This window comes from Natrix helvetica (assembly GCF_964273705.1).
Source record: "Natrix helvetica genome assembly, chromosome: 1".
NCBI lineage: Eukaryota > Metazoa > Chordata > Lepidosauria > Squamata > Natricidae > Natrix > Natrix helvetica.
Window position 1 is genome coordinate 358,682,301 of NC_138548.1, and position 62,691 is coordinate 358,744,991.

Here is a 62,691-nt window from a genome sequence, read left to right on the forward strand (position 1 = left end):
TAATCCTATAAATTCAGGGCATTTTGAAAAGAGGTTAAAAAAAAAATCACCTTCCTTTGTGATTCATTCATTATTCCTAAAGGATTCCCAACAGCAAAATTGGGATCCCTGCAGAATCACCTTATTGCACTGCACCTTATTGTCCTCGCCTTACAACGGGTTTAGTGACCATTCAAAGTTGCAACGGCACCCAAAAAAGTAACTTAGGACCATTTCTGCAGCATCCTGACAGTGGCGCGACCAAAATTCAGTTGCTTGGCCACTGGTTCATATTTATGGCGGTTGCGGGGGATGGGGGGAGATCACGTAATCCGCTTTGCAACCTTCCAACAAACAGTCCATGGGGAAAGCCAGAATCACTTCTCTTACTGTGTTACTAACTTAACGAATGCAGTGATTTACTTAACTGTGGCAAGAAGTCGTAAAAACAGGACAAACTTACTTAACAACATAAACGTCTCACTTAGGAACATAAATGTATGCTTAGTGACAAGAGAAATGTATGTTTCACTGAGCAACATAAATTTTGGGCTCGATTGTGATGGTAGCTCGAGGACTGGCTGTATTGAAATAGAGTGCAAGGGATGATACTCCCCTGGGCTCTGTTTGCAGAGGAGGCCTCACCCCATTCCTAAGAGGTCTGTAAGGGATCGTGCAAAAGCACACCAGCATACCTACTGTCCCTGTCCTACTGTTCCTATTTATTTGTACTCATTTCTTATGCATATTCTTATATCTTATATGTGTTGTATTTGTGCTGATAAATAAATAAAGGGAGACTAGTATAGATCTATTTCGAGCTATTTAGCTCTCATCAGCTAGCAATACCCTTACTGGGATTTGAACCTGGGCTGTATTACATATTAGGCAGGAGTCTTAGCCACTAAGCCACATTATATCTTATATGTTTATATGTTATATTCATACTTGCATTTGTTTTCTCATACATGCTTGACAAACCAAATAAAATAAAAGCCCAGGCTAGCTCAATATCGCTGAGAAAGAAGAAACCATGGCTGCACAAAGATCTCTCTGACAAAATTAAAGACAAAAAGGACAAGTACAAAACATGGAAAGGGACACACATAACTAAAGCAGGAGGCTCCGCCCTTCAAAGGGTTAAAGGAAGAGAAGCCACTGCCTAGAAAGAACGGAAGTTGGTGGAGGAAAAGGCGGTGCCTTTCTCAGTGACGCGGCTTCCTACTGGAAGATTCAATTGCAAGTCTGTTGTCACTCAAAGGGGCTTTGCCCTCCCTGAAGCTGCCTTGGTGGTTGTGGGGTGGGGGAGTCACTTTTGGGGACTAGGGTGACCCCTTTGCAATGGAGGGAGCTGTAGGGGAGCATAGAGAGGCAGGGCTGATGTTTAGGGAGAGATGCCAAAAGGGAGGAGGAGAAGCAATAGGTGGAAACTGATCAAGGAGAGAAGCAACCTGGAATTACGGAGAAACTTCCTGACAATGGAAACAATTAACCAGTGGAACGCCTTGCCACCAGAAGTTGTGAGTGCACCAACACTGGAGGTTTTTCAAGAAGAGATTAGACAACCAATTTCATTCTGGGAGATTTCAAAGAAAAAAAACCTGGAACAACCACCTATCTGAAATGGTATAGGGTTCTCCTGTTTGATCAGAGGGTTGGACTAGAAGACCTCCAAGGTTCCTTCCAACTCTATTATGATTGATTGATTGAAGCATTTGCCTGAAATGGTACACTGTTACTAATAAAGGAGAACATTTGGAGCTCTGGGTTGACCTGAGGGGTCCTTGGTGCTCTCTGAGCTTGCTTGATTTCTTGCAGACATTTTATGGTAACTAGGTAACATCATCAGTGCTAAGAAAGAGTGCAGTTTGCTCTCAGTTTATATTCTGGTGGCGTGCCCTCTCAGTGTTGTTGCAAGTGGCTTTAAGAGATTCTTTCATTGGGTTACTTACTGTTGGCTCCTTGGCAATTTCTTGATTGTGGTCTTGTTTACTTAATTGTTGGTCTGGTGTTAACCTTGGAATTAATCTATGCTGATCTGGGTGCCCCATTGCTGGTGGAGAGGGGCTGGGGTCTTTTTGTTCTTTTTTGGGATATAGTGGGGGTATTTTTGTGTGATGGTATAGTGTCTCCTGCTTGAGCAGGGGGTTGGACTAGAAGGCCTCCAGGGTCCCTTCCAACTATAATGCTGATGATTAAACAGTGAAGACGATCAAAGAAATTCTCCGTTTTCTGGAGCGGCCACTGACTGACCTCTTGCTCTCTCTCTCTCTCTCTCTCTCTCTCTCTCTCTCTCTCTCTCTCTCCCTCCCTCCCTCCCTCCCTCCCTCTCTCTCTCTCACACACACACAGACTCCCAAGATCCTTTCAAACTCGGGTGATGGTGAAAGCAGCAAGCCCTTTTGTAGTTTTAATGGGATTTCAGGTCTTTCGGTATAATTATTATACCTGACTGTCCTTTCGGGTTTCACCCTTTGGGTTTGGTGGTAGTGGGATTATTGAGAGTCTGTGAGAGTTGGGGTGAGCTTCCAGCATTGCGAATAAATAAAAATGGGTCCTCTTCCTAGTTGTTGCTCCATTCCCACCCCGCTAATGTAAGTCTGCGAGAATATTTATTTATTTATTTATTGAGGCGGCTGCTTCGTTTCTTCCTCAATGGACAGATGAACAGAAAGCCAGCTGGGCAGAGGGTGAAAAAGCTCTATGGTTAGGCAGATGGCAGGCAGACAGAACTATTCGGGCACGTCCTGAACAGACAACGAAGGATTAGCAATTGCACTTAGACTTATATACTGCTTCGCAGCGCCTTTACAGCCCTCTCTAAGCGGTTTACACAGTCAGCCTATGGCCCCCAACAATCTGGGCCCTCATTTTACCGACCTTGGGAGGAGGGAAGGCTGAGTCAACCTTGAGCCTGGTGAGGATCGAATTGCCAAATTGCAGGCAGCCGGCAGTCAGCAGAAGTAGCCTGCGGTACTGCACTCTCTCCACTGTGCAACCACGGTTCATTAGTTGTGTTGTTGAACACAAATGCACTTTACTTCCTAGAAAGAGTTTATGCTTTAGGGTCTCCTGTTCCCATCTTTGGCTGGGCACTCAAGCCTTTCAATTCAAAGATCAAAGTCTGCTTGCTGCTTGTCAGCCTGCCGATTTTGTTCTGCCTTAACACTATACGCCTGTGGCGAGGCACTCCGTTAAGGCCAAATTGGGAAGAAATAAGAGTTCCTTCGGACTTGTTAGAGGTTCTTCTGGGGCATTAAAAAAAAAAAGAGATGGAGGAACAAGGCGCAGCTGCTTCTGAAGGAGAAGAAGGCCACAACGACCCAACCCTGTCCGAGAGCAGCGAAGCACGTTGGGGAAAAATAGTGCGGGAGATTTTGGAGAAGGACACCGAGGTTCATCGCCGGCTTTTCAGGGACTTCTGCTACCGGGAGGCGGAAGGTCCCAGAGAGGTTTGCAGTCGTCTCCACCAGCTTTCCCGTCGGTGGCTGCAACCGGAACGACACACCAAGAGCCAGATGCTGGATCTGGTGATCTTGGAGCAACTGCTGGCCATCCTGCCTGTGGAGATGTCCAGCTGGGTGAGGGACTGCGGAGCCGAGAATAGCTCCCAAGCGGTGGCCCTGGCCGAAGGTTTCCTCCTGGGTCAGATGGAGCAGAAGAAGCTGGAGGAGCAGCAGCAGGTGAGAGGCCACCCCCATGACGGCTTCAAAGGGCCACAGGTCACCCAGTAGGGGGACGCCACTGGTGGGCTGCTGGGGGTTCGCATGGGTTCAGGTGATCCTCTCGTTAGGATTCTGCCCAGTTCGGCGAACCCCCAAAGGCCACCACTGGCTGGCCATGCCCACCTCACCCTGCCTGCCCCTCTCCTCCCAGGATCTCCATTCATCGTGTCAGGTAAGGGCAGGGCCCGCTCGGAGGCTCGGAAGTCCAGAAACGGAAGCAGTTTTTGTCCTCCCGAGAGGCTCGAGAAAAGCCTCCAGAGCCTGGGGAAGGTGAAACACCCACCCACCCCCTGCCGCGGTGCAGGAGGCCAACTAGGCCACGCCCACCATGCCACGCCCACCCAGCAACAGGGCCGCGAACCGGTTGCTGCAATTTTTGAAGCCCACCCCTGGGTCGAAGCTCAAAACTGCAGTGAGTCAGTCCTTGTCTTACAACAGTTCATTTAGCGACGGTTCAAAGTCAAATGACACTAAAAAAAAGTGACTTACGACCATTTTTCACACTTACGACCCTTGCAGACGCTGGGCAGCCAACTCATATTTACGATTGTGGCCGTGTTCCCTGGGTCACGTCATGTGATTTTCCCCTATTGCAACCTTCTGACAAGCAATGTCGAAAGCCAGGTTCACTTAACAACCGTGTCGCTCATTTAACAGCTGCAGGGATTCCCGTAAGGACTGTGGCAAGAAACATAAAATGGAGGAAAAACTCAACAACTGTCAACAACCGAGCAACAAAACGTTTGGGTTGAATTGTGATTGTTAAATCGAGGGTTCCCTGTATTTGCCTGTCCCGTTCTTTTTTTTCCAATCCTGCTCCCATTTCTAAGTCACGGATCTTTGTTGCCATTTCAGGTAAATCAGTTCTTTATAAAGATGGAAGGCAATTTCCCTGCAACAGAGGAGGTCCTCCTGGACACCATAGGGAATCCTTTGCAAACAGGGATCCTGCAAGAAGATGCCAGAGGAATCCCGTTGCAAGGTGAGGATTTGTGACAGTGTTGTGTATTTCAACTAGGTCTTACACAGTGACGTGCGGTCATTGGAGGCAGGAGAGGCAGAGCCTCACCTCTCATCATGAAATAATAATATAATAATAATAATATCCACAAGGGAGTTTCATATATATAAGAGGAAGAGGAGGGAGGAGGAGGAGCGCGCGCGGGGCGGTGCCAGCTGGGCAACCGGCGGAGGCAGGAGGGTTCTCGGAAGCGCCAATAAACTTCCTGCCTCTGCTGTACTTTGTGCGCACCTCGTGACTGCAATAGACGTCCAGAAGTGGCAGGGGCTTGATGACGTCGCCGCAGCTGCCATGCGCGGACGGACGGAGGTAGCGAGTGGCGCCGATCCTCCATCGCTCGCTCGCTCACTTTCTTCCGCATGGACACCTCGGCGCCACTCTGGTTACCTCCGTCCGGCCGCGCCCAGCAGCGACGTCGGTGACATCATCAAGACAAAGTGGCTTGGAGGCAAAGTGCTTTTCAGTGCTTTTCTGTGCGTCTGGCATTTAGGTAGATAGCCGGATGTCCTAAACGCCAGACGCACAGAAAAGCAGCTGCTGTTGGGGATCGCGGAGTGCTTCGCCGGTGAAGCGCGCTCAGGAAGGCGGGGAATGGGATCGTGATCCCATTCGCCACCTTTCTGAGCGCGCTCCGCCGGCGAAGCGCTCCGCAATCCTTTTCTGTGCGTCTGGCGTTTCAGGAAGGCGGGGAATGGGATCACGATCCCATTCGCCGCCTTTCTGAGCGCTCTCCGCCGGCGAAGCGCTCCGCAATCCTTTTCTGTGCGTCTGGCGTTTCAGGAAGGCGAGGAATGGGATCACGATCCCATTCGCCGCCTTTCTGAGCGCACTCCGCCGGCGAAGGGCTCCGCAATCCTTTTCTGTGCGTCTGGCGTTTAGGTCGGCGTCGCTGTGGCTACGGCCGGCCGGCCGGACGAAAGAGCGAGCGAGGCAGGCGGGAAAGCAACGAAAGAGGCTGCGCTTTCACCCCGCTCAAGCCTTGCCCGAGGGAGCTGGGGATCGGGCTTTGGGTTGGTGGGAGACCTTGAAGGAGTGGGGGGGGGGTAGGGACTGGCGCTGGTGGAGGAAGCAATGCTACGCGGATCACTGCACTCCACGGTCCCCTTAATTTTCACTCAGGAAGGCGGAGAATGAATCTGCCTCAGCCTCCTGCACACGTGGTCCCATTCCCCGCCTTCCTGATGACGTCACCAGCCTCCCCAGCCATAACCCTCACCACACGTCACTGGTCTTACAATAATAATACAATACAATAGTAGAGTTGGAAGGGACCTTGGAGGTCTTCGACCCTGCTTTCTTAGTTGTTCTTGTCTTCTGACAGCTCTGCGTATAGGCACCCTGGGAACAGGCTCCAACTGTTCCTCTGCCTCACTGCTGTCTAGTTCCCTCTCTGCCTCCGGCACAGAGCCCTCATCTGAGCTTTCCTCAGACCCCCCCAAGACTGGCCCATGTTGCTCCCCAACCTGCTGTCCAATTCTGCTGGCCACCGGTGGGCCACAACATTATGTTAAAAGATGATGAATATTGTTATTACATTAATTGATGTGAAGGGAAAGGGGTTGGGGGAGGGGGGAAACAGGATTCCAACATCTTTTCCGTGCCGTTTTAATTTGTCACTCTTTCAAGACTGGTATCTTTAAAGTGTCTATATGAGATTCTCAAGTCATCCAGGTAGTGTCCCAAAGGTGCTTTTTTTCAAGAGGCAACTGGACTTCCTGGTTTTTCTTTGAAGACATTTCGCTTCTCTTCCAAGAAGCTTCTTCAGCTCTGACTGGATGGTGGGGAATGGAAGGATTTATGACCAGCTGTCTGCAAGGAATATAAATCCTTCCATTCACCACCATCCAGTCCTGAGCTGAAGAAGCTTCTTGGATGAGAAACGAAATTTGTTAAAAAAAAACCAGAAAGTCCAGTTGTCTTTTGCAAAAAAGCGCCTTTGGGTTATCTTTAGAGATTTTTGTAATGTTTAAATGAATGATGTTTTCTACTGGTATCTACAGGGATTTAGCTTGTCTCCCATTTCACCGGAAGTATATTTATTGTTTACTTAGAAATAAACCCTAGTATACCCAAGAGACTGACTTCTCTTTAAGGACGCTTAGCGCCGTAACTCTCTGAGATGAGCAAATGCTTCAGCCGTTCCACTGTCTTGTCTCTTTGTAGGGGACGAATTGATGCTGGCAAAAAGTATAGAGCCCTCTGCTTTTCTCTGCGGTGGAATAGAAACCGTGGTTGACCCAGATCAGGTAGAGGGAAGGGTTTTATTTATTTGTTTGCTTGTTTGTTTCTTTCTATTATTTATTTAGACGATTCAAACTCAAAAGGTGCCCAGTTTGCCACCTTTTTTGTCACGGTCATTAAACAAGTCACTGCAGTTGTTAAATGAAGCGTGCAGTCGTGAAGTGACTCTAGCTTCCCCCATTGACGTTGCTTCTCGGAAGCCAGTTGGGGAGAATGATTGTAAGTCGAGAACTTCCTACTTCCTCTAAATCAGGGGTCTCCAACCTTGGCAACTTTATGAGTTGTGGACTTCAACTCCCAGAATTCCTCAGCGCTGGCTGAGGAATTCTGGGAGTCGAAGTCCACAACTCATAAAGTTGTCAGGGTTGGAGACCTCTGCTCTAAATCACATCCTGGACAACTTCTACCCTGCATGTCAGAACAACTAGACACAAGGGCAGTCCCCCCCGTCCCCCCATGCCAACACTCTACTAAACAACTAATTCCCACAACACTGTCAAACTATTTAGCAATGCTGTACTACTATTGTTATTCTCATCTTTCCTATTACCTGTCTCCTTATCGTCTTATGAATATAACTTTGTTGCTTGTATCTTACGACTTAGATTGTTTTATTTAGCACTGGCTGATAACCCAGCGTTGTCTGGGTATTTATATATTTATAGGGGGGAAATGTCCGGACCAAACATAATTTCTAATGTTGGATTTTCCCCCTTATCCCAGAGGGAGCCCCCTTGTGGAGTACTGTGAAGCCGTTACCATGGCAACTCCACTGTGCTGTACAATAGAAGCCATTTTACGGCAGTACTGTAGAAACCATTTGAAGGCACAATAGGCTGTATCGTAACAGAACACACACACACACACACACATATATGTATATATGTATATATATGTTTTTGTAGATTTTCACGGGTGTAGGTACGTATGCAGCTCTTGTTGTATTCGGGACTTTTCCCGTGTAAGATTGAGATTGTCTTGGCAACATTTTGGCGAGATCCCACTCGCCATCCTCAGGCTGATGCCCTCGGCTTCGTGCTTCACTCGCTCGGCTTTGCTCGCGCAAGCACGAAGCACCCACCACCCAGGCTCTTACAACACAAAACAACAACGGACACACAGCCAGCACCAATCAGCACCAAGCTACCAATCATGATACAACCACACAGCCTATCAATCCACTTAACTGAAACAAAGCCAGCACTCCACACACACCCCACCAAGATTTATAGAAAGACGGCCGCTCCGACCACGCTTTAAGCCGAAAACACCAGCCTGAAGATGGCGAGTGAGACCTCGCCGAAACGTTGCCAAGACAATCTCAATCTTACACAGGAAAAGACCCGAATACAACAAGAGCAGCATACCTACACCCGTTAAAATCCATGAAAATATATACATATACTGTATATATACATATACTGTATATATATATATATATATATATACATACAGTATATGTATGTATGTATGTATGTATATAAGAAATTCATATTGCCGCCTATTCGCACATGGCGACTCAAGGCAGCTTACAAAACTGTGAAAACCTCATATTAAAAAACAATAAAACTAAGAAAAGGGAAAATATAATAAATAAATAAAATAAAATAACTCCACCCACCCACCCACCTCAGCTACAGCACACCACATGAGCCATTTAATGTGCTCCATCCCACTCTGGGGTCCCCAAGCCCACTGGCAGAACCAGGTCTTCAGTGCCTTCCGGAAGAGTGTTAGAGTAGGGGCCATTCTAATTTCTGGGGGAAAGATGATCCCAGAGAGAGGGAGCCACCACGGAGAAGGCCCTTCTTCTGGGTCCCACCTGGTGTATCTCCCTGGGGGATGGGACTCGCAATATTCCTGGCCTCCCTAGTATGATTTATGTTGATTGCTTATTTAGTATTCTATGACTATCACTGAGTGATAGTATCCTATGACTTATGATGAATGTAATTTTATGATGGCTATGATCATGACTGATCACTTATTGCTTGTGTGTACAGCGAGAGCTTAACGCACAGGAGACAAATTCCTCTGGTGTCCAATAAAGAATGCTATATATTCTGTATATTTATTATAGCTAACTGCCATTGGCTATTGATTATTTGCGCAGTAAGAAAGCAGGTGGCCATTATGCAAGATGAAATAGTGCATTAATGTGATTGCATGCACTGCGTATATGATGATGGTGATATATATTTTTTCTTTTACAATCAGGATCTGGCCACTATCAAAGAGCTGGACGTGTATTTCACTGAGGAAGAGTGGGTTCTGTTGGATCCTGACCAGAAAGCCTTCTATAAGCAAATCATGGAAGAGAATTTTGAAATCGTGACTTGTCTCAGTAAGGTTACCTCTTTCCTTCATTGGTGGCTAAGCATAAAGTTAGCATTTAAGGACCGGTCCAATAAGGCAACAGATGTACCGTATTTTTCGGATTATAAGATGCACTCCCCCCCCCCAACGCCCCAGAAGTGGGTGGAAATGTCTGAGTGCCTTATAGAGCAAATGTTGCCAAAGCCCCGTCCATCTGCCAGCCCCCACCCTTCAGCCTCTATCTCCCAGCAATTTGCCTCCTTGCAGCAAAAAGCAAATAGCCTGGTCAGCTTCAGCACAGCCTGATTTAGCACAAGCAGCTGATTGGCAGTTGGATCTGCCTCCTGGAATACCTCCGATCAGCTGTTGCAGGCTGTGGGGATCACAGCCACCCATTGGCGCCATAGCACCCATCACCACGGCCACCTATCGCCTCCTTCATGTGTCCCATTTTTGGCTCATTCCAGATGGCAGAGATAGGCAGCAGTGACGGTGAACTCCACCGCCTGGAATGGGCCAAAAACAGGACGCACGGAGGCTGAAAATGAGGTGCATGGCGATGGCAGCTATGACGCCGATGGATGGCGGTGATCCCCACAGCCTGCAACAGCTGATCGGAGGTATTCCAGGAGGCAGATCCAACTGCCAATCAGTTGTGCGTGCTAAATCAGGCTGTGCTGAAGCTGACCAGGCTATTTTCTGTTTTGCTGCAAGGAGGCAAATTGCTAAGAGGCAGAGGCAGAATTTTTTTTTCTTGTTTTCCTCCCCAAAAGCTATGTGCGTCTTATAGTCTGGAGCATCTTATCATCCGAAAAATACGGTATATAGATAGAGTGCATTACATAAGATCAAATAGCATTGGTCTAGCAAAGGAGTCTCCAAACTTGGCAACTTTTAAGACTTGTGGATTTCAATTCCCAGAATTCCTCAGCCAGCCATGTGTAATATGTGTATATTCTCACAGGCCTGCTCAGTTCTCAGTTGCTTCATCCTGTGTCAGGGAAAGTTTCCGGGCCAAAAGTCATTGACAACCCTACATAAAGCCATATGTAATTAAAGCTGGTTTGATGTACTGTGTTTCCCCCGAAAATAAGACAGGGTCTTATTTTCTTTTTACACACACAATATGGCTTGGGCCTTATTATGAGGGGAGGCTTTATTGTTTTGGGGTTGCCGGGCGGCTGCTCTCTTGCAAGCGGGCTCCCAAAGAGCCGGGCACAGCCTCATGGCTGTGTTGTGCTGTTGCAGCAGTGCAATACAGCAGCCATGAAGTGACCACGTTCACGAGCAGCCACCCAGTAAACCCCTTTCCAGCTGGGCACAGCGCCATTCACTGACCTAGGGCTATCGCCAAGCCATGTGAGCGCCTGTTCGCTGCCGTCCAGCTCCCACAGCTTGGCGCCTTCGAAATGCCAGTGAATGGCGGTATGCACGGCTGGAGAGAGGGGTTACACGAGCAGCTGTTCCACTCTCGTTCACGCGCCTCCCAGCCTCATGATGCCCTGGCCCAGCTCTCCCCACAGAGCCAGGGCACCTCTGCTGTTGCCGCTGCCGCATAGCTTTTTTTGCGGCTTCCAAACCAAGTCTTCCGGCAGTGGCCGCTCTGGGCGTATACTCTATGGTTGTACGCTCTGCCGGCAGCTGGCCCACAACCATGAACCGTGGTCGCTTCATGGCTGCTGTGTTGCGCTGCTGCGACAGCGCAAGACAGCCATTCGCCCATGAGCCTGTGCCCGGCTCTTTGGGAGTCCGCTCGCAAGAGAGCAGCCGCCTAGCAAACCCCCCTCTTCAGCTGGGCACAGAGCCGCTCACCAACCTAGCGGTATCCTGAAGGCACCAAGCAACGTGATCACCTTTGCCTCCCGCCCGGTTCCCGCGGCTTGGCGTCTCCGGGATACCGCTAGGTCATTGAGCGGTGCTCTGCCTGGTCGGAGGGAGGGGTTGTCCAGGAGGGTTATTTTTTGGGGGGGGCTTATATTTTTGCCCACCCGAAAAATGTGGCAAGGCTTTATGTTCAGGACATGTTGTATTTTCGGGGAAACATGGTAGTAATGGAAGGTGCTGATCTAGAAACCTGGAGACTGTGAGTTCTAGTCCCACTTTAGCTATGAAAGCCAGCTGGGTGACTTTCAGCTCAACCCACCTCACAGGGTTGTTGTTATGGGGAAAATAGGAGAAGGAAGGCGTATTAGGTATGTTTGCTGCCTTGAGTTATTTATAAGGTAACTAGCCGATAGCCTGGTGTTGCCCGGGTATTTATTTATGGGGGGGAATGTGTGGACCAAATGTAATTTCTAATGTTGGATTTTCCCCCTTACCAGAGGGAGCCCCCTTGTGGAGTACTGTGAAGCCGTTACCATGGCAACTCCACTGCGCTGTACAGTAGAAGCCATTTAAAGGCATAACAGGCTGCATCTTAACAGAACACCCACCCCAAGGGGCGTTAGGGGTGTCTTACAGTATTTGTTTCCAGAGGGTAAGTCATCTCTAAACTTCTTCCCTTTGTTCCAGGACGTGACCGATATAAAATGAAAGAACACCCAACGGCGACAAAACCATACATGTGTTTGGAGTGCGGAAAAGGTTTTGGTTATAAGATCAACCTTACCTCTCATCAAAGAGTTCACACGGGGGAAAAACCCTACAAATGCCTGGAGTGCAAAAAATGCTTCAGCCAGAGTTCGAGCCTCATTAAGCACAAACGAATCCACACGGGCGAGAAACCGTACGCGTGCCCCGAATGCGGAAGGCGCTTCAGCCAGAGTTCGAGCCTCGCCAAGCACAGACAAATTCACACGGGCGAGAAACCGTACGCGTGCTCAGAGTGCGGCAGGAGCTTCGGGAAGAAGATAAACCTCACGTCCCATCAGAGAATTCACACTGGGGAGAAACCCTACCAGTGCTCGGAATGTGGGAAGGCTTTTAGTCACAAAATCAATCTCCTTTCCCATCGGAGAACTCACACCGGAGAGAAACCCTATCAATGTCGGGAGTGCGGGAAGTGCTTTAGCCAGAATACGGGCCTGACGAAACATCAGAGGACCCACACGGGCGAGAAGCCTTATAAGTGCTTAGAATGCGGCAAGACATTTGGTCAGAAGACGAATCTCACCGCTCACCAAAGAATTCACACGGGGGAGAAGCCGTACGCGTGTTTGATATGCGGAAAGAGCTTCAGTTACCGGACTGCTCTGACTTACCACCAAGAAACCCACACCGAGGAGAAGCCATTTAAATGCTTAGAATGCAGAAAGAGCTTCACTCAGAAAATCCTACTCCTGAAGCATTATAGGACTCATTCAGAAGAGAAAATATTCCCCTACTTGGAATGTGACAATCCAACCATGTATCTTGCTGCGCACCAACGCATCTTCACAAAGCCGAAACAGCACCAGTGCCCGGAGTGCAGGAAAACCTTTAATCGGAGCACGGGGCTCCGGAATCACCGACTTGTCCATGAAGGCGGGAAGGAGTGCGCTTGCTTGGTCTGCGGAAAAAGCTTTGGTCACAAACTCATCCTCAATTGTCACGAAAGGATCCACACCGGGGAGAAGCCGTACAAGTGTCTGGAATGTGGCAAAAGCTTTAATCATAAGAAAAACCTCTCGAGGCACCACCGGATCCACACCGGGGAGAAACCGTACAGGTGCTTGGAATGCGGGAAGTGTTTTGGTCAGAAAATAGACCTCACCAAACATCAAAGAATTCACACCGGGGAGAAACCATATAAATGCTCGGAGTGCGGGAAGAGTTTCAGCCAGCGTACCAACCTTTTCCAGCATCAGAGCATTCACACGGGGGAAAAATACGCCTGCTTGGAATGTGGGAAAAGTTTCAGTCATAAGAAAAACCTGACCAGACATCAAAAGAATGCACACAAGGTAGAGAGATTATAAATGACAGGCGAGCGTCAATAAACGTTGGTAGGAAAGAAAATTGCTCATCAATCAACTTACCTGGGGGAGAAAACCATATAAATTATTTGTTTGGAATTCGTTCAAATTAAAGTTTGCTTCTCAGGCAAAAAATTAGGAGGAAGCATGCGATCATGGGAAGAATCACACAGTTATTGGTAATCTCCCATACCAATGTTGATTTGTATTGTATTTTGGTATTGTTAATTTTTATTGTCTTGTTGTTCATTTGTCCACGTTTTTGCAAACTGCCATTTGTGTAAGGATAATTAACATCTTTGGATAGCAGACTTTATACTTTCAAGGTAGACTAAGAATACCCTGTTATTATCTTGAGATTCCGGAAAAAGATCTCGCTTTTCATTTTCTCCACGTCCCTGTAATCTCAGTTCCTGTCTACTTCCTAAACTTTTTTAACCTTGGCAACTTCGAAGACGTGTGGACTTCAACTCTCACAATTCCCCCGCTGGCGAGGGAATTCTGGGAGTTGAAGTCCACCCATCCTAAAAGTGAAAACTAAAGTATTCTGACTTTTTCTCTTCAGGAAAAGTGAGTTTTAAGGGAGGAAGGCCTTTGAAAAAAAGGTGCTATAAAAATCTACAAAGCAATCAGGTTTTTTTTAAAAAAAATTAAAGTATGAATACATAAAGTGAAGAATTAAGACAATACGAATAGTAGGTCTTTTAGGAACGTGTGTGTGTGAGTGATGCATAGATTCCTCAGTACCTCAGTGTGTATCTTTAGAAGAATGTGGAAAAGAACAGACTATCTTGGTCAAATTGTCCTTCATTGGAAATCTGATTTAAACTGTTGAAAAATGTTGACAATCGTTTTTTTTAGAAAAATTGACATTTCAATTAGGGAAAGACAGTGTACATATGAAGCACATACCCACAGGTATACACAGGTACAACTTTGACAATCGTTGACCTGTACTACTGCCGTAGTTTATAGTATTTTCATTAGAACTACATTTTTCTTCTGATCGCATCCATAATCTTTCATTACTTTCCATCTTGCTTCTGTTCTTTAGAACTATTTTGGTCGTCACATTGTAATATATATATTTATATATATATATATATATTATATTTGTATGGTGCTTTTTGCTATTGTATTTTGTATGTGATGAAGTTGTTTGTAGACCGTCCCTGATGTTCCCCAAAAGAATGAAGGGGAAGCATATGTCTTTTTAAATAATAAATACGTTTCAGACTTTTTTCCCTCTTTTACTTGATTCTGAAAAAATAAATACCCAAGGTGGGATTTGGTAAAAAAAAAAAAAAAAAAGCTGAATGCTGACTTATGGAGACATTTGAAGGTTAAAAAAAATCCAGACATGGGATATTTTCCCCAAGCCTTGTAAATGAAAGTTGTCAGACCTGCCTCAGCTTCAACCTCTAAGTAAGAACGATCCTTAATTCCATTTGTTGAGAAAGGTAGAGTTTACTAGAAGTCACGTGAATTACAGTAATGTACATGACTTCTAGTACAGTGTTTTTCAACCTTGGCAACTTGAAGATGTCCAGACTTCAACTCCCAGAATTCCCCAGCCAGCAAATGCTGGCTGGGGAATTCTGGGAGTTGAAGTCCGGACATCTTCAAGTTGCCAAGGTTGAAAAACACTGTTCTAGTAAACTATACCTTTCTCAACAAATAAAGTTAAGGATTGTTCTTAGAGGTTCAAGCCAGCTGTGGTTTCACATTTTGTTAACACCGGTTTGCCGCACATATACCCCTTCCACGCTTTGCTCACACACATGTGCCTTCCACGCATGTGCCCAGCAGGGGTGGGTTCCTGCCACTGTTTCTACTGGTTCAGCACCCAAACATTTTATGTAATGTGTGTGTGTGTAAATAAATATATAGTTTTCTTATGTATGATGTGCACTGAAGATGGCGTTTAATTTCATTGTACAAGGTGCAATGACAATAAAGTAAACTTAAACTTACATTTACCACACAACTGAGCCCCAAATTTCTGTGGCTAAGAGGGTTTTGCCCCATTTTACGACCTTGCCCCACTCATTAAGTGAATCGCTGCAGTTGATCCGTCAGTCAGCCGGTCGTTCAGTCAATCCGGCTTCTCCACCGACTTCGCTTGTGAGAAGGTCGCAAAAGGGGATCACATGACCCTGGGACACAGCAACGGTCATAAGTATGAAACAGTTGCCAAGCGTCTGAATTTTGATCACGTGGCCATGGGGATGCTGCATCGGTCATAAGGTGTAAAAACAGTCACATTTTTAAGGTTCTGCTGTCATAACTTCAAACGGTCACAAGATGAGCAGTTGCAAGTCGAGGACTATAGGGTTTCCTGCCTAGGTAGGGGGTTGGACTAGAAGACCTCCAAGGTCCCTTCCAACTCTACTATTGTATTGAGACTAGATGGATTTCATTCATTTTCATTTAGGCATATGGCACGAGGATTTAAACTATCAACCAACTATCGTATTATCTCATAGACGCCCCGAACGGGTTAAATTCATCGAGTTGAACTCTGCTAGAGGGGACAAAGGAGAGCCCTTCCTGGCTTGGGAGAAAACTACCGGAAGTGCCGTGCAGAAGAAGGGGTGAAGCCACTTCCGGTGCCCTTTTCCCCCACCACTTCCTGGTGGGAAATCTCACTTTTGAATACAAGTGCTGAATCTTCTTAGCTTGGGCGACTCTCCGCGCCCGTGGAAGTGTCTCCTCCGGCTTAGAGAGCGGAGGCATTGCATTGCATTGCAGGGAGAAGTGAGTTGCTGGCAACGGGGGGGTGTTTTGGCTCGAGGAGGGCAAGAAATATTCCAGGAGGAGAGGCTATAAAAGCAGAGGCGACTGGAGAGAAAATGCTGATGGTGGACCAGGAAGGTCCAGGGAGGAGTGGGATCAGGGCGATCTAGGAAAGTTATGCATTCTTTCCATCGGAAACTTTATGGTAGTCTTAACAACTGGATCTGGAGGTTTTGTTAGGTCGGAGCTCGTGTTAGCACAGCTGCTTTCATTTTACAGAGGTATTGATTTGCCCTTGGTAGCCAGCCTCTGATTTGGGTACCTTTAAGAATAATTGAAGTTTTTGATTGATGTGTGCCATTAAGTCTCCTAGCAACTCATAGGTAGATTTTCACCATCATGATCTACGGTGACTGTGTTTTCTTGGGTGGGGGTGGGTGGGAATAAAGGACAACTCTGAACAGGAGGCAAATCTAAAAAGAGATCCATAAAGATTTTTTTAAAAAAATGTTTATGTTTACAAGTTTGCTTGGCAGAGGAAAATTCAAGAGCAAACCCAAGAAAATAAAATAAAATAAATCTAAGGGATAGCTTTCTGAAATAATGGATTAGCCTTTATAATGAAGGACATATGATCACCGTATCAATCCCTAGATAGATTGAATGATAGATAGATTTTTCAGGTCTTCCAACGGTGCCCCCATCACCATTGCAACCAAGTCCACCCCCCCCTTGCTGTTACCTCTCCTCTTATTCTTTTTCCTTCCACCTTTCCTAGCGTTTGAGTCTTCTCAAGTGACCGGGGTCTTCACATATGTCCAAAATAGTTTAAGCCTGGTTATTTGTGGCTTGAGTGGAAACTCTCGATTATTTTGTTCTGGACTCCATCGGTTTGTTTTCCTGACTGTCCACGATATTCTTAGGAGTCTCCTCAAATACATGTTTAAGGTATCTGAACATAGATTAATCACAATATAGAGGTCTTGTGTTAATTTTCTCATCACATTAAACATTTCATCACACAAAGCAATCGAAGAGGGCACCTAGCACCTAGCGAAGACTGCCTTGCATGTCAAAGAAAAGAAAAGAAAACCTTACCATTGCCTCATTATCGAACTAAGATAAATGACTGAAACAGGAAGAGTTCAGAGAAATGATCAGAGAAAAAATGATTTATGTTCCTGCTTTTTGGCCATTAGTAAATCACTTACACCTGCAATTTGGACTGGCAACTCCATTTCTAAGCAATGAAATGTCACATGACTGCACTCAACTTACAACGTCAGTTCCAGATGCGGCCATTAAATGAATCACCTGCAGTCATTGTGGAATGCCACCTAACCGTGACCAGCGACTTCCTGCGGCTTCCCACTGATTCGTCGGAGGTCCGTTGGGAAGGTCACAAATAGTGATTGCATGACCTCAAAATGTTGCAGCTATCCTAAAAGCGTGCTGAGTGCCGAGTTCCCAAATCGCGATCGTGTGACAGCAGAGACAGGTCATAAAATGAGCCGTTGGTAAGCAAGGGCTCTCTGTAGACTCCGTGATTGAAAACATCTCTTCTTCCCCATGCAGGTTGATTAGAGAACTTCCTGTTATTCCCCAGCCAGCTGATCTGCGCCACCATCAGAAGACTATTGTTGAGAGACAATAAGGCAACACCCCTTCCCCCGATGGATGAGCAGGAGGCCACAGGACCAAGTGCTTGGGAAAGAATGGAAGGTCTTCCCAAAGCCCCATTGGTAGCACAGACGAGCGGCTCTGATGAGCTTCTGATGGAGGCACCACCACATCATGTGAAGCAGGAACCTACCGAGGGCTTGCAAGATCTCTGGGAGAACCAGTGGCAGGAGTTCCTCAAGACCCTGCAGGCACCAGACTTGGAGTGGGGGGCTTCTCAGATGTCTGATCGGCTCACTCCCTGGGACGATGCCAGGGCCTTCCTGGCTTCTTTTGAACAAGTGGCAACCGCTTGCCGATGGCCTCGGGAGAAGTGGATGACTTTTCTCCGGCCAGCCCTGAGCGGAGAGGCCGAGCAAGCCTTCAGCCTCCTCCGCGCTCAAGAGAGGGCAGACTACGAGAAGGTGAAGGCGGCCATCTTGGAAGAGGAGGCCGCCACCAGGGAGAGGCAGCGCCAGCACTTCCGGCAGCTCCGCTATCAAGACACGGAAGGGCCGAGAGGCATTTATGGGCAATTATGGGAGCTCGGCCGCCGGTGGCTGAAAGTCGAGAGACGCACGAAAGACGAGATTTTGGAACTGCTGATCCTGGAGCAGTTCCTCAGCATCCTGCCAGTGGACATGCAACTTTGGGTCAGGAAGCGAAAACCTGGCAGCTGCACCCAGGCGGTGGCCTTGGCGGAGGACTTCCTGTTGAAGCGGAAAGAGGCCGCGAAATTGAAACCGAAGGTGGGAGGATTTAAGGACCCTGAAGCGGGGGGGTGGCTGGCAGGTTGGACGTGTTAAAAGAGGCAAAGGGGTAGTTGCAACCATCTGCTCAAAGTCTCTCTCTTTATACGGGAGGTCCTCAACTTACAACCCTTCGCTTCGTGACCATTCAAAGTTACAGCGGCCCTGAAAAGAGTGACTTGTGGCAATTTTTCACACTTACGACCATTGTCGCATCCCCATGGTCACGTGATTTGCAGTCAGATACTTGACGCGCATTTATGACGGTTGCAGTGTCCCTGGATCAGGTGACACCCCCCCACCCCATTTTGCGACCCCCCTTCCGGCAAGTAAAGTCAAGGAGGAGATCAGATTCACTTAACAATCGGGTTACTAATTTAACAACTGCAGTGATTCACTTAACAAATGTGGCGAGAAAAAAGTCATAAAATGGGGCAAAACTCAATACATTTCTCGCTTAGCAACATAAATTTGGGTCGTAAGTTGTGGCCTACCTTGTATCAACTTTTGGCAACTTTTAAGACATACCAGGATCCACCATCGGTGGTACCTTGATTTATGACCACATGGAGTCTGTCTATCGCAGTCAAATGTCTAACCTCATTTTATTACCTTTTTTTTGCAGTTGTTAAGTGAACACTGCAGTCGTTGCATGAACCAATGTTTCATTATCGATGTAGATTTGCCCCAGACTGGAAGTATGTATCCGTTTTCGGCAGAACCATCATAAAACGCAGCCACATGAGAGTGGGACACAGCCCTAAATGTTTAGTCAGGTGACTCCAGGGGAGTGAACTTCAAATCTGTGTCGTAAGTCGCTTTAAGAAAGGTCCGTCGTAACTTCAAACGATTGCTAAGCAACTGGTTGTTAGTCGAGGACTACCTGTAAGTTAGACACTAATGATTCCTGGACAAATTATTTTCATTCATCCTAAACGGAAAAAAACTCACTGATCTCTGGACATCGCTCCCCGCACTCCCTGCGTTCAATCCCCCCCTCTTCTCAATTAATTCTCTCCTGGCTGCTCTTTTAGGTGCCACGTACAGAGGAGGCTGTGGAACCTTCTGAGACAAGACAAGCTCTGGATGGCTGGGCTGCCCAGCTCAGCAGAGACGCCAAGGAAGGCGAGAGCAAGGAGGCAACATGGCTGTGTAAGGTTCTGTGTTTCTTAGAAGAGTCCACTCCCGTTTCTTTTCTTCTATTGCAGCTGAGACACAAAGATTTTGGACTAGGACAAGGGTGTCAAACTCAAGGCCCAGGGGCCGGATCCGGCCCGTGGGATACTTAGATCTGGCCCATGGGGCTGCTCTGGAAACAGTGAAGGATTGGCCTGCGGTACTTCTGCCAGCGAAAAACGGATTCCTCAGCTCCGTTTCTGGCTGCCACGGCCTCCTGCAACCCTCTGCCAGTGAAAACCGAGCTTGGGAGAGCCCGTTTTCGCTGGCAGAACGGTTGGGCCACCACAGGAGTCCTGACACGAGTGACATCGAGCTATCCATGCCCCTCCTGACCCCTCCCGCCCCACCTCCCCCGAGGTCAAGCGCAAATAATTGCTTTCTCTGGTAAATGCACGTCATAGCCAAAATAAGTACCGTATTTTTCAGAGTATAAGACGCACCAAGGTTTTGAAGAGGCAAATTTTTTTAAAAAAAAGTGTTTGCACTCTGCAGACCATCCGAAAACGGCCCGTTTTTTGTGGTAATGGGCCTGTTTTTTTCCCAAAAAAGGGCATGAATAGCCTTTAGGAGGCTTGTAGAGTGCTCCTAAGGGGGCGGGGAAATTGAGCAAAAAACGACCTGTTATTCGCTCATTTTTGCTCTAATCAGCCCCCAGGAGCACTCTGCAAGGCTCCTAAAGGCTATGCATGGCCATTTTGGTGAAGGGGTTGGGGTTTCGGGAGGGAAAAAATGCTGCATTCACTGTATAAGACGCACCCAGATTTTCAGCATCTTTTTTGAGGGGAAAAGGTGTGTCTTATACTCCGGAAAATACGGTAATATGCAGTTTTGTGATTTTGCCTCCTAGATCCTGGATATAAATCTCTGTTTTCTTTTTTGCAGGTGATGAGCAGGTGTGGGGGAAAGAGGTGAGCCCCATTCATTCCAAAGAACAAGAACAAACGGATCCCAAGGATGTTTCTCTGGAAACAAACAAGGATTTCCAATACTGTAAGAACGGTGCCACGTTGGAAGGTCCAAGCGAAAGGGGGAATGTGCCAGTGACGGGTCCTGAGAAGGTCCTGACTATTTTCTGCATTGATGATCCGGGCAGTGCTTCAGAACAGCAGAAATTCTTGGGTGACCAGGTGCAGCACACCAAATCGGACCAGAGAGGGAACTTTGGACAAAGCTCAGGTCTCCTCCCGCTTCAAAGTACCAACACGGCTGGGAAATCGTATCTGTCCTCACAGGAGGGTAACAGCTTGATGTCAACCCAAGCCCTTATAACCCAGTCGGGAGTTTACACGGGTCCAGGAAGCATGAAATGCTCCCATTGTGATCAATGCTTCAACTCTGCTTCCAGTTTCAAGGAGCATTTGAGCATCCATAGTGGAGAGTCTTTGTTCAGCTGCTATTATTGTGTAAGGAACTTTGGATCCAGTGCAGTCCTACGGGAGCACCTCCGAACGCACACGGGAGAGAGGCCGTACCGATGCTCAGACTGCGGAAAGAGTTTCAACCAGAAGCATTATCTGACCATCCACGAGAGGCTGCACAGCGGAGATAAACCCTACCAATGCATTCACTGCGGGAAAAGCTTCCCGGAAAGGACCCGGCTTCTCATCCACGAGCGGATCCACACGGGCGAGAATCCCTTCGTTTGCTCTGAGTGCGGGAAGGGCTTCAACCAGAAGGGGAATCTCGTGACCCACATGAGGCTGCACACGGGAGAGAAACCGTACAAATGTTCTCTTTGCGAGAAGCGTTTCAGCCAAAAGGCAGGCCTCTGCGCCCACGAGAAAACCCACATAGGCCTGAAAAGAATATTTTGATACAGGCCGCTGGGCTGGTGCCTCGATTGGGCGAAACTTGTTTTAGCGGAAAATCACAAACTTCATTATCGAAGGGAACCCACAGAATTGCAGCTAGATACCTAGGAAAACGTCATTCCAAACCTGTGTTTCTCAACCACGGCAACTGTAAGATGGTTGGACAATTCCACAGCCAGCGTGGCCATTGCTAAATATCACTAAGAGTTGATGTACACATATTTTCAAGCTACTATGGTTGAGATATACTGCCTTAGAAGCTTAGACTGCGCAGCTGCCATGCTCCCAGCAGAGCCTGAATCTGCGCAGGAGGATGAGCCGGAGCGATAGCGAGATCAAGGGGGCGGCTTTGTTGGCTTCGGAGGAATGTGGGGAGAAGCAGGCCGAGGCAGCCCAGGGCCCCTCATGATTGGGATGGCTTGTTAGCATGGAGGAACGAGGACAGGGTGACCAAGGGAGGGCAAGCAGTGAACATGAGGAGCAACAGATCTCAGGCGATGAGCAAGGACTGCCCTCTCCTGATCCCCGAGCACGGAGAGTGGAGAGAAGGTGGGAACAGCGTAGGCCGGTCCGATGACTCGGGAGGAGAGTGCCCCACCTCTCTTCACAAGGCACACCTGGGGACTGAGATTTAAGGAGATGCTATGGGGAAGGGAACAAATGCTGAATTGGCAGAGTTTGATGCGCTGGTACAGACGTTTGGGGTTTGTACGACTGCTTGCTTCTTCCTTACTTGTGGACTCGTTGCTTTCTTCCTGACCTTGTGGACTCATTGTTCGTTCCTTGTTTCGTGGACTCATTTCCCTGTTCCTTTCTTTGGCTGAACTGGGCCCAGGCAGAGGCTGCCGTGTGTGAGTATGGGTGCACGCTTTGCCCTGGGACTTGCCAAGAATGTGGGAGTGTTTGAGGGGAAGTTTGGAGCATTAAAGGGGAGTTTGAACTCTCAGCCGGTTGGGTGACCTTCATGCCTTGTCCCGGGTCATCACAGCAGTACCCCTTTTTCTCTGTAAACGGAAGTTGCACTACCTGCACACAGATGTGGAGACATCTGTGGGAGCAGCTTTGTGCCAAGCTAGGAGAAATTTGTGGCTGCCTTTGAAAAGATATTTTAGTGCAGGAGTCCCCAACCCCCACGGGTGTGTGTGTGTTCAAAACTGGGCCACAGGAAAATTGGGCAAGCACGCGCACACAAAGCTCCGTTCCCGTGAGCAGAGGGCGCTTGTTGTCACGCACATGTCGCGCAAATGGGGCTTCATGTGCGAGCGCCTTCTTGTGCCAGTGGAGTTTTGCGTGCGAGCTCAAGCGCTTTGCTCAAGAGCCCTCTGCTTGTGCGAGTGGATCTTCGTGCACGAGTGCGAGAGCCTGCCTTGTGGTGAGTGGAGCTTTGTGTCCGAGCACCCTTTGCTCGTTTGGAGCTTCATGTATGACAGGAGTGTCCAACCTTTTTGCAAGGAGGGCCAGATTTGGTGAGGTGAAAATGTGTGGGGCCGATCATTCAGCCTGACATTCTTTGAACCCTTAACATTAAATGCGAATTAACTACCGTATTTTTCGGAGTATAAGATGCACCAAGATTTTGAAGAGGCAAATTTAAAAAAAAGTTTTTGCACTCTCCCAAAAATGGCCCATGTTTCACGAAAATGGGCCTTTTTTTTTAAAGGGCATGAATAGCCTTTAAGAGGCTTCTAGAGTGCTCCTGGGGGCTAGGGGGGGCAAAGTTGAGCAAAAAATGACCTGTGTTTTGCTCATTTATGCCCTCCACAGCCCCCAGGAGCACTCTGAAAACCTCCTAAAGGCTATGCATGGCCATTTTGGTGAAGGGGGCAGAGTTTTGGGAGGCAAAAAATGCTGCATTCAGTGTATAAGATGCACCCAGATTTTTAGCCTCTTTTTTGAGTGGAAAAAGATGCATCTTTATACTTCGAAAAATACGGTATTTTATGAAAGACTAAACAAATGACTCCAGTGGGGAGAAGAGGCTGCGGGCTGCTTGAAATTTGAAAAGGGCCACATTTGGCCCCCGGGCCGCACTTTGGACATGCCTGATGTATGAGCACAACTGCCCTCCACTCAAGCCCCCTTCGCGCCCACGCGAAGCTCCATTCGCACATAGAAGGCGTGTGCACTCTTCACACAAATGTAGCTGTGTGCGCACGCAACTGCCATATCCCCAACCCCACCCCGCGCCGGGGTGGGCCTCCAAGCTGAAAAGGTTGTGGGCTGCTGTTGTACTGTATTCTGAAGCATCTTTTTCTAAGGATTTTGCGTGCGTGTGTGTGTGTGTGAGTCTTCAAGTCAGACCTTAACTCCTGGTTTACATTTCCTGGAGAATGGTAGAATCAAGCCATTATTTCATTTCAATTAAAATTCATTTTGGTAGATGAAATCACCCGGAATTGAGGTTGACTTGAGGAAGCCTGTATTTTTAAATAACATGATCATCGTGATTGAGGATGATGATGATGTTATTTCAAAGTGAGAAAACTCAGTGGTGCAAATGTGAGCGTTGGTATCAGCCTGCCTTAAGACAAAACCCAGATAAGATTCCTCCCCCAGGTTGAGTGGTGACCTTTTGGTTTGAATCTTTTTCCTAGTAGGTTGGTTCCCAAATAAAAGTTATACAGTAGCTGTTTCTGATCATCCGTCTAGATTTATGCATTTCCCTACTTGAAAAATTACTTTTTTATTCTATATTAAACATCAGATAATTTTTGTAATTACCCCGACGTCTTTGCCTTTCTTTTAGTACACATATTGCTACCAATCACTTCATTTGCTTCTATGGTTAGGACATGTTCTAACACCCCACCCCCACCCCCGCCTATGAATAAACCCGAACACAGGCTTGGCTGTTTGCCACTGTTTAATTACTGAGATAACAAATCCTTTGGCTGAGGTCCCAGGCATCTCACGTTCAATAGAGCAACCCAGATAATTCAAATGAAGCAACGCAGATAGTTCAAACGAACAGACACGGCTAGAATACACAGATAGATTTTCTTAACTACTAATTCGAACGGTTGTTTCCTGCAAATGTCCCCTCCCAACGCCTCACCTATAATCATCTTCTGTGAGTCTGCCTACAGAGTTGCTGCTTCCATTTCTCATCTAGCATCAGGGACAAACTGCCTTTGATCCTCCTCCCTGCTCCATGCCTCAGGCGCCTCCTGGTGGCCAACCAGCCTCTCTGGTCCCTGCTCTGAGTCTGAGCCCTGCACAGGGTCCTCCACATCATCCAGGGCAGACTCATATGGTTCCTCCTCGCTATTCGAAGTGGCATTCAGCAGGTTCTGACCAGTTCTGGAGAACTGGTAGTGGAAATTTTGAGTAGTTCGGAGAACCGGTAATTAGTTACCACCTCTGACTGGCCCCGCCCACATCTATTCTCTGCCTCCTGAGTCCCAGCTGATCGGGAGGGAATGGGGATTTTGCAGTAACCTTCCCATGCCACACCCACCAAGCCACGCCCACAGAACCGGTAGTAAAAATGTTTGAATCCCACCACTGTAAAACATGTAATGAACAGTTGCAGGAACTGGGTATGTCTGGTTTAATGAAAAGAAGGACTAGGCGAGATAGGATAGCAACGTTCTAATATTTGCCACAAAGAAGAAGGAGTCAATCTATTCTCCAAAGCACCTGAAGGCAGGACAAGAAAGCAAGAGGCTTTCCTAGGATCAAATCATTCACTTCTCTCCACTACCAGGAGAACACTCCAGGCAGTCCCTCCAACAGTTAAGTTTTATGAATGACATACTTTTGAGAAAACTGGAGCTTTCCATTCGGTATCCATTTACAGAAATCCAGTGGTTTGTTTTTTCCCTCCCGGCTTGGAACAAGACTGGATTTTTCTTGCAACAAGTGCAAACTTCTCCTTTCCTGTGGCAGATAAATTAGCTAGAAAGGTATGTATACTTACCATATTTTTCAGAGTATAAGACCCACCAGAGTATAAGACTTTGAAGAGGCAAATAAAAAAAAATTGCATTCTGCAGACCTCCCAAAAGCGTCCCGTTTTTCACGAAAACGGGCCCATTTTTTGTTTTTTGTTTAAAAAGGGAATGCGTAGCCTTTAGAAAGCTTATAGAGTGCTCCTGCGGGCTGGGGGGGGGAGGCAAAAACAAGCAAAAAACCCGGCCCATTTTTCGCTCATTTCTGCCCTCCCCAGCCCCTAGGAGTACGCTGGAAGCCTCCTAAAGGCTGTGCATGTATTCAGCCTTTAGCCATAAATAAAACAGCAACAAAAGGGAGGGAAAAACAGAAAAAGAAAAAACCCAGGGGTGTTCAAACTTGACAGCTTTAAGACTTGTGGACTTCAACTCCCAGAATTCCTCCTCCAGTCATGTTGGCTCAGGAACTCTGGCATTTGAAGCACGCAAGTCTTAAAGCTGTCATGTTACAAGACCCTTGCACCCCTAATCCTTTAGAAAAAAAAACCCAGGGGTGTTCAAACTTGACAGCTTTAAGACTTTAAAGTTTAGATAAGACTCTTAGAGGCGGGCGGGGCGATTGGTCAGCCAGCCAATCAGTGAGCGGTGGGGGGGGCAAGTGTGGTGCGGACAGGTGGGGTGGGGAGGGAGCTGGAACCGGTTCTAAACAGCACGATAGATTTGTGGAACATCTTCTATAGAAGAGGTTAGAACTGGTAGGAACCCACCCTTGGTAGTAGGGCAGCTCCATCAACTTCCATCCCCACCCTAGCTTAATTTTTACCCATGCACCCTGGAGTGGGTGGGGGTCTTAATTAGGGCTTACTTGGGGGATAGGTCTTATGTTGGGCACACATGTAAAAATCAAGCTAGGACTTACTATCTGAGTAGGTCGTATTTTCGAGGAAACATGGTATTTTAGTAATTAACCACTTTCTGGGAGGACCATCCTCTACCAGGGCTGTGAATATTTTATTTCTTCTTGCCTATTGCTCTTAATGATCGTATCCCAAATGTGTATATGCTGAGTATGATAATGAAGAGGGAAGCCTTTGGGCGAAGGTTTCCCTCTGGTCCTCCCTTTCAGGCGGGAAAACCGGTGGTTTAAATTGATTGGTTCACTAGTACAAGGGGGAAATTTAAAAGATCTCAGTGGCTGAGCTGAAGCTGCGCTATGACTTGGGGCTCGCAATTGGTGATGTAATCCCGGGAGCGCACCTCTTTGTGCTGTGCAGAATAAGCAGGTTGTGGTTTGCCGCCTTGTGTGATAATTGGCTACTTCGCACCAGGGAAAAAGAAATTCAGCATTTGGCTATCCGTTTCCAGCCAGATAAAGGCTGTTGCTGGAAGCAGAAGGGAACGTTATTTCAGACAGCCCAATACAGGCAAAGTGCCAGATCAGCTATTGGAGATGGCCACAAGAGTCAAATTTCCTTAGGTAATTTCTTTTATACTTCCTTTGTTCTTTGAAAGGCCGTGAAATTTAAGAACGCTTAGAAAATGTAATTGGCGGGTTGTTTAAAAAGGCGACATTCTAGGGCCAGACATTCTGGCCAGGTGTAGTTTTCCCACTTATTTCCTGTGTAATTAGAATATAAAATAGAAGCGATTATCTCGTAAAGGAAAGGAACTTTTGTTGATTAATGGATGGAAACTCTAGAAATCCCTGAATGGAACATTCACCTGAACAGGCTGGCACATTTGGCCAATTTCAACTCTTTTGTCAAGTTTGTTCCCTTTATTTCACATGTGATTCTTACCCTTTTTCTGCTGGAAATGATGGAGGTTTAAATGAAATGGAACAGAGGAAAGATTGAATGTTAGGGAATTTCCTTCCTTCCTTCCCTCCCTCCTTCCCTTCTCCTTCCTTCCTTCTTTTCTTCCTTACTTTCTTTTTTTATTTCCTTCCTTTTTCCTTTTTCCTTTTCCTTCCTTCCTTCTTTCCTTCCTTTCTTTCCTTCCTTCCTTTTTTCTTTTTTTCTTTTCCTTCCTTCCATCTTTCCTTTATTTCACATGTAATAAAGTGTGTTTTTTAATGTGTGTTTTTTTTAATGTTGTACGCCGCCCTGAGTCCTTTTGGAGAAGGGCGGCATATAAATCCATATAAACCAAACCAAACCAAACCCTTACCCATGTGAAGGACTGCTGGCTTGAAAGAGGAATCAGATAGGCCATCTACTGTATGTCAAAATTAAACAGCCCTTTCTCAACAGAGGGGGAGGGATGGACATCCTCCAGATGGAAGGATTTATACTCCCTGCAGACAGCTGGACATTTGCATCCTTTTAGGGCAGGGGTGTCCAAACTTGGGAACTTTAAGACTTGTGGACTTCAACTCCCAGAATTCTGTCATTAAGACTCCCTAAAAGGATTCAAATGTCCAGCTGTCTGCAGGGAGTATAAATTCTTCCATTCCTCACCATTCCAGTCAGAGCTGAAGAAGCTTCTCGGATGAGAAGTGAAACATCTTCATAGAAGAAGAAAAAAACGCAGAAAGTCCAATTGCTTTTTTTTTGGGGGGGGGGGGGAACAAACACCTTTGAGATATTGGTTGAGCTTTCCCTCCGGCCGCCAGGGGGAGGAATTTAAAAAAAACCCACATCATTGTTTGGTCCTGTCTGTCCCCCTCCCCTCTATGGTGCCTCTGCTGAGATGCATGCCAGTTTTGCAACGAGTTTGCAAGCTGCATCCGGTGTTCGCTGCCAGTTACCTGTTTCCATTGTGAAAGTGAGCAGCCGCAGCTGCTGCTGCATCCCATCGTGGAGAGAAGAGACCCAGAAAAAGGTATTTTCCCTTCTTTTTCCCTTTCTTTTTAAAACCGCGCCTCTTTTTTTCCTTTCTACTTGTGGCTCCCTGCAGCATTATTTTAAGAATTATTCCTGATCAGAAAATTGAAGGCGATGCAGTTTGAGCGTTAAGGACTCTAAGAAAGATCTCTCTCTAACTCTTTTTTAATTCGAAGGGTGGAAATCAAAGCATGATCTCTTCTTTTTTTAAAAAAGAAGAAGTTTCTAGTCCTTAAGATGCCTCTTGTCTGATAAGCGGGGCTGTCTCCTGGTAATGGATATCCCCATGTGCTCCTGTTATATAGCCTGTGAGTTGATTGCTTGCCAAGGGAAAGGTTCTTTGTGCTTTACATAAATATTTTTGTGGCTAAATTGGTTTTACCAAACAAGCAAGCAAAGAAACAATCAAACAAAAAAGGAGATTGAGTAGTACAGTCCAAGACATCTTATATTACAGATCAGTTCATATATTCTACTAATCCATCATTTAAGTTTAATGAACTGTACACATGCAGCTGATTGTGATTTATGCAATAAGCTATCTATGATAATTCATGTCCATGTGTATTAATCCAATTAGTAGTGCAAGAATATCTTCAGCATACTGAAGCGATGTTTTACAAACTGCTAACAGCTGGGCATAATTTCCACTCTATATTTTTTTCGTTCCTCTAAGATCACTTTTTAAAAATCATTCTCCAATTTTCCTTCTTCCACAAAACATGGGTGCAAATGTAACAGCCATCTCTCTGGCAAATAATTCGTGCATTTGATATTACAATTTAGCAGTTATGAAAAGAGGGAAAAGTTAGATGATTTCCATAAAGGCATCTTATATTATTATAGCATAGAACCTGTTGCAGAGTAGTAACAATTTCTATGTTAGAACAGCATTTCTAGAGTCCTTTACAGAAATAATTTAACTCCCATCAAAATAAGTAAAATGAGGTGAAACTCACTTAACAATGCTCTTGCTCAGCAACCAAAATTTTGCACTCAATTGTGAACATAAGTCAAGGACTATCTCTGTCTTCCTCTGCTTGGCAGCCTTGTCCTAGTAAACTCCTCCTTTCTGGCAATTCTCCTCTCTGTCAGAGGCACCAAAATAATCCAGACAATATAAGGTTTCCTGCTGGAGCAGGGGGTTCGACTATATGGCCTCCAAGGTCCCTTCCAGCCCTAGATTGCTGTGCTGTTTCAAAGTTGACACCATTACAATCAAAGAAAAAATGGACCATCAGTTGGAGTGATAAGTGAAGTGTGAGTTATTGGTAAGACTTATTTAAAAAACAGAAGCCCAGGAGGGAAAAAACTTTGCCAGCTGTTCCAACTGCTGATGTAATTCTTGCATCAGGATTGACAAGACTGATCTAGTGGCATCCAGTCAAAGGGGCAACAAAAGCAATCTCATGGGACCGGAAGGAAAAGGAAGATATGGTTGCTAAATATTTTCATTGTTTGTGAAGGAAGAACTAAAAGCCCCCTCCTCTAATATCTTTATACTAACAAGTTAAAACGTATTAAATCTATTTATTTTGTTGATCATAAAAAAATAAAAGAAAAAAGAAAAAAAATACATCCATCGCTAACAACGAGAAAGAAAAAAAATGGTGTACAAAAAAGAAAAAAACGAGCATCAAGTATCAAACAAATTTAAGATGAAATACATAGAATCCAGCCCGTCTGGATGCTGAAAATAAAGAGAAAACAATAGAACTAGGCAATTTTATAAGAGACTGGAAGGCGTTTGTGGATTTTCTATGTTTTAAATACAATAACAGGTGGTTAACGGGGATTCGAAGATAAATATAATGTTTAGCCTAATCTATTGACTGTTCTGTTTCTTTAAAAAAAAATCAACATGTTATGATTAGATGTTGGGTCGATTTGAGTATTAGGTAGGAGCCCCTTCACCTGGAATATTTACTTAATATAGGATGTTTTGTGGTGGTGGTTGTTAAATAGGGATGGGAAAGGTTATAACTATTTGTAGACCCGCAATGTAAAGGGGAGAAGAAGTTAAAATTTAGAAGCAGCTAGGCCTTGAAATTTGGACTATAAGAAAGGCTGAGTGCCAAAGAATTGGGGCCTTTGAACTGTGGTGCTGGAAAAAGACTCTTGAGACTCCCGTGGACTGCAAGGCGATCGAACTGGTCAGTCCTAGAGGAGATCCACCCTGACTGCTCTTTAAAAGGCCAGATCCTGAAGAGGAAAAGCAAATACTTTAGCCACCTAATGAGAAGGAAGGACTCACTGGAGAAGAGCCTAATGCTGGGAAAGATTGAGGGCAAAAGAAGAAGGGGATGACAGAGAATGAGGTGGCTGGATGGAGTCACCGAAGCAGTAGGTGTGAGCTTAAATGGACTCCAGAGGATGGTAGAGGACAGGAAGGCCTGGAGGAACGTTGTCCATGGGGTCATGATGGGTCGGACACGACTTCGCAACTAACAACAACAAGGCCTTCATACTTACTAACCTGCTAGCATGCGGGAATGATCGAGAATGCTTCCCAAAGCAAAAACGATAAAAAATGCTTCTTCAAGTGAAACCCCAAACATATCACAGGACAAGGCAACAGCTGGGGAAGAGAGGAACTTGAGGACAATGTACTAAATGTGGTGTAATGTGCTAATAATTGTTACTGGGACAAATGTGCTGATTGCTGCTAGATACAGGTAGTCCTCGACTTACAACAGTTCATTTAGTAGCCATTCAAAAGTTACAACAGCACTGAAAAAAGTGACTTATTACCATTTTCAACCACCATTGCAGCATCCCCGGGGTTGTGTGATCTAAATTCAGACGCTTGAAAACTGACTCATATTTATGACGGTAGCCACGTCTCGCAGTCACCTTCTGTCACGCAAAGGCCATGGTAAAGCCGGATTCACTTAACAACCGTGTTACTAACTCAACAACTGCAGTGATTCGCTTAACAGCCATGGCAAGAAAGGTTGTAAAACGGGGCAAAACTCACTTAACAATAAGCAACAAATCTCACAGCAGTAGAAATTTGGGGGTGGATTGTGGTCGTACGTTGAGGACTACCTGTAATGCTAATGCTAGCTAAGCAATATTGGCTAAACTTAGGTAACATGGATAAGGTTGTAGGAAAACCTACGTTGCCCTACGACTTCCTCTTCCTCGTCTTCCTACCTTCTATCTTTTTATTGTTACATATTATATATATGTATGTATGTATGTATGTTCCAGCATAACTCTAGAACGCCTCAAGCAATTTCAACCAAACTTGGTAGACAGATGACTTATCATCTAAAAACAAATACTGAGTGGGGGTGGGCACCCCTGGTGTGTGTGTGTGTGTTCCAGCATAACTCTGGAGCGCCTGGCCCGATAAGAAGAGCGAGTGTGGCGTCCTAGAGCGGCAATTGTTTGTAATGTCATGGGAGGGAGAAGGGAGAGCCTGGGGTGTTAAGGAGAGTGAATACAGCGTCCTAGAGCGGCGATTGTTTGTGATGTCAGTTCCTTGGCAGCTTCCTCTGGAAAGCCAGCCATGACGTTCTCCCTCTAGTAGACCAATGGGGAAGTGCCCGATGGATTTGGAGCAAAGTGGCAGGATTGTAGATAGGGCTGGAAAGAGGAGTGCATGGAAGGGGGAAGGGAGAGGGCAGGGATGATGGGCATGGGAGTAGGGGGAAGAAAGGACCCTCTCATGACTCCCTGTCAGACAAATACTTCGACATCTGTAAATACCTGGGTAGCACTAGGTTATCAGCTAGCTAACTACAAAAGCTACTGTTGAAGGAACGGCTTTGGCCCTAGGCCTATTGGGATTGATCCCCCTGTGTCCTTTTTCTGCACAGAATAAACACTTTGCAATCTGTGTGTGTTTCATCAGGCGTGGCACACCAGGTGCGAAACCAGCTTTCTGGGACAACATTTAAAAGAAAAAATCAGGACCTCGTCTAATTGGTAATTTAAGGACACCGGAAGAATCCCTGTTAAATCTGGATAAACTAATCCAGCTTTCTTTTTTTTCCCCTGCAAGATGTAATCTAAATCGGTCGGTTTAGGTTTATTCTCCTAAGCTTTCAGATTCATGCTGGAGCCCCTCATCAAAGAACTTCTCTCTCTCTCTCTCTCTCTCTCTCTCTCTCTCTCTCTCTCTCTCTCTCTCCCTCTCCCTCTCCCTCTCCCTCTCCCTCTCCCTCTCCCTCTCCCTCTCTCTCCCTCCCCCCCCCCCCTCTCTCTCTCTCCAGAATATGTGGATTGGACAGTTCTACATGTTTTATACCCTAATCGACAACTAAAAGCTATACACAACCCGGAATTCTATAAATACAATGTGTACATATTCTGGGAAGACCGAAACTCCCTCATGATGGGCTCTAGAATAAGTCCAAAACCTTGGAGGAATAAACCAGGGGTGACCAACTCAGATTGGATCCTGCAGGATTATCCCGAGTCACATATATTTACTTTTTTTTTCTTTTCTTTTTTTTTCCAAACAGAGGTTATTCACCTTCTCTTGATCTCTTCAACTTCGCCCCTTGCATTTTACGGCTCTTGATCTCCATAACTCCATCTCATCTTCAGGTATTTCATAGCACTGTGACTCTGGGAAAGAAAGTGATCCCGCAGAGAGAGAGAAAAAAAAGTGGTGTGGGAGGTGGAGTAGCTTCATAAGATTCCCTGGGAAACTTCCAAATGTAGAATCCTAAGCCCACTTTTTAAGGGAGGCCAAATTGCCATTCTGTTGTCTATGTTTTCCATTCTTCAAGCAAAATAGCCCGGGAGGGCATTATCCAAGGCATCAGAACAGAAGGAATGAGCCGCCCTTCTTTAAATCTATCAGTAGGTAACCAGTTGATTCCAGTTCCTCCCAGGAATCAGCTCACCACTCTGATTGCCACACTTGATTGATCAAGCACTTTATAGACTGTATCGACAGCAAAAGAAATGCCTCCGTGAAAGAGGGAAATATTTAATACTGCAAGGGTGAAAGACAACTTCAAGTTGCCTCTGGAAACCAGACATTATAGCCCAAAAAAGCCAACACACTTTTAGGCTGCCTAAACAGAGGAATAGAATCAAGATTACGTGAAGTGTTAATACCACTTTATAATGCCTTGGTAAGGCCACACTTGGAATACTGCATTCAGTTCTGGTCGCCATGATGTAAAAAAGATGTGGAGACCCTAGAAAGAGTGCAGAGAAGAGCAACAAAGATGATTAGGAGACTGGAGACTAAAACATATGAAGAACGGTTGCAGGAACTAGGTATGTCTAGTTTAATAGACAGAAGGACTAGGGGAGACATGATAGCAGTGTTCCAATATCTCAGGGGTTGCCACAAAGAAAAGGGTGTCAAACTATTTTCCAAGGCACCTGAGGGTAGAACAAGAAGCAATGGGTGGAAACTAATCAAGGAGAGAAGCAACCTAGAAATAAGGAGAAGTTAGAATTAATAAGTGGAACAACTTGCCTCCAGAAGTTGTGGGCGCTTCATTAGTGGAAGCTTTTAAGAAGAGACTGGACAGCCATTTTTCTAGAATGATACAGGATTTCCTGCCTGAGCAGAGGGATGGACTAGAAGACCTCCAAGGTCCCTTCCAACTCTGTTATTCTGTCATAGGGAGATGGCAAAACAAAAATAGATTGCTGGAACATGTTGCGTGTTAGTTGCAAGCCCAAAAATAGTTTTCAAACCCAAGATGGCATGTTGAGTTGCATGCATTATCCACACAAATAAACCAAACCCAGATATTTTAATATCTTCTAGACATCTGGATTAAAGATCCTGGAGGAGAGGTTCTCCGGCTTCACATTAAATTTTTCAGAAGCTAAGATTCAGGGTTTTCTTTTGAAATAGTTAATTTTAAGCAGGGAATTCAATTGGACTGTGCAAAAGATCTTTTAACTTTCTCATGTTTCATCCTAGATGACTCAAGCGCTGCGAGATAATGTGAAAAAGAACGGAGAAATGAGCCTCCCTTATCTGAGTAAAAGTGAGGATCTGCTGGTAAGACCTACTGTAGCGTTGCGAGTTTCTTCTTCTCTTTGAATTTTTACAACCTTCTCGTTGCAAGGCTGCCCTTAGAAATGGCTGTTGGCCCAAAATTTGCTACGAGGTGGATAAAAACCAAGTTGGAGATCCTGTAGGAGCTGCATTCAAAAGACGGCGTCTGGAGGTGCCAGTTCGAATTTGGTACCTAGAACCAATGTTCCCTCTAATTTTTTTTCAGTGTGAGCAGAAAAGTATAGTGTTTGAGCGGCACATTTTCATGCCTGAGCACCTGAATTTTTTTCACAATGTCACCTAAGACAACAACGAAATCAGTATTATTTGAAACTCAAAGTTATGTTTCTTCAAGGTACCCGCTTAATTCAAATAATATCAGTATCACTTGACAACATTCCTGCTTAGCAACCAAAATGTTGGCTCAGGAACTCTGGCATTGAAGCGTGCAAGTCTTAAAGCTGTCAAGTTACAAGACCCTCGCACCCCTAACCCTTTAGAAAAAAAAACCCAGGGGTCTTCAAACCTGACAGCTTTAAGACTTGTGGACTTCAACTCCCAGAATTCCTCCTCCAGTCATGTTGGCTCAGGAACTCTGGCATTGAAGCATGCAAGTCTTAAAGCTGTCAAGTTCCAAGACCCTCGCACCCCTAACCCTTTAGAAAAAAAAACCTAGGGGTCTTCAAACCTAACAGCTTTAAGACTTGTGGACTTCAACTCCCAGAATTCCTCCAGTCATGTTGCAGCAACGTCATCTGCGTGGATCTATTCCATCTTTGCTTTCTTCATCATGGGCAGGGCTGCTGCTGAAGATGCCGATGAGCTGCTACCTCCTCCTCCTCCAACAGCACCACCAGATTTGCACCTGAGCTCAGCGCCGTGTTACACCTGCCCCCTCTGCCTCCTCCGTGCTTTTGAGGAGCCATGAGGCTTTTTTTCCCCCTGCCCCCCCCGCCTTCCTACTGGCTCCCGCAGCCTCATGGCTCCTCAAAAGCATGGGGAAGGAGGAGGGGGCAGGGCTAACACGGCGCTGAGCTCAGGTGCTCCGAGCGGAGGGGAGGCGGCGCTGCCATGCGCGGGGATGCCGGCTGGAGGTTTGCTGGCTTCAAGTCAGTCGCAGCGCCGGGCGCCAAATCCGGCAGTGCTGTTAGAGGAGGAGGAGGAGGTGGCAGCAGTTCTTCCGGTGGCGGCGGGGGCTTTGGGGCTTCACAACTACCCTCAGTCGCCCCGTGCTCCTCAAAGCAAGTCCGGGGAAGTCCTTTGCAGGTGGCCTGTTCTAGCTGCCTGCAAAGGACCTCCCCAGCTTCCAAAGCCTGTGGCAATAGAAATCACTGTGCGGCAGTTGAAAACTGCTGCGCGGTGTTTTCTTGCCACGTGCGCGGCCGCGCACCTTAGAGGGAACATTGCCTAGAACTGTGTTGGCTTTTTTGGCAGCTGCCTCACACAGCTGGCTCATATTTAAGTGATTGTCCACGAGGACTCCAAGATCCCCTCTCACAATCATTCTTTCCCCCCCCCCCTTGAACTCTTTTTTTTCTCTTTTTTTTCTTTGAACGAAAGCTCACCTTCACTAAGGTGGGCTAAGACCCTCAGAGCTCCCTTCCTCAGCCTAGGAAGCTTAGCTGGGATTTTCAATCAGGACCAGCCTTTTGGACATTTGAATAGGGCAGGGATGGCTAACCTTTTGGTTGTTGCGTGCCAAGCACGCACACAAACCCATAATGCAATGCATGCACCTGCAACCCCCTGCGTTCCCCCTGCCCCATGCATGCGCCTGCAACCCCCTGCGCTCCCCCTGCCCCCATGCATGCGCCTGCAGCCCTGTCCCCATGCATGCGCCTGCAACCCCTTGCGCTTCCCCTGCCCCCGTGCATGCGCCTGCAACCCCTGCGCTCCCCCTGCCCCCGTCCATGTGCCTGCAACCCCCTGCGCTCCCCCTGCCCCCGTGCATGCGCCTGCAACCCCCTGCGCTCCCCCTGCCCCCATGATGCATGTGCCTGCAACCCCCTGCGCCCCCCCTGCTCCCATGCATGCGCCTGCAACCCCCTGTGCTCCCCCTGCCCCCATGCATGCGCCTGCAACCCTGCCCCCATGCATGCGCCTGCAACCCCTTGCGCTTCCCCTGCCCCCGTGCATGCGCCTGCAACCCCCTGCGCTCCCCCTGCCCCCGTGCATGCGCCTGCAACCCCCTGCGCTCCCCCTGCCCCCATGCATGCACCTGCAACCCCTGCGCTCCCCCTGCCCACATCCATGCGCCTGCAACCCCCTGCGCTCCCCCTGCCCCCGTGCATGCGCCTGCAACCCCCTGCGCTCCCCCTGCCCCCGTGCATGCGCCTGCAACCCCCTGCGCTCCCTTGCCCCATGCATGCGCCTGCAACCCCCTGCCCCATGCATGCCCCTGCAACCCCTGCCCCCATGCATGCCCCTGCAACCCCCTGCCCCCATGCATGCACCTTCAACCCCCTGCGCTCCCCCTTGCGCTCCCCCTGTGCACGTGCACGCTCCCCCATGCGCATGCACCTGTGACCCCCGTGGGCGAGGGCTTGCGTGCCCGCAGAGACGGCTCTAGTTGGCGTGCCATAGGTTCACCATGACTGGAGTAGGGTAACGCATTCTTCCGCCGTTGCGACCTTGCAGAGACTGACGGAATCGGAGCGGGAGACGATTGTCTGGGAATGGAAAGAGCTGCAAAGGTTCCTCCGAGATCAAGAAGAGCTCCTCTTGAGGCAGTTGGAGGAGCTGGAGAAGGACATCATCACCAGGAGAGATGAGCACCTCTCCAGGAACAGAGAACACGGCGGAGGAGAGGAGCCTCTCTCGAAGGTGGGAAATTAAAACCCCCTTCCCAAAGTGAAGTGTGATTTTTGGCCTTCTTGATTTCAATGAGTCCACCTGCTGCTGCTTCAATCTGTACAGGCAGTCCTCGACCTACGACCACAGCTGAGCCCCAAATTGATGTTGATAAGCGAGACCCTTGTTAAGCGAGTTTTGCCCCATTTTACAACCTTTCCTGCCACAGTTGCTAAGTGAACCCCTGCAGTTCCCAAGTTATGTCACACGGTTCTTAAGTGAGCACAGCTTCCCCCTTGACCTTGCTTGTCAGATGGTCGCAAAAGGGGATCGCATGACCTCGGTGTACTGCAACTGTCATAAATATGAACCAGTTGCAAGTGTCCAAAGTTTGATCCTGGGACCACGATGCTCCAGTGGTCGTAAGTGTGAAACATGGTCATAGGTCACTCTTTTCAGTGCTGTTGTAACTTCAAAACAGTCTCTAAATGAAGCGTTGTAATTCAAGGACCTCTGGCCTACTTAGAAATGTTGCTCTTTCAAAATAATCCTTAAGAGACAGCATTTAACCCACTATGTCTGACTTCAAAGAGCTAAAGTAGAGACAAGCTGATGGGCAGTCCTCGACTTACAACAGTTCATTTAGTGACCATTTAAAGTTACAATGGCACCGAAAAAATGACTTACGACTGTTTTTCACACTTACGACCATTGAAGCATCCCCAGGGTCCCATGCGTAAAATTTGGATGCCTGACAACTGTCTCATATTTGTGACGGTCGCAGTATCCCGGGGTCCTGTGATCCCCTTTTTGCGACCTTCTGACCAGCAAAGTCGGTTAAGCTTCACTTAACGACTATGTTACTCACTTAACAACTGCAGTGATTCACTGAACAACTGCGGCAAGAAAGGTCGTAAGGGCTCAATTGTGGTCGTAAATTGAGGACTACCTGTATATGTCTACTAATCAAAACGAGTTGAGTGGAGCATTGTCAGGACAATATTTTGAAAATTATTGGATTCATTCATTAAGTATGGGAATAATTAATCATATTATTCTGTGGTTGCTTTAATTAAACGCATTTAGACTAGACGTTGGCCAGGCAGTGTCGGCTGCTGACCCCCAGGGGGAGAGCCTTCTCTGTGGGAGCACCTTCCCTCTGGAATGAGCTGCCCCCGGAGCTTTGCATAATCCCCGACCTCCAGTCCTTCCAACGCGCCTTAAAAAGTTGGCTTTTCCAGCAAGCCGGCCTGGCCTGTTAATTTTTATCTCATTTTTTAAATGTATTGTCTTATAAATTGGGTTCTTTTTTTTTTGGGATATGTATTTAATTTCTTTTTAACTTTCGGGATGTGTGTTTTTTAATGCTGTACGCCGCCCTGAGTCCTTTGGGAAAAGGGCGGCATATAAATCCAATAAAACAAACAAACAAACATAAAACCATTTCTATGTTTGTATCTATTCTCTTTTACTTAAGGGGAAAATGATTAATGCTGTTTAGTAATGTTTTTATGGGTTAATGGTTACAGAAGAAAAGAATCTGAATTCTTGCCAGAAGACTATCGTGCCTGATACATTTTTTTTCCTTTCTGTTTCCTTCCTTCCTTTCTTTTTTTGCTACAGAGCCTCAGAAGACCAACCAAGGGGTATGTTTATATCATTGTTTCAGTGTGTTGTATTCATTGGGTTGACCTCAGGATGATTCCTTAACTTTTGTGTCATGTAATTTGCATTGATTATATTGGCCTGCTTTTCATTCTCCTTTTCTTATTTTTCATTGTATTGTTAGCAACCGGGATAGGCAAGCATGTTACCATCACCTTCTTTTAACAACTCCATAATGACTTGCCGGGTGGAGTCTGAGAAAATGCTTTTCTTGGCCAGATGCCCTTCCTGTCGCCAATGTAGAGGTTTTTGTTCAGCAGATACATTCTCAGTTTGCCCCCAGAGAGAGAAATATCTGCTTCTGCCTAGGATCAAACTCACAGCCTCCTGATTGTGGGGCGAGAGCTCTACCTCTAGGCCGCCGCACCACGAGTATAGGCAAGCATGTAAATTTCATAAAACAACAAAAGGGAAGTAAGAAGGAACTCTCTGAGGCCGAAAATATACTCAGTATCAAATGCTGTCTTTGCTCTGAATGGGCAGCCATTTTTATCATATGAACAAACTGGAGTCACCTGAGGGAAGGGAAGAGCATACGACCGTGAGAATGATTCCTACCATCAGCATTAGAAGAATGGATATCCATCCTTCTAAGTAGCATTAAATAAACATAATGACCCATATACAGGCCGTCCTCACCTATGACCACAAGGGAGCCCAAAATTCCTGTTGCTAAGCGAGACAGTGAAGTGAAACCTGTCCCTTTCTACAACCTTTCTTGCAACAGTTGTGAAGGGAACCATTGCATTTGTTAAGTTAGTACCATGCGCGTTAAGTGAAACTGCTTGTCAGAAGGTCACAAAAGGGGATCGCATGAGCCCGGGACACAGCAAGCAACTGGTCAGAAATGTGAATCACTTTTCAAGCGTGACCACAGAGATACCTGCAATGGTCGTAAATGTAAAACAAAACGGTCATAAGTCACTTTTTTTTCAGTGCTGTTGTAACCTTGAATGTCACTAAATGAACGGTTGTAAGTTGAGGACGACCTGTACTCTTTTGGCAAAAGGTTTCATGCTTGCATCTGGAATGTTATTGTGGGATGAATCCAGGATGGGCAGATTTTGAGTTTATTAGAGAGACAAAACAGACAAGAAATGACAACTAGGAAATCAGTACTAGATGGAAATTAGATAAAGACCATTTGTTTAAACCCTAAAAGGCTCTTATTTTCCCCCTTTTATCAGCAGGAAGAATGGAGCACATTTTAAATGCAAGAGAGATTTCAAGGAGATGGAGTACAGGTTCCATCGTTTTTCGAGAAAGAGGATTGAACTAAAAGACGTTTTATGCACATTTAAAGGTGAGTTCGGATGGAGAGACTAGACTACACTAGACGTAGAGTAGAATAGAGTAGATTTAGAAGTAGAATAGAATAGTTGAGAGGGACCTTGGATGTCTTCTAGTCCAACCCCCTGCCTAGGCAGGAAACCCTATACCGTTTCAGACAAATAGCTATCCAACATCTTTTTTTTTTTAAACAAAATTTTATTGGTTTTTGAAAAAAATATCAAGGAAAAGGGATGGTGGAGTAAATTACAAATTTTGGCAGTTACAATGTGTAGGAAGTGTTCCCTCCCCCCGTACTCATAGTTTCCATTTATACATAAATCAGTTTAATACAACATGATAATATTTTGTCAGCATATAAACTTTTGTCTTGAAATATTTTCAATCAATTTATATCAGGCAGATTTTCTTACTCATTTTTGTGATCTGAGTTTTCTTGGTATTGCCCCTTCTCCCCCCGCCAGCAGAGCTCCGGCCCCTCCCGTGTCCTGTGGATCTGGTATAGGATCATCAGGTTTATCTAGGAGTTCTTTATTTTTTTCCATAAAGGCCTGGGCCTCTATGGTTCTGTTAATTCTAACTCTTGTATCCTCCCAGAATATTAGCATGCCCTCAGGCATCAGCCATCTGAACCACACCCCTTTCTGGTATAGCTTCTTCGCTAATTGCGAAAAGTTTTTTCTTTTCTCTCTTACTTTCTTAGGGATCTGCTTCAAGATGGTTATTTCTCTATCCTGGTATTTTAAGACTTGCCCCCTTTGTGCACTCAGAATCTCATCTCTTGTAGTCTTTCTAAGAAATTTAATATGTACCTCCCTTGGAATATTGTGTGTTCTAGCGTATGCAGAATTTACTCTATAAACCAGATCCAAGTCCCACCCCATCTGTTGTTTTTCTTTTTGAATGTATTCAGCCAATATGTTTGTCATGATGTCCCTTAAATCTTCATCATCGGCCTCTACCACATTTTGGAACCTAAGGAAAAAGGACATTCTTTCAAATTCTGTTTTTATCTGGTGGTTCTCGAGCTCTTGGTTCCCCTTCCGCACCCCCCCCCATCTCCCCCTTCATCTCAGCCATCCCTTCCTCCAAAAGATCCAGTCTCTGTGAGTTCTTATTCGTCTTGTCTTGGTTCTCTTTAAGCTGCTGATTCATCTCCTTAAATTGGTTTTTTAAGTCCTCCTGTCCCTTTAAAATCTGTTGAAACATCTGTTGAAAGTCCACCTCAGAAGGCTTGGGCTGAAGCAGGGAGGTTAAAGTCTGTTGTCCGCTGGGGCTGGACGCTGATGATGTCGGGGCGGAGACAGCAAAGCCCGGCTTCCCTGGGGGTGGTCTTTTAGGTGGCATTATAGTGAGCAGAAAGAGTACAAAGTCAATGCAGAAAGGAAACAATCGGAGAGGAGAACAGCCAAGAGAGGTTAGGAGGCAGGGAGTCCAGGCAGAAGGAAACTTTTTTGGTTTAAACTTCTGGCAATAAAGTAACAAAATCCTTTGTTCCAAGCGGAATCCAATAGCAACAAGAGATTTATCTGAGTGTCACGGAGACAAAGACAATATGCCCGAAGCTTTTATGGGTGGAGTCAAATTTTAATGTCTGTGAAGACGACGGAAGTGTGCCATCTTGCCCTGCCAGCTTTGGAATCAGAAGGCATAACACAAAGTTTTCAAAAGTTTCAAAGTTTTCAGATCATCACCTCGTTAACAACGTTGCACTCCAGAATCTGTCCTTGTAATGAGCGTGATTTCATTACGTGGCTCTCTCCCTCCCTCCTCTTACTCTAGGGCAGAGAGCAAAATCTTTTAAAGCCGCCTGTCCGAGGGGGGGGAATCCCCCTCCCTCCAGTCACGCTTCTCCAGCCATGTTGAAAGACTCTAAAAAACGGCTGGCAATTTATTTATTTTTTTCCTTTATATCGAGCAAGGGAACGGAGGGAAGTTTCCACCTCACCACACAGCAGCTGCGTCCTTCAAATCCTGCGTTCTTCCAGCTGCCTCCTCACGAAGACGCCGCAGCGTCTCCCCATCATGCCTCCCGGTGCCTAGGGCGATGCGGGGAGCCCCCCCCGGCCGCCGCCGACTCAGGAGGTCCCCCGCTACGCCGCCCCCTCAGCAGGAGCCCCTCCAGAGCGTCCTGTGCCCCCCAAGTGGTGGGGAGCCCACCAGAAGAGCGCGGGGCGAGCAGAGCCTGCCCGTCGCGATCAGCAGCCGGAACCGGAAGTCAGCTGTCCAACATCTTCTTAAAGACTTCCAGTGTTGGGGCATTCACAACTTCTGGAGGCAAGCTGTTCCATTGATTAATTGTTCTAACTGTCAGGAAGTTTCTCATCAGTTCCAAGTTGCTTCTCTCCTTGATTAGTTTCCACCCATTGCTTCTTGTTCTACCCTCAGGTGCCTTGGAGAATAGCTTGACTCCCTCTTCTTTGTGGCAACCCCTGAGATACAATACAATAATACAATAGTAGAGTTGGAAGGGACCTTGGAGGCCTTCTAGTCCAACCCCCTGCCTAGGCAGGAAACCCTATACCGTTTCAGACAAATGGCTATCCAACATCTTCTTAAAGACTTCCAGTGTTGGGGCATTCACAACTTCTGGAGGCAACTTCTGTTCCACTGATTAATTGTTCTAACTGTCAGGAAATTTCTCCTCAGTTCTAAGTTGCTTCTCTCCTTGATTAGTTTCCACCCATTGCTTCTTGTTCTACCCTCGGGTGCCTTGGAGAATAGTTTGACTCCCTCTTCTTTGTGGCAGCCCCTGAGATATTGGAACAATGCTATCATGTCTCCCCTAGTCCTTCTTTCTCTTAAGCTAAACATACCCAGTTCCTGCAACCGTTCTTCATATGTTTTAGTCTCCAGTCCCCTAATCATCTTTGTTGCTCTTCTCTGCACTCTTTCTAGAGTCTCCACATCTTTTTTACATCGTGGCCTTACCAAGGCCTTATAAAGTGGTATTAACACTTCATGTGATGTTGATTCCATCCCTCTGTTGATGCAGCCTAGAACTGTGTTGGCTTTTTTGGCAGCTGCTGCACATGGCTGGCTCATATTTAAATGGTTGTCCACTAGGACTCCCTCTCACAGTTACTTTTGGTCTAGGAGCAGAAAGAGACAGGTTTGGTCCTTTCGCAGCCTCAGAAACCCTCAGGGAATTTGGGGCCACCCCTCCCTTTCAGTCCAAAATTCAGGGTCGGGTAGAGAGGAAGTGGATTGGGCTAAGATGGGGGAGACCCAGGTTCCAATTCTCCCCTCAGCCATTGAAGCTGCACCAGGGCGGTGGGGAGTTGTCAGGGCTGGTCCCCCCCATCTAAGCCAAGGAGCCCTGACATTACAGCTAGTCCTTGACTTACGACCGCGACCGAGCCCAAATATATGTTGCTAAGCAAGACATTAATTAAGGAGCTTTGCTCCCTTTTACGACCTTTCTTTGCATCGTTATTAAGTGACTCACCAGAGTTGTTAAGTTAGTAACATGGTCGTTCAGTGAACCCAACTTCCCCATTGACTTTGTCAGAAGGTCGCAAAAGGGGATCCCAGGACCCCGAGATGCTGCAACCGTCGTAAGTATGAGTCAGTTACCAAGTGTCTGAATTTCAATCGTGACCATGGAGATGCTGCAGTGGTCGAGAGTGTGAGAAACGGCCGTAAATCATTTTTTCCGATGCCACTATAACTTTGAATGGTCGCTAAATGAACTGTTATAAGTCGAGGACTACCTGTAATCCCCTATAAGCTTAAAATGGAGGGGAGGGGATGTCACTGCGCTAATTGGTTTGCTAGTTGTGCTGAAGATTTATTGCACATGCTACAGTTCTTATCTGCAAATGATTTACTGCGCATGCATTTTCACATTCCTTCTTAACTTTCTCCTCTGATCTTTTGTTCGTCTGCCAAGGGAGGTAGGCAAATAGCTCTTGCCAAGATGTAATTAATTCAGTTAGCAAGTTTGTATTTTTACTTTCTTTTATATTAAAAATGTTTTTATTAGATCGTGCTTCAGGTTTATTTTGCTTATTTCAAAAGTATGCTGTAAGGAAATTCCACGGTCCACACTCCGATAATTCAGGGAGGAATTCACACCCTAACAGGGGAGGCGTGATTCTTATTTCTCTCCTCTTATCTTTCTCCCCTTTCAGAATTGCTGAAGCTGGAAATGGAGGAAGAGGAAGAGGAATATGTTTTATCAGGTAAAACTGTATGAACCTACTTTTTAAAAACATATATTTCTTGTCATGGTTGTGCTGGTATAGGCAGGTTGTCAGCTTGTAAAGCATTTCCATGCCTGTTATCAAGTTGACATTGGAGGAGAAGCGGGAGAGAATTCCATGCATACCTTCGGCTAAGGTCGGATCTCAGATTTCTACAGCAGGCATGAGAAGCGCGAAGTTTTACAACCTGCCGCAGCACTTGGTTGGTGGATGTGATTTATGACACAGACTGAGGGGAGACGAGACGCAGGGGTAAAGTTCAGCCACCATTAAATGGAAATCAGATCTGACTCCACAGCAGGCATTGCCAAAAAATGTTGCGCCTAACAAATGACTGGATTTCTTTTGAACTTTGTCTCGAGGCTCGTAAATTAATGAGGGCATCTTTTGGAAACCTGACACAGGTCAGAAAGTGAAAATGCCAGGTAGAGAGTTCCAGAAAAGTGCCCCCTCCCCCCAAATGTTCAAGGCTATTTCAGAACCATATCTTTCTTTTGGTGTAATCAAACCCCTTCTAGAATTTGAAGTTATTTGTGCTATTCCAGATACGGCTTGCCTTAAATGAAGCATTTATAAACCTTTGTGTGTCATGAATCATCTTGAGAATCTGCTGAAATTTGAGGCCCCCTCCTCAGGAAAATCTATTTAAAGGCATGAAGTAAAATGCACATATTTTATTTATTTTAGGAAATTTATATTGACGCCTATTCACACATGGCAGCTCAAGTTATCAACATGTTTAAATATTGAAGTATTTGTTTTAATGGATCTATGAATGGATCTATAATTCAGTCAGAAAACTATCCTTTTTAAAGGTAAAGGTTCCCCTCACACGTATGTGCTAGTCGTTCCCAATTCTACGGGGTGGTGGCTCAGTGGCTAAGATGCTGAGCTTGTCACTCAGAAAGATCGGCAGTTCGAATTCCTAGTACCGCGTAATGGAGTGAGCTCCTTTTACTTGTCCCAGCTTCTGCCAACCTAGCAGTTTGAAAACACGTAAAAATGCAAATAAAAATAGGAACCACTTTTAGTGGCAAGGTAACTTATATGTCAAAGGCGCACAGAACACTGTTACCTTCCCACTAAAGGTGATTCCTGTTCTGACCCCCTCTCCATCCGGTAGTGAACGCCAACACAGGTTTAGCTGTCTGCAACACTTTATTGACAGTCCTCTAATCTTGCTGGCTGAAAGCCCAAACCCGACTCACAGACAAGATGTTGGCAGCAACCCAGACTCCAACAGATACAAACAAGAGCTTCTCCAGATGGATTACAAACAGACACACAAGGCAGATCAAACAAAGAGTTCTCCAAAGTAATATGAACGGTTATGTCCTGCAAGAAGTCTCCTCCCAAAATCTCCCTTATATAAGCTCTTGGGAGGGGCCATGCCACAACCATCTGACCTTCATTATCTCTTAATGAGTCTGTCTCCGGAGCAGCTGTTGCCTTCGTTTCTCCGCCCTTCTCTGCCGGGCGTCAGGGACAAACTCCCTCCGATCCTCCCCACTGCTCCATGCCTCAGGCGCCTCCTGGTGGCCAACCAGCCTCTCTGGTCCCTGCTCTGCATCTGAACCCTGCCCAGGGTCCTCCACCTCCTCCATAGCCGACTCATAGAGTTCGTCGCTATCTGAGTCGCTCAGCAGCTGCAAAGGATCCTGCTGGGTCACAACAGATTCCTATTTTTATTTGCCTTTTTACGTGCTTTCAAACTGCTAGGTTGGCAGAAGCTGGGACAAGTAACCGAAGCTCACTCTGTTACGCAGCACTAGGGATTCGAACCGCTGAACTGCCGACCTTTCTGAGCAACAAGCTCAGCGCCTTAGCCACTGAGCCACCACATCCCCTGAATTTATTTATTTATTTATTTATTATTCATATTTATAGACCGCCCCCTCTCCCGAAAGGGACTCGGGGCGGTGTACAGTCACTAAAATACGTTATAAAATACATACAAAACAGTTAAATAATTAAATACGTAGGTGGAGGAGGTTGCTAGACTGTACATGGAATAATAAATATTAAATATAGTATATAGTGTATTAAAAACTTTTTAAAACCCCAAACCCAATTAAAATGAATAAATCCCCGGGAGGTAGAACTAAGAAAGTGCCAGGCCAGCTGATTGAAATAGGTGAGTCTTTAACTTTTGCCGGAAGGAACGGAGGTCGGTGGTAGTTCGAATGTCAGGGGGGAGGTCATTCCAGAGGGTTGGGCCCATCACAGAGAAGGATCTACTCCTAGGTGTCGCCCGCTGGAATACCCTTTTTAATGTGTAATAATTCTAAACGGTGAGATTTATTGGAGTTAACATTTTTTGGGACACCAGAAGCCATTCATCTCTTTGTTGCCTACATAGCTTCGCAAATGAAAGGGTACATTTCCACCAGAGGCTGGTGAAAAATAAAGTTGGGAAATCTTGTTTAGGTCACTGCTTTTCAATCTTGACAACCTCAAGAATTCCCCAGGGGTATTTTGGGAGTTGAAGTCCACCCATCTTAAACGTTGCTAGGCTGGGAAATAATGGTTTAGGCCAGCGATGGCGAACCTTTTTTGGCTCGCATGCCACAAGGGGGGGAGCGCAGGGGGGGCGTGTGCGGGTGTGCCACACCCATAATGCAATGCGCGACACCCCCCAGTGCGTATGCACGCACAACGCGCGACCCGCCCCCCATTTTTACGTGCTTTTTTCGCCCTCCCCGGGCTCCAGAGGCTTTATAGGAGCCGGGGGGGGCGAAAAGAGCCTCCTCCCCACCCCGGAGGCCCTCCGGAGGCTTCAGGGACCATCCGGACGTTCCCTGAAGCCTTCGGAATGCTTAAAACGACCCTCCGAGCAAACCAGAAGTGACTTCCGGTTTGCTCGGAGGGTCGTTTTAAGTGCTCCGAAGGCGTCAGGGAACGTCCGGATGGCCAGCTGACAGGGCAGCGCCTCGCGTGCCCTGACAAATGGCTCCATGTGCCACCTGTGGCACGCGTGCCACAGGTTCGCCATCACTGGTTTAGGCACAGGGGTGGGCTGCTGGAGGTGCGCAGGGGTTCAGGAGAACCTCTAGCCAAGTTTCTGTGCAGGTCGGCGAACCCCACACAAATCTCACTCCTGGCTGGCCCTGCCCACCCTTCCCCTCCCAAGAGTCTCCATGTGGCCCATTTGGATGTAGGTAAGTGCAGGACATGCATGGAGGCTTGGGAAGGGAGAAAAACGGGCCTACCTGTTAGCACCCAACAGCAGCCGGCTGAGCTGCTGGTGGAATCTGACAGCAATGAACACTATGGGACTGCCCTGGAAGCTGAGGAAGACTTGGGGGGTGGGGGTGTTCGGAGTCAGAGTAGGGACTAGAGAGGCCTGTTGGCCACCAGGTGGCGTCTGAGTCAGGGAGCAGTGAGGAAGAACAGAGGGAGGCTGTCCCTGACATACATATGCATAGGGCTGCCAGGAGGAGGGAGCAGCTTTGGAAAAAGGGTCACAGAAGGAAATAGGAACAGGTGGCTACTGATTGGCCCCTCCGGGAGAGCTTATAGGTGGGGCGACGGGAGGAGAATTTTGCAGAAAACAACAATTTACTGATCCAGCCATAGAGAAAGATTGGGAGAATTTCGTGAGTTCAATCTTCATAGAGATAGCTTTCTGGGCTCCCAGCCATGGGGTTGCTTATCTCCCTCCTTAGTTGTGGCAGACAGCCAAGTCTGCGGCCGTATATATTGTAGAGGCTTGGGACAGAACACTACCAGAAGTTCCAGAGGACCTCTAGAGCAGTGTTTCTCAAACTTGGCGACTTTAAGTCCTGTGGACTTCAACTCCCAGAATCCCCCAGCCAGCATAGCTGGCTGGGGAATTCTGGGAGTTGAAGTCCACAGGACTTAAAGTCGCCAAGTTTGAGAAACACTGCTCTAGAGCCTGGGGAAGCTGTTTTCACCCTCCCGAAGGCTCGGGGAAAGCCTCCGGAGACTGGGGAGGGCACTGTCAGGGTGTAAATTCAGCCCTGTATTTAATGAGGGATGAAGGACGTGGCTTCTCCTTGAAGTATACTTGATAATTAAGCAAAATAAACCCGAGATATATTCTAAGAAACACATTTTATTATAAAGAAAATGAAAACACAAACTTACTACGCCGCCCTTTGGGAGAAGGGCGGCATATAAATTCAATAAAAACAAACAAACAAACAAACTAGCTAACAATTACATTTTGGCAGAGTTCCTGCCTACCACCTTGGCAGGTGAACAAAAGACAAAGAAGTGAAAAAATAATGATGAAGGAATATGGACATGCGTAGTGAGTTTTGTGATAAGAGTCAGATCAGTCTACCGTATGTCTTAGAGTTGAAGCACAGCTGGCAAACAAAAAAAAACGCAGTGACAGGCACAACCCTGTCCCCCATGGTGCAGGAGGCTGACTAGGCCACACCTACCATGGGCACACCCACCCAGCAACCAGGCAGAGAACCCCTTGCTAAAATGTTTGAAGCCCACCCCTGTTTGAGGATGGTACTTTCATTAACGTTCATTTCCTGTTATATCATCCTTTTTTGCATGGGCTGTTTCTTTTGTGATCGTTAATACTTCCCCCCCCCCCCCGAAAAACATTGGGGAGTATCTGACATTTTTTTTAAAAAATGGTGTCTTTTCTATCCCTGTGTTGCAATGGGATGCTCCTGGGTGGATGAGTGCAGAGTGAACTGACAGATAAATGGCCTGAATTTCTAAAGAGTACTTTTCTGCTTTTTCCTCAGGAGCCCAACAAAAATCCACAGGGTACTTTCGCTTCCTCCAATCCTGCAGAAGGACCGGAGGGGGGCTGGCTTTGACCCAGCGGGCTCAGGTGAGAAAGGGGAGGAGCCAATGATCGCGAAGAATGAATAATGGGGTGGCTGGCAGATCTTCCAGAGTGGTGACTCTTTCAGGGTTCTGCAAAATCAAAATTACAGGTAGTCTTCAACTTACAGCAGTTCGTTTAGTGACCGTTCGAGGTCCCAATGGCACTGAACAATGACATACGCCCGTTTTTCCGCACTTAACGACCGCCGCAGCCTTCCCCATGGTCACGTGATCAGAATTTGGAGGGAGGCTTGGCAACAGATTCATACTTATGACAATTACAGGGTCCCGTGTGTGTGTGTGTGTGTGTGTGTGTGTGTGTGTGTGTGTGTGTCACGTCATCAGCTTTTGGGACCTTCTGACAAGCAAAGTCAATGGGAAAGCCAGATTCGCTTAACAACTGTGTGACTAACTTAACAACTGCAGCGATTTACTTAACAGCTGTGGCAAGAAAAGCCATAAAACGTTTTGCTTAGCAACATACATTTTGGGCTCAATTGTGGCTGTAACTCCACACACACACACACACACACACGCGCGCGCACACACACACACACACGTGTTGCCCAGGTATTTATTTATAAGGGGATAATGTCCAGAACAAACGTAATTTCTAATATTGGATTTTCCCCCTTAACCAGAGGGAGCCCTCTTGTGGAGCACTGTGAAGCCGTTAACATGGCAACTCCAGTGCACTGCACAGTAGAAGCCATTTTACTGCAGAACAGTAGAAGCCGTTTTACAGCACAACAGGCTGTATCTGAAGCCGTTACCATGGCAACTCCAGCGCACTGCACAGTAGAAGCCATTTTAGAGCAGAATGGTAGAAGCCGTTTTACGGCACAACAGGCTGTATTTGAAGCCATTACCATGGCAACTCCAGTGCACTGCACAGTAGAAGCCATTTTACGGCAGAACAGTAGAAGCCATTTTACGGCACAACAGGCTGTATCTTAACAGAACATGCACCCCAAAATGTTTTAGGGGTATCTTCCCGCCACAGTATTTGTTTCCAGAGAGTAAGTCATCTGTGTACCAAGTTTGGTGGAAATTGCTCGAGGCGTTCCAGAATTATGCTGGAACATATACACACACAAACACACACACACACAAACACACACACATCAGAGGTGGGTTGCTCCCGGTTCGGCCAAACCGGTAGTGAATTTTTTAATTTTAGTGACTGCGCATGTGCAGTTCACTATAAATTTACATTGAACTGCACGGGGACGTTGCCACAGGTTGCAAACCAGCAGTAACCCACCCCTGAGCCACATACATATACATACATTCCCATCAAGTAATCCCAAAAAACAGTAGTAGCAGTTAATGTGTCAATATTAATTTTTAATACAATACCCCTACAAACAAAAGCTCTTTTGGAATTCTCCATAAGTTTTAATTAAATAAATAATTTGTAATAATAATAATAATAATATCTACATCATTTTTAAAAGTGAGGAAGGGCCCTGAGAGGGACAAAGCTTTAAGAAACCCTGTTCTAGAAGAATTAACCCCCCTGGAAAAAGATCCTCCCTCCCCAAGAAGAAGGATCAATAATAGTACACCGATTTTGGGAGCCCAGATAATAACGGTCAATATCTTAGCTGCATTTTGTTACGGAAAAGAATGATAATCTTTGAAAAGAAATGCAATTGTTTTATAGTTCACAATTGTGAAAAGAAAAACAAGGAGGGATCTTGCAGATTCTAGTTTTGAGTTTTGGGAGATCCCAATACAGGTAATCCTCAACGTGTGACCGCAATTTAGCCCAAAATTTCTGTTGCTAAAACAAGACAGTTAAGTGAGTTTTTCTTCATTTTTACGACTTTTCTTGCTACAGTTGTTAAGGGAATCCAGCTAGTCGTTAAGTTAGTCACATGGTTGTTAAGCGAATCCGACTTCCCCATGGACGTTGCTTGTCAGAAGGTCGTAAAAGGGGATCACCCTATTTATCTCATATTGATCACCTTTCCCAATGCATCACATAGAGCAAGTGTTTCTTTTGTTGGAATGATTCATATTTGCCTATTGACTGAAGCTTCTGGTTGCTTCCTTCTAGCCCGTTTCCTTCGAGGAGGTCGCCGTCTGCTTCTCCAAGGGAGAATGGTCTCTCTTGGGACCCAGTCAGAGAGTTTTGTACAAGGAAGTGATGCAGGAGAATTATGAAAATGTGACCTCTCTTGGTAAGAATCTCTAGGTTTTGTTTCCTCTGTTGGCACCTTCCAGATATGTTGGGTTGACCTTGAAGCAGCATCTCGGGAAGATACAGTGGTTACTTTCGCTTTCCCCCAAGCATTTCCCCTCCCAGTCACCCTCTCCAGAGTTTAGGGCAGACTTTCACCACATGGTAGCATACAGTGGCAGCTGACAGAGACATTTAGCACTGCTCTTATTCTACATTCACGTTGCTGTTGTTCATTTTGTGCTGAGACATATAAAAGGATGGTTAAATAAAACAACCTAGGTTTTATTTTCTTGGATTTTATTTTTGTAATAGTTATCTCACTCACTGGTTTGGGGCCAAACTCCTGGATGGAGGAAGAAGACGAGGCCGTTTTGGGTCTACGCTCTCAACTTGCTGAGAAAGGGAACGATCAAGTTGTCAGCATTGCAGGTGGGAAAAATGGAAGCATGGGTCATTGTGATTGTAAGAATAGGAATAAAATCAGCACAGCACAGAGATAAACACAAACAGCCGGCAGTTCAAACCGTCCCTTTAATTGCTCCAAATCTCCCCAAACGCTCTCAATGTTTCTGGCCAATGCCAGTTTCAACAGAAACCTTGCCATATTTTTTTCTAAAAATTGCTCTGGGCTTTTTTATTATTGGAAGTGATTGATTGGTTACATGACATCAAACTGTTGTCAGCTCTTAGTGACCACATAAATTTCCTCCACAACACCGGAAATTTCAAATATATTTTGCATAAAAAGAAATGAAATATTGCTGCCGTCACTAAAAGTTACCGTATTTTTCAGAGTATAAGACGTACCCACGATTTTGAAGAGGCAGATTAAAAAACAAGTTTTTGCACCCTGCAGCCCTCCCGAAAATGGTCCGTTTTTTGCTGCCTCCTGCAACCCTCTGCCAGTGAAAACCGAGCTTGGGAGAGCCCGTTTTCGCTGGCAGAACGGTTGGGCCACCACAGGAGTCCTGACACGAGTGACATCGAGCTATCCATGCCCCTCCTGACCCCTCCCACCCCACCTTCCCCGAGGTCAAGCACAAATAATTGCTTTCTCTGGTAAATGCATGTCATAGCCAAAATAAGTACCGTATTTTTCGGAGTATAAGACGCAACAAGGTTTTGAAGAGGCATTTTTAAAAAAAAAAACGTTTTTGCACTCTGCAGACCTTTCAAAAACGGCCCGTTTTTCGTGGAAACGGGCCTGTTTTTTTTTTAAAAAAAGGGCATGAATAGCCTTTACAAGGCTTATAGAGTGCTCCTGGGGGTAGCCCCCCCCCCCCAAAACAAGCAAAAAACAGCCTGTTTTTCGTGGAAACGGGCCTGTTTTTTTCAAAAAAAGGGCATGAATAGCCTTTACGAGGCTTATAGAGTGCTCCTGGGGGGTAGCCCCCCCCCAAAAAAAACAAGCAAAAAACAGCTTGTTTTTTGTGAAAACAGGCCCGTTTTTTGTTATAAAAAGGGCATAAATAGCCTTTAGGAGGCTTATAGAATGCTCCTGGGGGCTCAGGTGGCAAAATTTAGCAAGAATTGGCCCGTTTTTCACTCATTTCTGCCCTCCCTCCCTCCCCAGCCCCCAGGAGCATTCTGAAAGCTTCCTATAGGCTATGCACAGCCATTTTGGTGAAGGGGGTAGGGTTTTGGGAGGCAAAAAATGCTGTATTCAGCACCCAGATTTTCAGCCTCTTTTTTGAGGGAAAAGGGTGCGTCTTATACTCCTAAAAATACAGTACCTTCTCCTGTTACTTTCCTAACAGTTTCAACATGGAATTTGAAACAAACCCTTGTTGGGCATTTATCAGAATGCCTATTAAGCTGCCTAAAAAAAGACAACAGAGCCGAAAGGCAGAATACTAATCAAATAAACAAATGAAATAATGTGAAAATACCAGAGATCGTAGCTTTCAGTGCTGTGTCTAAATTTTTTGTAGATTAAGCATTTTAGGAAGTGTTTCAAGCTCAAAATCTTTCCAAAATGAGATCGTTTTGCATGGGAAGTAAGGTGTTTCAAACTTTAAATCACGTGTTTCCGATTCAAAGTGTCGTGGAAGATTCTCCGATGTCCAGGCAGAGTTGTCTGAGAATGGAGTCATGGCAACTGGACTTCTTTTCTTGTTGGTTTGACACGTTTCTCTGCTTATCCAAGAAGAAGCTGCTTATCTGAAGAACTACTTCAGCAAAACATTGAACCGTCAAGAAAAAGAAGTCCAGAACAGAACAGAATAACAGAGATGGAAGGGACCTTGGAGGTCTTCTAGTCCAACCCTCTGCTCAGGCAGGAGACCCTATACCAGGTGTGTCAAACTTGCGGTCTGTGGGTCGGATGCATCGCGCACTGGCCCCCCCCACCTCTAGATTAGCGAAGGGGAAAAAAGATGTGATACATCACGTGACAACGCAAGTTTGACCCCCCTGCCTTATACAATTCCAGACAAGTGGTTGTCTGGTCTCTTCTACTGAGTGTGCATGACTTCCGGAGGCAAGCTGTTCCACAGGTTAATAGTTCTAATTGTCAGGAAATTTCTGCTTAGTTCTAAGTTGCTTCTCTCCCGTTGCTTCTTGTTCTTCCCTCAGGTGCTTTGGAGAATAGCTTGACTCCCTCTTCTTTGTGGCAACCCCTGAGATATTGGAACACTGCTATCATGTTTCCCCTAGTCCTTCTTTTCATTAAACTAGACATACCCAGTTCCTGCAACTGTTCTTCATATGTTTTAGCCTCCAGTCCCCTCATCATCTTTTTTTTAAAATATTTTTTTTATTTTATTTTTAAACATAAAATAAACAACATAAAAAATTCTCATCCATTACGTACAGCATGTCGTTTGGTTACAAGCTTTGTGCATCCACATTTTCAATCACCTATACAATCACTATTTTTTCATCTAATATGAATAGGTACCTTACTTTCATTTTGCATCATATGATCAATTACAATTTAAAATTTCTTTCCTTTCAGCAAACCTAGTCCCCTTGCATTTTTAATTATCTATTTAATAACAATATACCTTTATGTAATCACTTATCTCATTCTAATTATTTTTACAGTGTAAACAAAAAAAAAAATTCCCCCAACTATTTATGTTCCTTCATCACTACTTTCAATTATGCATAGTCCCATTAATCATCCATCAAATATGTTTGTATTCATTGTTATCCTTGTATGTCATCCATTCAAACTAAAATATTATTCCTTCATTTTCAAAGAAAGTATTCTAAATGCTCACTTCGTAAATATACCAATCCTTCATTACTTCCTTACTAAACTATTCATCAACAACAAAATACCTTTGTATTATACATCACTATCTAGTATTATGCATAACATTACCAATCATCTAACAAATGAACACAGATTCATTATTATCCTGATCCTTCATTTTAAAACAAAATATTCTAAATTATTCAGTTCATATGTAAGTCCCCTAATCCTCTTTGTTGCTCTTCTCGGCACTCTTTCTAGAGTCTCAACATCTTTTTTATAATACAATGACCAAAATGGGATGCAGTATTCCAAATGTGACCTTTACAAGACTTTACCAAAGTCCAGTTGCCATGGCTCAATTTCTAGACTGATCTAAAGAGATTTGAATTTAAAGCACTTTGCATATAGTTAAGAAACAGCTGGAAGTGATCAGCTCTAATAACATGATGTCAATGAGCGAATCGCTTTCACCTCCTATATGAGATTTGGGTGTCAACTGATTCCTGGGGTAACCAATGGGGGTGAACTTATTCACTTGAGTTGTCTTTCCATTTTTTTTATGGCAGCATCCCAGCAGCAAGAAAAGAGCAAGAAGGGGAAGATCAAGAAAAAAAAGGAGAAGGAGAAGATGGAGAAAGAGAAAGAAAAGGAGAAAGAGATGGAGAAGGAGAAGTCAGAGAAAGAGAAAGAGAAGGAGAAGAGGCAGACAGAAAAAGAGAAGATGGAGAAGGAGAAGTCAGAGAAGGAGATGGAGAAGACAGAAAAAGAGAAGAAAGAAAAGGAAAAGGAGAAAGAGAAGGAAAATAATCCCCATCGAGCAAATGTTGGAGAAATTGTAGCTCAAAGTGCCTTGAGAAATGACACAGAGGAGCCCACAACTTCTTCTCAACGCAAATCTGAAAGACAGAGGGAAGCTGGACAAAAGACCAAAGGAGAGAAATCCATTGTTTCTCCTGCTGACGGTCAAAATACCAGCAAAGTCCTCCTTCACCCAGGAACCGGCAAAGGAAGGAAACCGAAACCATGTCCCAAATGCGGGAAGGAATTTACTCAGAGTCTCCTCCTCCTGAAACATAAGCAGATGCACCAAAGGACCACGCCCTACCAGTGTTCGGAGTGCGGGAAGGTCTTCAGCCAGCGCGCCCATCTTACCAAACACAAGAAAGCGCACAAAAAGGAGAAACTGTTCAAGTGCTCCGACTGCGGGAAAACGTTCCATCGGAGCTCCCATTTCCATTCCCACCAACGGACCCACAGAGGGATCAAACCTTTCAAGTGTTCGGATTGCGGGAAGAGTTACACCCGGATGCCCGACCTCCGGAGGCACCAGAAATCCCACACGGGAGAGAAGTCGCACAAATGCTCCGACTGCGGGAAGAGCTTCGGCTTGTACTCCTCCCTCGTCAAGCATGAAAGGATCCACACGGGGGACAAGCCGTACAAGTGCTCCCACTGCCCAAAGAGTTTCTGCCAGAGGACCCACCTCATTGTGCACAAGAGAACCCACACGAAGGACAGGCCATTCAAATGCTCGCGTTGCAAGGCTGGCTTCATTCAGAAGGCGCACCTGATCTCCCACCAGAGATCCCACACGGGAGAAAAACCTTTCTGTTGCCACAGCTGCGGCAAAAGCTTCAAACGCAACTCCACCCGCGTGAAACACGAGAAAAGACACGAGAAGACGAGCGCAGAGCCTTCACTCCCTCTCAAGGCTTCCCCGTCAACTCTTCCTCTCAACGCCCCGCTTCCTCTCAACGCTCCGCTTCCTCTCAACGCTCCTCCCGCTCAAAGACCAAGCTGGAGGTCCAGATTGAGAACCGTGGGAAGACTTGGGAAAGCAGCTGCTTAACCCCTTCTTAGCAAAAAGAAGAAGGAAAGAACAGCTTGGACAGGATTTCCCAGTTAATTTTGAGAAACTCGAGAGGAATGGTGGAAGGCTTCAAGTAACGTCTAAGAAAAGCCACGGGAGAGGAAGGGAAAGGGTTAACCTTTCTTCTCTCCTGGATTAAAATGGTGCTTCTTTCCTGCCACAGAGAGGCATGCTGGAAGAAGTCCAGGGACAAGTGTCCTCCCGCCATCCCTCCCCCCCCCACGTGAATCTCCTACCAGCTTTGTAGGATTTAAATGATGGAAATGAGTTTGCAAGGGATGGGTTAGATGTCTGTCTTCTAATCTGTTTTGAAGGATCTCTGGTTGGTTTTTACGCACAAATTATCTCCCAAACATTGAGCCACTGGGTGATTGACTGGGATCAGTGGGAGAGAGGGAGGAAAGAAAGAAAGAAAGAAAGGAAAGAAAGAAGAAAGAAAGAAAGAAAGAAAGAAAGAAAGAAAGAAAGAAAGAAAGAAAGAAAGAAAGAAAGAAGAAAGATAGTCAGTCAGTCTGTGAAGTTTTGATTCCATAGAAGGGCAACCAAATACCCTCCAGATGTTTTTAGCTTCATCTCCCATAGATTTTTGCCCTTGGCCAGGAATACCTTGAGGTAATAGCAGGTTGGTGGGGGCTCCGAAAACATCTGGGAGGCATCAGGTTGCCTGTCCTGTGCCCAAAGCCTCATCTGCCCCAAGTACATTTCCAAAATTTCCTGCAGCTGTGGCTACTGAGGATGTTCAGTCCTCCGGGGAGCCAGGGCCTAGTTTCCATGGTGAATTTTGTTTACACTTTTTCCTCCCCTGTGCTCATGTGAGCATTTGTTCCTTTTTCTCAGTGTGCGGCTTCTGTTCTCGCCAGCTGAAACCATAATGAAGGAATGAATTCCTGGCAGAGTTACGACCGGGGTTAAGTTGAGGACTACCTACAAGGCCTCCCGAAAGTGCTTATTTTCAGGAGGCAACTGGACTTCCTTGGGTTTTCCTTTGGAAGACGTTTCGCTTCTCATCCAAGAAGCTTCTTCAGCTCTGGCAGGATGGTGGGGAATGGAAAGATTCCTACCTATAAGGCAGGCCACTGTCGATTTCATACAAGAGGCTATACAGTATCAGCGGTTATGTCGCAGTGCAAGGGGACGTACCTACTGAGGGAAGACAATTGGTGAAAGCGAACAGTCTTTATTGCTCACATTGGAGGCTTAACATTAAGCACTAGTTTGATAGCTAGTTAGCCGAGATAGCTCGGCTAACAGGACCAGCAGCTGCCAGGCTTTTGACAGCTCCTTATATCGTGGCCCCAGTTTCTCCTCTGCCAATCAGGGCTCGGCAGCTTTTGGGTCAGGCACGGACCCGAGGGAAGACTGGACACAACATCAGCACTGGGTAACCTACAAGCTTGAGGGGAGGTAGGAGCAGAGGTATCTGTAGGACGGGTCCCCAACGCCCGAGCCGCGGAGTGGCACCGGTCTGAGGCCAGCTAAGAACCGGACCGCAAAAGCAAGCATAGCCCAATCCGCTGACCCAGATGGGATCCAGGCAGCACACAAAAACTGCACACACACACCAGTCAACAGAAAAAAAACACACTCTCCATTGAACTGGTCCCAGGTGCTCAAAAGATTAGGGGAGGGGGAGGCACAGCTACAGGTGGGTTGTGAAGCCCGTCCCCCTCCCCCCGACAATGAAAACAGCGTCACGCTGACCCAATGCAATTTGTACCGCTTTTGTACGTGCGTTGTGACATTGCAGGCACTGCATGAAAGGGAGAGCGCTTCTGTTGCACAAAGGCGATGTCGATTTCAACATTTGGGCATCTCCGGAATCTCTTGTGACCTTCGGCATTTGGTCATCCTTACACTGAACCATAATTGGCTTCGATTCCACTTTGAAGCTGTTTCCTTCGGTTGGACTTGAGATGATATGGGAACCGGACCACTTTGATCTCGTTCCCTGTGTTGGGTGGATCCCATGAATGGTGGCTTGTTCATCATACTATGGTTCAGTGGAGATTCTCAGCCATCCCAGGTCACGGTTGTCCCAAAGGTCCTTTTTCAAGACTTCCTTGTTTTTATTGGAAGACGTTTCGCTTCTCCTCCAAGAAGCTTCTTCAGCTCTGACTGGATGGTAGGGAATGGAAGGATTTATCAGCTGTGTCTGCAAGGAGCATAAATCATCCTTCCATTCTCCACCATCCAGTCAGAGCTGAAGAAGCTTCTTGGAGGAGAAGCGAAACGTCTTCCAATAAAAACAAGGAAGTCCAGTTGCCTCTTGAAAAAGCACCTTGGGGACAACCAGAGAAATAGCGCACAATATGTGTGTGTATCATATTGAGCCACGGCGGTGCAGTGGTTAGAGTGCAGTACTGCAGGCTACCTCTGCTGACTGCCAGCTGCCTGCAATTTGGCAGTTCAAATCTCACCAGGATCCACGTTGACTCAGCTTTCCATCTTTCTGAGGTGGATAAAATGAGGGCCCAGATTGTTGGAGGCAACAGGCTGACTCTGTAAACCGCTGAGAGAGGGCTGTAAAAGCACTGTGAAGTGGCATATAAGTATAAGTGCTATTGCTTTTGTTATTCATCTCAATCCAAACCTTAATTTACCTCGGGCTGTCACTGAGCGGATAGAAATCCGTCTTCCCCTCAGGTTTGAAGGAGACTAAAACACTTTACAGCTTTGTAGCTGTATCTTTTCCAAAAATAATAATACTGTACATCTACTCTGTTGCTAGATTTTTCGAGCGGATCGTTTTTACCTTCCGAAATTGCAATAACTTAAGAAATAATTCTAGTGGCCTTTTTTTGGTATGAATTGTAATAGAGAAGATATTAGAAAAGTTAAGATTAGGCAGCTAATTCTAAATGACACCAGGGTGGAAACTAATCAAGGACAGAAGCAACTTAGAACTTAGGAGAAATTTCCTGACAGAACAATTAATCAGTGGAACAACTTGCCTCCAGAAGTTGTGAATGCCCCAACACTGGATGTCTTTAAGGCAGTGGTTCTCAACCTGTGAGTCGGGACCCCTTTGGGGGTCGAACGACCCTTTCACAGGGGTCGTCTAAGACCATCGGAAAACGCATATTTTTGAAAAAAAATACAGAAAACAAAATAATTTTATGGTTGGGGGTCACAACATGAGGAACTGTATTAAAGGGTCGCGGCATTAGGAAGGTTGAGACCCACTGCTTTAAGGGGAGATTGGAGAACAGTTTGTCTGAAATGCCATAGAGTGTCCTGCCTAAGCAGGGGGTTGGACTAAATGACCTCCAAGGTCCCTTCCAACTCTGTTATTTTATTCTAGTCTATTGCTTGGATTCATACTTTTTAAAATTTTAATATTCGAGACCCTCCATATTAGATCTGAAGTTGGCTGACATGAATCTAAATTGATGGATTTACTGCTCAGGGTTGGAGATTTATTAAAATGTCATTTTTAAATCTAGCTTTCAATGGGGCAGCTGTTCTTGGAGGCAGCTATTCCCTGTGGTGAATCGGAATATGCTGTAGCTTGAATGGATTATAGTACCCTATACTTATTTTGTTGTAAGTGTTGTGTAAATTGTACTGTGTTTCTCTCAGTAGCAACTTCTAAGCATGGGATCCTTGTTATGTGATTGATTGCCTGTTGGTAATCAAATCAAGGAGATGCGGCAGCTCAGTGGCTAAGACGCTGAGCTTGTCGATCAGAAAGTTTGGCGGTTTGAATCCCTAGAGCAGCGTAATGGAGTGAGCTCCCGTTCCTTGTCCCAGCTCCTGCCAACCTAGCAGTTCGAAAGCACGTAGAAATGCAAGTAGCAGATTAGGAACCACCTTTGGTGGGAAGGTAACAGCGTTCCATGCCCCTTCGGCATTTAGTCATGGCGGCCACATGACCACGGAGACGTCTCCGGATAGCACTGGCTCTTCGGCTTTGAAACAGAGATGAGCACCGCCCCCTAGAGTCAGGAACAACTACCACATATGTACAGGGGGAACCTTTACCTTTAATCAAATGAGTTTTGTGCCTTGATCGGAGGCAGTAGATTCAAGGGTGCGTACAGGTATTCCTCGACTTAAAACAATTCATTTAGTGACCGTTCAAAGTTACAACACTGAAAAAAGTGACATGACCATTTTTCATACTTATGACCATTGTAGCATCCTCGTGGCCACATGATTTACATTCAGATGCTTGGCAACCGACTCACATTTATGACGGTTGCAATGTCCCGGGGGGTCAGGTGTTCCTCTTTTTGCGACCTTCTGACAAGCAAAGTCAATGGGGGAAAGCCAGTGTTCACTTAACAACCATGCTACCAACTTAACAACGGCAACAATTCACTTAACAGCCATGGCAAGGTCGCAAAATGGGGCAAAAGTCACTTAACAACTGTCTCACTTAGCAACAAAAATTTTGTGCTCCATTGGCGTACCTCAAGGCCTACCTATGTGCTGTAGGTTGAATTAATTATAGTATCTTATAGCCATTTTGTTATAGGTGTTGCATACACTATGTTTTTTATTGTACTATGTTTCTCTAATAGCATCTTGTAAATATGGGATCCATGTTATAAGGCCAGTTAGTTGCCTGTTGGTAAATAAATGAGGTTATGCCTTAATCCAAGGCAGTAGATTCAAGGGCGTGTACTGCTTTATTTCCTTGTGTTTCCTTTCTCAGCTAAATTAAGCGTCATCTCATTAGAATAACGGATCCCTTGGCATCTCTCATATTGTGGCCCGCCAGTGGAGCTGGCAGCAGATTCGGACAGTGGGGAGGGTTGGGGAGGAAGATGGGCCAGTCCTGGAGTCTGGGGAAGGCTCTGATGAGGGCTCTGTGTCAGAGGCAGAGATGGGGCCAGAGCCGTATGCCAGTTATCAGCTGCCTTCAGAGTCAGACATCAGTGAGGCAGAAGAACAGCTGGAGCCTGTTCCCTGTGTGCGCATGCGCAGACCTGCCAGACGAAGGGAACAGCTAAAGAACGGGGGTCAACCTGGGAGAAAGGCCACAGGTGGACGATGAATGGCCCCTCCCAGGGGAAATAAAAGAGGAGCGAAAGGGGAGTGGAGTTTGCAGGAGACAATTAGTTCTCTTAATTGGTTCGTGACTCTCCGAGGCTCCTTGCCAAGTTTTGCAGATATCGGCCTGGCAGCTCTCCAAGCTAGATAAGGTCTGTGACTGTAAATACTCCCTTGAAAGACTTCGCTGGATGTGAATGAGCAGAATCCACAGTCAATTAATACAAGGGGTTTTTTGTCTGGACAAGGAGTCTGCTTCATGCTCTTGGGAAGCCTCGCTCAGAACATTCATATGTCAAAGATGCACTATTTGGATCCAAAGAATGCCTTTTGTGGTGTCTTCACACCACAAAAAATACCCGAATGTGCCTTACAGCAGCCGTCCCCAATCTTTCCAGCAATGTGGACTGGCAGCAGAGGCAGGGGGGGGGGTGTTTGTGTGTCCGTGCACTGCTTGCATAAATGCAGCTTCGCAGACATGTGCTTACCCACTGCTTATGGGGCCCCAGTTCCAATGGGCTGCAGCCCGACACCTGGTTATGGACCTCTAGTCATAGGCTCACAGCTATTTGTTGCTTAAACCACGTTTGGTTTAGCAAGTTTCTATTGTGGTTGTAGATCAAAGATGACCTGTATTAGTTGTGAATCAATTCTTCCCCTATTGGTGTGTATGTTTGTGTGTCCTTTTAATGTGGATGCATCCCTAAACAGTCTTGGACCTGCATTCAGTATAGGACCCTGGAGGGCCTTGTTTTTTGACTCTTCCCAAGTAAAGAAACCAGTGGTTCATAGTAAGCTGCTGGCTTTGGAAATTATTATTTTTTTTAAAATTAATTTTTATTGAATGTTTTAATCTTTAAAAACAGTAAAAAAAGACACAAGGAAAAAAACACAACACAACAAAACAAAACACGGAACATACATAACAATATAGAGTAATTTTACAGCTTTCAATATCGGCTTTCCTGCCTAGCTTTCATAATTCTCACTGCTGCATTGCCTTCCTATTACTATAGCCTTGTCCTATGATGTAACAAGCATAGTATAAACCCTTATAGTAATATTCATTATTTGTATCTCCATCTATTTGTATTCTCTATTTCCTGTTTTGGCTTCTGATTTCTAGCCACTTGTATATTTTATTCCATACTTTATAGAAGTCCGATTCTTCTCTTTCTTTTAGTTCTATTGTCATTTTGTCCATTTCTGCACATTCAATTATTTTCCTGATTGTAGTTTCGTCTGAGGGTGTATTAATTTTTTTCCAATTTTGCACGAAGGCAATCCTGGTCTGCAGTGAGTATATGCATGATTATGTATTGAGATTGTTTGTCCATTTTTTGATCCAGTAGTCCTAATAAGAATGCTTCTGGTTTGAGTTCTATTTTTCGCTCGGTAATTTCTTCTAACCACTTTCGAATTTTGCTGGCTTTTGGAAATTAAATCCACCATTGGATCTTCTCCCCTTTGTGTTTATTGGGTGAGTTTATTTATTCATTAGATTTTTTTTTAAACTCAGCTGCAGTTTAGGAGAGTCTCTGCGGCTTACAAATACAACAGAAAGCCAGTAGAAAATAAAAATGCAAAGATGCAAAGAAAAAGTAAAAACACGAAGCATACAATACCACCACACCGGCTCTCTTACCATTCAGCCAAGGATGGCAAAG

At 46.0% G+C, this 62,691-nt stretch overlaps 3 protein-coding genes across 3 annotated transcripts; all 3 read left to right on the plus strand.

Annotated features, from left to right (window-relative positions):
* The first annotated feature begins 1,317 nt into the window (after positions 1–1,317).
* Positions 1,318–14,414, plus strand: LOC309397666 (uncharacterized protein). Its single transcript, XM_081963894.1, has 5 exons — positions 1,318–3,662; positions 4,560–4,686; positions 6,889–6,971; positions 9,184–9,310; positions 11,794–14,414. Exons 1-5 carry the CDS (start codon positions 3,252–3,254, stop codon positions 13,176–13,178), a joined length of 2,133 nt encoding a protein of 710 aa, XP_081820020.1. The 5' UTR covers positions 1,318–3,251; the 3' UTR covers positions 13,179–14,414.
* Positions 14,415–15,780: 1,366 nt separating this feature from the next.
* LOC309397991 (uncharacterized protein) lies at positions 15,781–22,918 on the plus strand. Its single transcript, XM_081964457.1, has 4 exons — positions 15,781–15,932; positions 17,487–18,319; positions 19,354–19,471; positions 20,381–22,918. The coding sequence occupies exons 2-4, from the start codon at positions 17,585–17,587 to the stop codon at positions 21,310–21,312; spliced, it is 1,785 nt and encodes a 594-aa protein (XP_081820583.1). The 5' UTR covers positions 15,781–15,932; positions 17,487–17,584; the 3' UTR covers positions 21,313–22,918.
* LOC309382437 (uncharacterized protein) lies at positions 22,543–60,639 on the plus strand (the record flags this gene model as incomplete). The annotated part of the gene is made up of 12 exons (XM_081933923.1): positions 22,543–22,681; positions 25,198–25,214; positions 27,891–28,022; positions 33,927–34,007; positions 36,642–36,827; positions 38,418–38,440; positions 39,647–39,762; positions 43,883–43,933; positions 48,685–48,773; positions 50,832–50,955; positions 51,270–51,386; positions 54,726–60,639. The coding sequence occupies 12 exons, from the start codon at positions 22,543–22,545 to the stop codon at positions 56,006–56,008; spliced, it is 2,358 nt and encodes a 785-aa protein (XP_081790049.1). The 3' UTR covers positions 56,009–60,639.
* Positions 60,640–62,691: the final 2,052 nt, after the last annotated feature.

Excerpts from the sequence above, each read along its gene's own strand:
- LOC309397666 (XM_081963894.1), top strand. The coding sequence starts at position 3,252 with ATGGAGGAACAAGGCGCAGCTGCTTCTGAAGGAGAAGAAGGCCACAAC. Across the intron at positions 4,687-6,888 it reads CAGAGGAATCCCGTTGCAAG|GGGACGAATTGATGCTGGCA; the intron begins GTGAGGATTTGT and ends GTCTCTTTGTAG. Across the intron at positions 9,311-11,793 it reads TGAAATCGTGACTTGTCTCA|GACGTGACCGATATAAAATG; the intron begins GTAAGGTTACCT and ends CCTTTGTTCCAG.
- LOC309397991 (XM_081964457.1), top strand. The coding sequence starts at position 17,585 with ATGGATGAGCAGGAGGCCACAGGACCAAGTGCTTGGGAAAGAATGGAA. Across the intron at positions 18,320-19,353 it reads CCGCGAAATTGAAACCGAAG|GTGCCACGTACAGAGGAGGC; the intron begins GTGGGAGGATTT and ends CTGCTCTTTTAG. Across the intron at positions 19,472-20,380 it reads CAAGGAGGCAACATGGCTGT|GTGATGAGCAGGTGTGGGGG; the intron begins GTAAGGTTCTGT and ends TCTTTTTTGCAG.